This window comes from Rattus norvegicus, chromosome 13 (genome assembly GCF_036323735.1).
Source record: "Rattus norvegicus strain BN/NHsdMcwi chromosome 13, GRCr8, whole genome shotgun sequence".
Lineage (NCBI taxonomy): Eukaryota > Metazoa > Chordata > Mammalia > Rodentia > Muridae > Rattus > Rattus norvegicus.
In genome coordinates, this window is record NC_086031.1 from 84,923,624 (window position 1) to 84,985,119 (window position 61,496).

At 41.9% G+C, this 61,496-nt stretch overlaps 3 protein-coding genes and 1 long non-coding RNA gene across 7 annotated transcripts in view; 3 read left to right on the forward strand and 1 right to left on the reverse strand.

Moving 5' to 3' along the window:
- Positions 1 to 5,794: 5,794 nt before the first annotated feature.
- Positions 5,795 to 25,571, reverse strand: Uhmk1 (U2AF homology motif kinase 1). 4 transcript variants are annotated; one of them, XM_039090336.2, is made up of 8 exons: positions 24,533 to 25,571; positions 22,538 to 22,830; positions 21,726 to 21,917; positions 19,413 to 19,507; positions 17,909 to 17,985; positions 17,660 to 17,758; positions 15,687 to 15,775; positions 5,795 to 12,305 (listed from the first exon to the last, which is right to left on the reverse strand). In XM_039090336.2, coding segments are annotated over exons 1-8 (993 nt in total). In that variant the 5' UTR covers positions 24,534 to 25,571; the 3' UTR covers positions 5,795 to 12,158. The 4 variants fall into 4 exon arrangements, with proteins under 4 accessions (XP_038946264.1, XP_063128094.1, NP_058989.1 ...); XM_063272024.1 differs by lacking the exon at positions 24,533 to 25,571 and adding an exon at positions 24,502 to 24,520; NM_017293.2 differs by having other exon boundaries at positions 10,334 to 12,305; positions 25,010 to 25,438.
- LOC130014439 (uncharacterized) lies at positions 25,521 to 36,406 on the forward strand. Its single transcript, NR_185294.1, has 4 exons — positions 25,521 to 25,647; positions 28,789 to 28,979; positions 34,639 to 35,003; positions 35,752 to 36,406. It is a non-coding gene; the product is annotated as an uncharacterized LOC130014439 (long non-coding RNA).
- An 8,245-nt stretch (positions 36,407 to 44,651) lies between these two features.
- Smsl1 (spermine synthase like 1) lies at positions 44,652 to 46,338 on the forward strand. Its single transcript, XM_039091408.2, has one exon. It carries the CDS (start codon positions 44,859 to 44,861, stop codon positions 45,855 to 45,857), a length of 999 nt encoding a protein of 332 aa, XP_038947336.1. The 5' UTR covers positions 44,652 to 44,858; the 3' UTR covers positions 45,858 to 46,338.
- A 221-nt stretch (positions 46,339 to 46,559) lies between these two features.
- Positions 46,560 to 61,496, forward strand: part of Sh2d1b2 (SH2 domain containing 1B2) — a 24,094-nt gene continuing 9,157 nt past the window's right edge. Inside the window, exon 1 of the mRNA NM_001421320.1 lies at positions 46,560 to 46,824. Coding sequence (NP_001408249.1) covers positions 46,691 to 46,824 — 134 coding nt within the window. The 5' untranslated portion in view covers positions 46,560 to 46,690. The remainder of the gene's footprint in view (positions 46,825 to 61,496) is intronic.

Below are 61,496 nucleotides of genomic sequence, written 5' to 3' on the forward strand. Positions count from 1 at the left end.
CTACCACTGACCTACAGCCTCCACGAGTAGTTCTGTCCTTGTCATATCTATCCACTCTCTGTGTCTGTGTGTGTCTGTGTGTGTCTCTGTCTCTGTGTCTGTGTGTCTCTGTCTGTGTGTGTCTGTGTGTGTCTCTGTCTCTGTGTCTGTGTGTCTCTGTCTGTGTGTGTCTGTGTGTGTCTCTGTGTCTGTGTGTGTCTGTGTGTGTCTCTGTGTCTGTGTGTGTCTGTGATTGTGTCTGTGTGTCTGTGTGTGTCTCTGTGTCTGTGTGTCTCTGTCTCTGTGTCTGTGTGTCTCTGTCTCTGTGTCTGTGTGTCTCTGTGTGTCTGTGTCTGTGTTCTCATTCTCCAAAGGCCCATTGAATTGTTTCCCCCAAGTAAAAGCTAATTAGATCTCTCTAGAACTATAAAATATAGTTTGCAAAATTACAATGGTTTTGCAATCTGCAGCTGCTATTTAAAACTTGTTTTAAAATGACTGAAATTTTCCTAGCTTCTTGTTCAAAGCTTCTCTTTGGTCTCTAGGGTCTTAATTATCCCATCAAGAATATTTTTTCTTTCTTTTTATTTTTGAGATAGGTTCTCATCTTAGCTTAGGTTACCACTGAACTCACTATGTAGCCCAGGCTGGCCTTGGATTTGAATGCATGGCCCTCTCCCTTCCTGCCTTAGCCTCTTTGGTACTAGGATTATAAACATAAGTGCTGTGCCCATCTGAGATTATCTTCTTTAAAAAAATGGTATTTTTCATATTATGAACATGTCTTTGGATAGGAAAAACATCCATTCATTTATCATACAAATCCCTAGGTAAGAGTCACATGACCTGGCTCATCTCGGGTGGGCTTTCAGTTCTTCTGCCTACCCAGTGTGGTCAGACAAGTGCACCGTTTCCCACTCATGGGCTTTCAGTTTGGAATGTTCCTAACAGAAGTCACAACTGCTATACTTAGTATTTGATTAGAACTGTATTTTTATATAGAAGGTGTTGTTTCAAGCTATTTTTAAAGGCTTGTGAACTATGCTAAAAAACTGAGATGTGCTTGGGTCAGATGTGCTGGGAGGTCAGTCATTATTAGCTTTAATGTATGTCTTTTTTTTTCCTCTTGCAAACCGAAAATTAACTTCTGGTTCTTGTGTTCATCAGTCTATAATTGCTATGGCCAAAATACCTGACAGAAATGGAGGAAGGGTTTCTTTAGGGCACAGTGGACAGGTCCTGGTGGACAGGGCAAGGTGGGGTGGATGGAAAGGGCCTAGTGGACAGGGTGTAATTGAACAACACGTCATGACAGGCCAAGAGGCAGAGAGGGAAGGAGATTGCTGATATACTCAGCTGGCTGTCTCCTCTCACCCTTCTGGTATATCTGGGCTCAGCTCATGGGATGGCTTTGCCCACCTTGTGATGGGTTTTTCCCATCAATTAATCGTCTCTGGAAATCCCCTTACAGACACACCTACCAATCTCCTGGATAAATCTAAGTCCAATCAAGTTGTCCGTAAAGATTAACCAGTTCACGGTCATGTTCCTGGAGTCATGAAACATGAGAAATGAATCTGAATGTGAAATGTGTCCAACAAATAGGGACTCTCTGCATAAAGCACATGTATACCAGGGCACACATACAAAGTCATGAAGCCAAGTGTGAAAGGCATAATTAAAGAGAGATTTAAGGTCTGAAATTCTGCCTACACAGAAGACAACCCTTCTGAATTAATCTTTAAAACTTTATTCCTGGCATTAAACAAACACACCGATAAGCAACTGACTCACATAGACCCATACACACATTGATTGTAAAATATCCTTTTTGAATTAATAATCACCCATTACCAAGATTTTCATCCAAGTAAAGGGTTCCCCTTGGCATATTCACATAGCTATTAGCTATGAGATATTGCTAAAATCCTCAACAAAACTCTTCACCCCTGTATTTAAACCTGACTTTGAAACTAGATTATTGAAGTTTACAGTGCTACTTTAAATAGAAATGGCCCCCATATAAGCTTATTTATTTGAATACTTAGTCACTAGGGAATGGCGCTACTTGACAGGAATTAGGTGTGGCCTTGTTGAAAGAGGTGTGTCACTGGGTGTGGGTTGGGGGTTTCAGAAGCTCAAGCCAGGCCCAGTGGCTCTTTCTCTTCTTGCTGCCTATGAATCCAGATGTAGAGCTATCAGTTACCCTCCAGCAGCATGTTTGCCTGCAAGCCACGATGCTCCCTGCCATGATGACAACAGAGCCCAATTAAATATTTTCTTTGATAACAGTTGCCACGGTAATGTGTCTCTTCACAGCAACAGAACAACGACTAAGACAAAAGTATGTAATAAGTATATGTGAAATTAAAATATCAATTATAGAAGCATCAAAAATTTCCCATAATATCAAAAGGCCTGGTGTAGAGTTTCTAGTTAATCATTTCTTGACAAAATCAAGAGAAAGAGAGAGAATAATTATAATAATAAACAAGAGAAAAAATCATGAACTATGTTTCTGAATCTATTGCAGATGAGGTAGTACCTATACTTCTAATTAATAATGAGTTGTCTAGGGAGCTAGAAAGATGGCTTAGCAATTGCAAGTATGTACTCCTCTGACAGAAGACTGATTTCAGTTCCCAGAGCCCACATTGAGCAAGCTCACAGTCGATCACTGTAACTCCAGAGCCATGGCAACATGACCCCGTGGCATCCATGGGGACCTGGACTCGTGTGCATATACCCACAAGCAAACACACAGAATGAAAAATAAAGTAAATCTTTGAAAGTGGAGTTTTCCAGATACAAGCTTTACGGAAACCACAGGAATGTTAACAAGTAATAAATCTGGTATTAGAGATGTCCCACATATCAGTCAGGATGAGCTGACTGCTAAAGCAATGCTGTCACAAAGCACGGAGATGCCACTGAGGGAATTAAAAGCAGGTTTCAAAAGATGTGGTTTGAAAACTGAACCTAGGGAGTGGAGAGATGGCTCAATGGTTAAGAGCACTGGTTTCTCTTCCAGAGGGCAGAGGTTAAATTCCCAGCACCCACCTGGTAGCTCACAGGGGATCTGATATCCTCTTTTGGCCTCTGAGGGCATCAGGCACACATGTGATGTGGACAAAAGTCCCATACGCATTAATTAACGAGTTAATTAATTTTTAAAAAGAAAGAAAGCTTAACCCGAAGCTTGACTAAGAGGGACAGTTGGTGCAGTGACAGGACACACAGGACACAAAACAACACCTCTGGGGTACTGCCTGTAAATCAGCTTGGGTTGTCTTCCCAATTTCATCAAGTAAATTTTATTATGAATGTATTATCCCTGTGTTACATAAGAGACCAAGAGGCTTGCTGAGGTCAGTTAATGTGTGACCAAAACTGTGAGGCAGAATTATACTATCACTCTACCTTTCTCTATCCAACCTACTTCTCCAACTTGACTTCAAACACTCTCTCTCTCTCTCTCTCTCTCTCTCTCTCTCTCTGTGTGTGTGTGTGTGTGTGTGTGTGTGTGTGTGTGTGTGTGTCAAACCAAACCAACCTGCCCCCCTGACAGTGGGCAAAGAGACACCTTGGTGGTGGTGGCGTTTTTAATATCAGTCAAGAGCAGAGCAGATGGCAAACCTGTTCATCCTAGCTAGATGCCTGGCTTAGTGGGCAATGCTGTCTTACGCCTAGGACTCACAAAAATCAAATCCAGGAAGCCCAGGGGAGAAGCAAAAGAGACAGAGACCTGTGGATAGCCATGCCACTCACAGACCTGCCCTCCAGAACATGGGGATGGCTCTGTAGGGCCAGCTGCCAGGGACCCCGTGGATGTCCAGGGGCTATTCATATAACTGGTCTCATTCCTCACTGGATGCAGCACTCTGGTGAGCAGGCCCTGTGCCTCACCAATCTAGCAGTGGTACAAAGAACACACCATGAAAGCTGGGAAGACGACTCAGAGGTCAAAGCATTTATGCTGTAGGGCGAAAGGTTGTGGGCTTCCCAGAACCCACATAAACAGTGGGTGGGTGTGGCAGCTCACCTGTCATTCCAACCATAAAAGGCAGAGACAAGGGATCCCCAGAGCAAAGCTGGCCAACCAGACCAGCTATGTTAGCGAGCTGTGGGACTGATTGGTCGAAAGACCCTTCTCAAAGACTAAGGGGCGAGAGTGGTTAACAAAGGATGCACACATGCCTAACACCTCTGCACAGCGCCCCCTACACCCATAGCCACTACCCATGAGCACACTTCCTCAGAGAGTAAAGTGGGGGCAGATACTGCACTTTGAAGATGGTTTGGATAGTTGCTATTGTAGTTACCACTGTCAGAGGGGCCAGGTAGCTTGTGAATTAAGTGTTCCTGCTTTTCTATCCCATAACCAGTGTTGCCCTTAGAACAAAAGCTCAATAGTTCTAAGTGTGGCTCCAGGCAAGCAGTTGTAACCAGGAACACAAGAGAAATGCGGCCTCATATCTCCCACAGACCTAGTCAGAACCCAAGAGCAGGACAAAGTAAATGTATTCTAGAAAGCTCTCTGAGCTGATTCTGATGTGTGGTCTGAGAACTGCCAATTTCAACACACAAAATCTCTAGTTGGAGCTCTTGATGTCTCTTAAGATATATCTGCTTTTCCCTGAAATTTATCAACTCAGATCATTGTTTTTATTAATTTTTTAAAGGTGCCGACGTCTCTCCTAAACTATAGAAAATTATAGCTCAGTTTCCTGAGCTGTTGAATCTCAGAACATTAAGTATCTGAACTCTGCAGCGTGTCTGCAGAGCTCTCACAAAGGGCTGTCATTATACTACCATGGCATTTCATTTGCTCCTCATAAACATACAACTATTGTCAAAATAACACCACTTGACTAAAGCTATCCAATCTGATCAAACACAGGGTTAGTAAATCAATCTCCCAACTATGGTTTCTGTTGAACCAGGATGTTGCTGCATTATCATGAACATCTTTCTACAATTAAAATTAAAAACTTACATACCAGTACTGTCAATCTGGTTCACTATTTACCAAAATTAAATATATACGTTCTTTTATTCCTTTGGTGCCATTTATTTATGGCACATGTATGCATGCCTGTGCATACATAGGCATCAAAGGATAGCCTGTGGGATCAGATTTCCCTCCGTCGTCATATGATTTCCAGGGAAAGTATTTACTTCGTGTGTGTGTGTGTGTGTGTGTGTATGTGTGTGCACATATATGTACATGTATCCCTGCTGCCCACAGAGGCTGGGAGAGGGTAGTACCAACCCTGGAACTGGAGTTACACAGTTATGAGAGTCTTGTGGGTGCTGGGAGCCAAGTCTGTGTCCTGTAAAAGAGCAGCAGACACAAGTCACTGACCCACATGTCCATACCTGGGAAATTCTCATGTGAATTAAACCTAGGGCCTTGGGCTGGGAAAAATTATTATTTTTTAATTTCTCAGCTCTTATTTGATGTGCACTGCTGTTTTCCCTATATCTATCTGTGTGAACTACCATGTGGTTGCTGGGAATTGAACCCAGGTCTTCTGGAAGAGCAGCCAGTGCTCTAAATCCCCGAGCCATCTCTCCAGCCTGGGAAAAATTATTAGTTGCTTGTAATAAAGATTAAAGCATAAAATACATTTGCTTGTTAGATGAGCTTGATATGTGTACTGTTAGAAACATGAAATAGAGTTAGGGCAGTGGCGCACACCTGCAATCCCAGCACATGGGAGGTAGAGGCCGGACGATAGCCAGTTCAAGGCCAGCCTCAGCTACACGGAATGCCTGCTCATTAAAAGAAGGAAAAGAAATAAAAGAACACGTCTTTTCTTTGTAAGCTTTATTTTATCACTCTTGTCCACCACACATCAGGAAGCTATCAACAGTGCATCGCATGGCGAGTCAGTTTACAACGAAACTCAACAAGGCAACTGTGTTTACAGAGAAGTTCTCAGCAAAAGCACACAATGCAGCTCGCTGAACACAGTGCTCACACTTTATAGGGAGGTGGAAATAAAGTCCTCTGCTCCTCAGCAATAAAATAGACATCTGAAGACTGATAATGAAATCAGAAATTTAGGGCTTTGAAAAAAGAACATCTTGGTACTAAAACACATCTATCTACATTTATAGTCCCACTTGGTTCAAACAAACAAACAACATTAAAAAAACAATAACCAATCACACACGAGCAGTAAAACACCACAAAACAGAATCTTAGCATCGGGGATTCGGGAAATGTGAAGAGTGACACGCTAGAGACCCCGGGTAGAGAGAGACGCTACAGACAGCACTTACTGTGCACTGACACGGCCCTGTCCCAGCGATGGAGGTGATGGTGACCACTGGGAGTCGGCGCCCCTTACGGCAGGCTTTGGTTTAGGTGATCTGTCACATGTTGCTTAAACAGGACCTTCTGTGCCCAAAATGGCAATTCCACGTCTCCAAAGGAAAACAGTAGTAGGTTTTGATATTCACAACTGACCACTCCAGTGCTGACAAAGTCTAGAGACCAGACTATTCAAATGTACTGATCATAAATTTCTAAGAATGACAAAAAGATCAAAAAGATGGAGCCCTTTTGGGGATGGGGAAAAAAACCTTCTACCCTAGATTTGGCACTACTTAAGGAATGTTAAAGTATTTTAAGATTTTTTCAAAAATAATTAAGGATGAAAAGTAAATCGTGTGGGAAAATGTGACAGCTTTATACTCTGCGGCTCACAGAAGTGCAGACGAAGTTTTACTGATAGACCCTGCCCCGCCCCTTTCCACAAGGTGCTCTAAGAGCATTAGTGTACACGAAGGCAACACCCCATGTGCATCAGGAGGACGGGGTGGCTGACCCCAGTTTCTCTCTGAGACTGACTCCCAAGAAGAGTAGTGAACACCAAATACACACGGGCTGGAATTCAATAACTAGGAGAAACTGATCTGGGTATTTAACCTGGCCTCACAACCCTGACAACAATCTTTTTGGGAAACAAGGATGAGGAATGCATAAGGAAGGCATGTCTTTAGACTACAGGTTAAAAAGTTTAGATTCTTAGACCATGGCCTCCACGTGGAAGATTGCTCACACCGGGAAGGGAGTCGTTTTCCCTCCTCTCTGCGCACACCAATCTTTGATAGCCTTCGGATGGCTACCTAATAGAGTAACACAGCTGAAAGTCATTCAAGTCACTAAGAGTCAACATCCGCATGTTGCTTCTGGATGCTGTCTTAAGATCATGAATATTAAGAGGCGCGATGAGAGACGGGAAGAACCTGCTCACTGATAATCAGAAGCTGCTGCTTACACAGGCGCTCAGTAAGAAACAAACAACTCCAGTCTTCTGCCAAGAATGTAACCTGCTTTGCTTTAACAGAGAAGCAGAGCAGAATCAGCTGTGTTTTGTACAACAGAGATGAATGACCTGTAAGGCAAGTAAAAGCATGGCTGCCTTTCCACTAAACCACGAGGAACTCAGTTCACCAAACACACACGCCTTCAAAAGAGCCACCAATTTTTCTTTGCATTACCACAGCTGCTACCCAGTTTAATACTCAGGCAATCATTTAGTGAGGTTCCCAGGAACTCCCGCATTTAGAATGGTGCCAGCAAACACCTGCCATGATAGTGACTCTCTGAAAGGCACACATACAGCAGATTCAAAACAACCATTCCCATAAGCAGCACGAGAATCGGAAAGTGCTGAGTATGGAAAATGAAGTTTTTATCAGGACGACAAAATGTGTGTAAACGTCTGTGTTAGTCTTACATCCTGAAAACTCACCTAAATGACCATCTATAAAACAGTTTCCTGACAGAACCAGGCAAGATGGTGCACATCTGTGACAAGCAGCACTTGGGAGGCCAAGACAGAAGATCCTGAGTTGGAGGCCTGTCTAGGCTACACGGCAAAACCCTGTCTCCAAAAACTTTCTATCCTAAATGCTCCCTGACTTGTACATATTTCTTTGACAGCTCATTTCTCCTATAAAGTCATAGCAAAAATACTCTAAATTGTTTACCTTCTTAAATACCTAGTACCTGTGAACTGCTTGTCATAGAATGAAGCACTAGTCACTGGTGAACACCATCTGGGGGAGGTGGCAAGGATAAAAATCATGAAATCCATTCTGTGGTATAAGATAGAGAAAGGATCAAAATTCATTTTTAAAAAAATGGGGACACTCTAAAAACTAAAATATCCGAGTTTCTCCATGATTAAGAATCTAAAATCTAGTTCCAGGACAGACAAGGCTACACAGAGAACCCCTGTCTCGAATACCCAACCCCGCCAAAATCTAAAATGTAAACATACCAGATGAGCTCCACGTGACAGAGCCTTAACAAGAGCAGCGTGTACTTGAGGAGATGGGCGATGCCAAGTAGAGAGTGCCAAACCCTGTGGCAACGAAAGGTGACTTGCTGAGCACCTCAAGAAATCGGGATTCTGTTGAGCTAGCAGTGACCAAGGACTGGTGTGTAAGTGACCACGATTTATAAGAAATAGAGATCTGGAGCAATAAGAGTTGAAGAAGGGACCTGATAAATGAAACTAGATCCCAGAATTAGAGGTGACAGATAACTGGCCTTTCCATCAATATACCAATTCTGAAATAAGTCAAACTGGAATCGTTTTATACTTTTTTTTTAAAGTAAGCCAAGGGAATTCTGGACTCACATGAAATCAATCCAAGTTACTCCAAGAAGAAGGCGACCATGCAGTCAGTCATCCCTGGAGCTTTCAGCCAGATGAGTTTAGTATCTGCCAGCAAACACATGGCGCTTGCCCAGAACCTTAGCTACACATCCAACAGATGGGAAGTCACGACCCACACCCTAATGTCAACAGGCCAGCCTGCACCCCTTGGTGAGAGTCTAGGTAAAGTGCATGGTTACCCGTGTCCCTCCCCCACTGCGCTGTTACACTTCCCACCCGGTGGGCACGGTGACGCTCATTTTGGTCGACTGTTGAAAATAAAATCGCCTAACAAACTGAGAGTGAGAACTACCAAGAACGACGCCAGGTTGTCAGCCGCCTGCCTCTGTTCAATTCACAAAAGCCACGAAACTCATGGCTCTAACCCTGCTCCTAAAGTACTCTAACTGAGGCCTCACCTGAGGAAAGCCTAGAGTATGTATGAGAGAGAGAAACCTGTGTCTCTGACACCCCGCACCTTTCTCTCGGGGGCAGCAGCTGTTGGCGGGCTCACACACCTCGGCACTCTTCAGCAGCCACATGGCAACAAGGCCACACTGCTCTCATAAAACAGAGACAGAGGAGTAAAACGATGTTAGGCATTTGGTTCTAAAAGCAGCCATAAATTTAGCTCAAGGGATAGCAGAAAGGAAGAGGTCCCAAAGAGAAACGCTGTGCCAATGGTCACACAGGAAGAAGAGTATCAGTCATAATAAACGCAGACTTATGGTGAAATGCAGGCAACAACCCCCTGGGGTGTCCATTCTCTTCTGACTACAGTATGGTAGTTTTGATAATGGCTCCAAGTCGCCTCCTCCAAATACTTCTAAGAACCCAAAATTTCCCCGAGGGCAATCCACTCCTATGCCTTACGAGAGACAAAACGTGCCTCCATATAGCAGCGCCTTGGAAGAGTAAAGAACCTAAGAAGGTAAGAGGGAAGGAAGCACAAACCTTAAGACAGGGAGAGAAAAACTACCTGAGATAAAATCTGCCCCCAAAGAAAGGGACGAAGTAACATGAAATCTCACCTCTTTACATTACCCCTTAATAAGAGAATTCTAGGTTTTTTAATAACTTCAAAGAACTAAAATTCCTGTGCATATATTTATTGTGAAAATTGCATCTTTTGTAGTATTTATTTGGTCCCAGTTTAAGAAAGATATTAAAATGAAAGTCCTGATAGCATCAGAGGAGGAGGAATCTGCAGCTGTCCTCTTTGGTAAAATGGGCTAAGAGCTATCAAACAATGTTTAAATCATATTAGGTTATCTTTTGTTTTCAAGTCTGTGGCTTCAATATAAACGATTTAGTTCAATGAATTCAATGTAATTACTTGGGCTTACCCACTTACTTCCTCAGCTCCCTTAAAATCTAGCTAGCATCGCCTGTAACAAGTCTACAGTGTCAAACACTACACACGCGTAAGCACGTCAGCAAGGATGAGGCTCACAGAATGCTGTGAGCACAGCAGTTAGCAGCACACTGCATGATAAGCCTGGACGCCCACCTGCAGTTTATTTGCAAGGATCTCTTTTTATGAGCTACGGGAACATGTTTGCCCTTCAAAAGAATTCACCTGTAGCCTGTGTTCATCAGTAGAGATGTAGAGACCTGTTACTGATGAACACAGAAGCGGCTCCTCATTTAAACAGTTATGTTTTAGGAAAGCTTCATTAGGACTTTACAGTCCTGATTCTATGTTCCTCAAGTCTGACTTGAAAACCAACCGCCCAATGAACCCCTGGAAAAGCCTTCTTCCTAAGACACACATCAGGGACCATGACATAAGAGCAGATGTAATTCATCATTAAATCCCCTTATACCAAATTTAACTTCATAAGAGGGAGCTCTGAAAAATTTGATTATGCTAACAAATGTTGGACAGTAAATGTCTAATCAGCGTAAAATAATTCATCCTGTAAAATGCAAGTTTTTAATGGCGTTCTCAGGAACTTGAACAGTATGAACAAGAGACTACACAAGCAGGCTGCCAGCAGGAAAAGAAACACACTCTTTCCTAAGGGAAATAAATAAATAACCTTTCATCCAGGTCAGGAATAGGAAAATTCTGTAACAGATATACAACTTGTGGGTTATCTGCATAACCAGTGCTTTACAAACGTTTCATAAGTGTACGCCACTACGGAAGAGGAAGACTGCACGCTCACACTCCTCAACCCACAGTGTGCCCACAAACTCATGCCAGCAGGCGGCCTCTATCAAGGACACACTGGACTGCTGTTGTTCTCTTAGACACTGCGTTTTCTTCTTTTCTACTTCCACCTTAAAACCCGTCAGCCTTTCTTTCCTCCCTTCCAGTCAAAAACCCTCCAACTGCAGTGGCAAGAGCCAAGGGCAAGGAGAACAAGATGGCAGGCAGGGCAGACAGGGAGAAGCGTCCGTGGTTAGCTGCCTTCTCTACACCTTTCTCTTGTCCTGTCTCTGTGCATCTACCTTTTTTTCTGACCCACTTCAATTTCATTATAGCAGAAAAGAATCACATCTGGAAAAATGTTACAATTATCACAAGAGGTTCAGTACAAAAGAGATGAGCCAGTCTTGGGTCTGAAGTAGAGAATGGGGTAGCTTACACGTACCCACACTTTCTTTGTTCCAGTCACTTCGAAGAATTGCGTGGAACCCTGGTCTAGACCACTTTGTTCTACATTTTACAGTAATGAACTCTTTTGTCATTTACATTCTATCTGTCACACCAACTTTCAAGAAACCCATAGCCCAAGTCTCTCAAGTGTGAACTGGTAGGAGGAAATGGTTACAGACTGTATTAGCTCACAAGACTCACTGTAAAGTACACTGACTCAGGCATCTCCAGTCTTTCACACTTGCACACCCACTCAAGCATACATACTAGACATAAAAATTGTGCAAGATCAAGCATCAGCTTTCTATTTTAAAAGCCTTAATAGTAATTTTAAAAACATTGATAGGCTCACTGCAGTTTCTTCAGAGGAATATTAAGTCCTACAGCACTCCTTTAGAAAAATTCACAACTCATTGTTAAGAACACGGTAGGTAACTGTTGCTTGACAATGACTTAACATTATTAGAGCATCCAGTGCCAGCTAGAATAACAAGGAGATACACCTGACAATACAAACAAATATTCTGTGATGTCACCAGCCCTAACAGATTTGTTAATAATATTCACTATGACAAATGACTCATCTTTGCTTCATCAGCACATGAAATGACATCTTTTTAGGTTACATAGTAAAGAGCAGCACCCACCCTACTGCACAAATAAAGGGTGCCCACATGGGTGCTCTAACCCCCTCAATGTATAGCTGAGAGGTCTTGTCCTACTCAGTGCCGTGTTTGCAATGTGGTCACTGTTTGGGCAAAGGCTGCACATTGGTAGGATAATAAATGTACAAGTACCCTTTAAAATGGGGAGAGGGTGCTCCTGCATTCAGCTGTGGAATATAATAATCCAAGAAATGGAAGAGGAGAAACAGGAAATAGTCCTTAGGTTACTGATTAAAGCAAGGTTTGATAAAGATATCCCCTCTTGTAGGCACTCAGCGGGTAGAATGTAGCCACAACAAACTTCCCGTCAAACATCCTCCCAGTCAGCAATTTCTGAGCAGCTTTGGAATCTCCAGCGTTTGCGTACTCAACAAAGACCTGAAGGAGGTTAGAGAAGACAATGTCATTTCACCACAGTGACTTTGGATTTAGATCAGTGCTTTTACCTATCCCTTTACTATATACCCAGCCACAGGCCACTAACATCTATGAAAGCCCATGTAAGACACTGGTCCCCTAGGGTTATAATAGAGTTCAAACTTCATCTTGCCTGGGGTTTTTACTGTGCTCCAGGGTATTACAGCTGCCTACAGTACTCAGGGCAGTGGTACCCCAGGTTTGTAGCCCAGCAACATCAGAGTGCATGGGACAGCCTCGGCTTTATCATGGGAGCGTGAGTATGCTGTGTATCAGTTTGCAGAGCAACAGTACCACAGAGATACAGTTCTCACTTATTTCCTGCTATTAAATGCATGACTGTGTATCATCTGGGGATTTTGTTAAAACGTGTGTGTGTGTGTGTGTGTGTGTGTGTGTGTGTGTGTGTAGGTCAGAGGACAACTCTCAGGCATCAGCTCTCTCCTGCCACCTTGTGGGATCCTGCAATTACACTGAGGCCGTCACTCAAATGCTGCAGTGACAGGCATGTAACCACTATGCCTAACTCATATATACATTTTCTTTTGTATGTTTTCCTCAAATTAATCTACCTACAAATCCAGGTACATTCCAAGTTCTTTTTTTTTTTTTTTTTTAAATGATGTGGACCTCAGACTCGCAATGTTGTGGTCATCATACATTCCAAGTTTTTACCTCTACTTTCACAAGAACCCATCTCTCATTTGAAAAAAAAGCTCAATTTTCTCCTTGAGATATAAAAGAAAAATTTCGAATAGTTTTCCGTGTGCCTGTGCCTGTCTGTGTGTACATACATAGATGCACGTGCCTGTGTACAAGTACAGTTCAGGCTAGAGGTTGAGGACTGGTGTCTTCCTCAATCACTTCTCCACCTTATTTTTAAGACAGCATTTTTCAATGAACCAGAGCTCACCAACCAGCTAGACTGGATGGTCAACAAGGCCCAGGTCTGCTGACTCCAGTTCCTCAGTGCTGGACTGTAGGTGCATGACAGTGCTTTTTACATTGATACTGCTGATTTGAAAGGGTCTTCATGCTTGTACAGCAAGGGCTTTCCCATCTGTGCCAATCCAGCCCCTTCATTAATATACCAAGCCTCTTGTGACCTATGCCCGGTCACTTCATCCTAAACAAGTATTCTGTTAAGCATGATGGGGAACATAAAACCTAAGGAATTTAGACCTCTGATGGGAAGAAAAAAATATAATATATACGAAAACGGAGAGATGGTACCAATTTTTCTCCTTCCATAAAACTATTTCTAAGCTATACACTATTCTTAAAGACAATGTAATTACCCAATGATAAAACATGCCTTAATTTTAATGTATAAAAGAGGCTAGAGAGACATCTTACTGGTTAAAGTGCTTGCCCTACCAAAGTGAGGCCTGGAGACTAGATCCCAAGAACCCATGGGGAATGACAAGCTGGTATAGCAACTTGTGTGAATTCCAGTCTCTGAAAGCAGAGAGACGGGATTCCCAGAACAAGCCAGCCAATAAAATTAGCCACACTGGACTAACTGAGCTTAACTGAGACCCTGTCTCAGTAAGTATAAAGAGGAAGAGTGATTGGGAATGATTCCTAACATTGAAGGAATTCCTCAGGCCTCCACAGCACACAAACATATGCGCACAAACATATGCGCACACACACGCACACACACACACACACACACACACACACACACACACACACACACACACACACACGCCATGGTATACAGACACGCACATAAACAATAAGAATGTAATGAAAACTTTTAATAAAAACTGGCTTTACCAACTAATTAATAGATTAGAAAAATTTCTTAGAGTTGGCAAATTCCCTCATACTAATAAAGATTTTTTTCATATCAACTCCAAACTGAATACTTCTCTCCTGAAAATGTTGCCGTTTCTCTGGTCTGAGTTTGTTTCACTCACACTGGGTTTGGTACTGAATCAGATGGCATGGATGCTGACTTCGAATGTTCTTTCCGTGCCCTAACCAGCTACACCTTGATCTGTGACTAGTCTCCAGTGAGGGTCACATCTTACTGGTTCTCTTTCCTCACTCTCTGCTGGCCAAACTACCTTCCTGAAGTGTACCTGGAATACCAAGGGACTTCGGGACTGGCGGGATTTGCAGTTTGTTTTATCTGACTTCTCCTTATGCCCTTCATATCCTGGCTGGGATGTAGCCTTCCTAGAATGCCCTTTCCTACCACCCACTCCTAAGGGCCATCTACCTTGACCTAGCACTTCCAAAGCAACACACTTCCTCAACCTAGCTTTCTCTCTTGCACTTATCTCCATTTTGTTAAATTTGCTTTGATTTGATTACTTTTCTATGCCAAGTGCTTAGAACGTAATAAGATACTGGCTAACAGACAAAATATCACGGCTATATTTAGCATGCTCCTGACAATGAATACGGCAAATGTTAATGCTAGTAGATTAGCAGTATTAGACTATCCTAAGAGCTCTCGCTGGTTTTTTTAGTTGCCAGTAATCTTTGTGACATGAACACAATCAGCAGGTATGGTGGCACATGCTAGAATCCTAGTGCTCAGGAAGCTGGACTATGAGGATTCGGTAAGGTACATAACTAGAGTGACTGCAGCCCTCCAGTGGGAGCCCTGTGTCTCCAGGACAGCACCTCCGGTGGGAGACAGCCTGGGGTAAGGAGCACCATGGCGCAGGGATTCAGGCGCCTCTGCAGTGTACAGCCGCAGGGCAGCTCCCTCAATGAAATGACACAGCTCAAATGGTAAAAGTGAGGACAAGAGAAACCTTAAATGTAGTAAAATGATACTGTTTCTCCAAAAGTAAAAATAATCTAGATAAAGCATTTCCTTGTCCTCTTTGCCATGCAATCGATTAGAGAGAAAGTTTCCACCAAGAATGCTGTGAGTGGTCTTCACCCAGACAACTGACGAGGAGTCAGCACTGTCACGGGCTGGTCACAGAGACCCAACTCAGGCACGAGTCTCCATCCAGCATGCTTAAGTCTTTAAAGGATCACTAGTCATTCCTACTGCACTAGGACAGGACCCAGCTGGTTTTCTAAGTTTACTTAATCAGAACAAAGTGAACCAAAGAGTTTTTCTAACTGAAATTAACACACAATTCAGTTAGTATCACTGTTTACAATGGCTCGAAAGTAGATTAGTCTTTTTTTTATAATAAAATTTAAAAACTCATATAAATTGTGGAACTTTAAGGAAGGTATAAAGGTAAGAAAGTAATGATCACTTATACTGCACAAGTCTTATGAACACCTTCCCACAGAGCCAGTTAATACAAGACTTTAATTTAATAATCTTCAAATAATTCTTCAATTGTAAACAAATTTGCTTACTTGTCCTCTGCCAGGATTTTCCTTTGGAACAAGCAGAGAAACCACTGGTCCATATTTCTGACACTCTTCTTTTACATCTTCTACAACATCTGGTCATAAAATAACACAGCAGGTAATTATGACTTGAAAATTCAGTGACATATAGCTAAGCAATGAAGTTATTTCCCTTACCTTAGGAAATAAAACATAAGATTATAAATTCAATGCATTAACAATTTTATTTAATAGTCTATGTTTAACATATTAAATACACAACAGTTAAATAAGTCAAAATTTAAAACAACTTCCCAACTTTATTCTGTTTCTCCTCTTGAAGGCAACCAGTACTGTGTAGTTCTGTCACTTGCCAGGGTTATCAGTATCTACAAGCAAATGCGCGTTATGTATTTCAAGTAAAACTTTCAACTTTAATATTTCTTAAGTGTATCTTTCTGGTTTTTTTATTTTATGTTTATGAGTGTTTTGCCAGAAGGCATAGGATACTTAGGAACTGGAGTTACAAGAAGATTATGAGCTGCCCTGTGGGTGACTGCCGACCCATCTCTCTGGACAATTTCCCATATTATTAAATTAAATCTTCTCATTTGTTTTATGGCTGTTTACTCTTGGACAGTTTACAATGTTCAAGAAGTTACCCAGCATCTCCTATCAGACAACTTCTAACTATTTCAAAACTTTTAGGTATTATACAATACTGTTTACATCTCATTTACCTTGAGTATTTCTCACAGCTGATGGGGACTTTTTCAAGCAATGTCATCCAAAATTTGTTTTCCTATTCCCCCACAGTATTCACTGTTTAAGTGCTAGGCAACAAAGACGCAGCATTCTGGTTTGAACTAATGTAGTTAGATTTCTTCTACCATAAATGTTTACTGGGTGACACTAAGCATTCTTTCAAGGATGCTAGCAGTGTTAGCAGCTCATGAACAAGATCCAATTCTTCAGCAGAGAAAGCGAGCACATCAGATATGTGCACACTGGTCGCTGTTAATAACTTTAACCAACTGTTTCCAACAAGAAAGATACGATCATTCCAAACTACGGTTCTCTGAAAGGTAAAACTTCCCTCTTGATATTCTTGCACCCATTTAACTTTTAGATAACTGATTGCTGAGCTCAGACGTGACCCCTGTTGTGAAAACTTGCACTCATCCTAGCCTAGGTGCAGGGATTCAGGGGCCTCTGCAGTTTACAGCCCCAGGGCAGCTCCCTCAATGAAATGACACGGCTCAAATGGTAAAAGTGAGGAATCTTGTATGTATGTCTCTCTTGCATTAAAAACAAGAAATAGTCCCACACGAACTGTGAATGTGTCCTGAATGAAAAAGTTGTTAAAAGCAAAAGGCAGAGGTAAAGAGGGGAAATGGCAGCACAGAGAAGGGACAGAGAAGACAGATCAGAGACAGAATCTTAGGGGTAAATCTCTGTGGATCTGTCACATCAGAGAGTCCAAATGGCTCACGAATCAAAAAGGGTGAATATTTTACACATCCCAGAGTTCAAAGTGTGGTGCTTTGATATGTTTTGCCCAGGAAGTGGTACTATTTGTTGGTGTGGCCTTGTTGGAGGTGTGTCACTGTGGGAGTAGGCTTTAAAACCCTCATGTTAGCTGCCCGGAAGCCAGTGGTCTCTTGTTTGCCTTCAGAACAAAATGTAACAAAATGTAGACAGACTCTCAGTTCCTCCTGCACCATGCCTGCCTGGGCACTGCCATGCTCCTGCCTTGATAATAATGGATTGAACCTCTGAACCTGTAAGCCAGTCTCAATTAAATGTTGTCCATATAAGAGTTGCCTTGGTCATGCTATCTCTTCATAGCAGTAAAACCCTAACTAAAACAAATGGTCTTTTTAAATTTTTTGTTTAGAAAAAAAAAAAAAAAATGAGTCCTAGGAATAAAGTGTACATTGCACAAACATCAGTCTGTGTGTACCAGAGAAACACTACAGTATACTTTGGGAAGCACTAACCTTCATATTCATCTTCATTTTCAAGATAGTCATCATCCAGCACATTGAGGAGTCTGAGCACTGGAGTTGGAAGCATCACCAGATCTTCAATATGAGGGGCTGTGGAAGTTGATGACAGTATGCTTCAGTAACCATTGCAAACTGATAAGCTGACTAAATAAGGAGCCTGAGAATATACACAGATGACTGCCAAAGACCAGGCTGGGTGGGGTGGGTGGGGTGGGTGTGGGGATGACAGATACAACTTACCAAAAGGAATGCTAAAGAATGGGCTGCACAAGGCCATCTCAGCAGGGATCCTTCTGCTTGGGTCGTCATGAAGCATGCTAAAACACAACAGATCATTATGAACACTGCCAGGTCTTCTGAGAGGAAACTTTCAGGAAAGAGGGCTCACTGTCACGTCGGTACTACCTCTATTAGCATGCACTGCCCAACCATCCCTGTGGAAGGTCAGCTGAGCCACAGTGCAATACACCACGAGGCCTTTCTGACACAGAGCAGCTCTGATGTGATGTCTCTACGAGGTGAGACAGGAACTGGTGCACACACTGCAGCATAAGCACACACGCAGTGCTTATGGGAGCACAACTCTATTGTTGTTTCAGACAGGGTTCCCCTGTGTCACCCTGGATGCCAGAGGACTCACTGTAGACCAGGTTGGTCTCAAACTCACAGAGATCCACCAGCCTCTGCCTCCTGACTGCTGGAATTAAAGGTAAGTGCCACTACTACCCAGATTATAGCAGCACAATTTAAAGACAGAAACAAACAAAAAACAAACATAAAAACCAAAAAAAGTGATGGGATAAATGAATCTTGCCAAATTCCCCTAATCTTAAAGCCATTTTATGCAAAATTCTCTAACATCAGAAACAGACTCTCAATAATAATGCTCACACAATATGGGCATTCATTTATAAGAAGGTAGAGAATAAAAAACAAGTGTGTAGCTAACAAATGAGAGAAAATAAGGTAGGAAGCAAACAAACACCACAAAAGCCACACAGATAACTCACTGGGAAATAAAGAAGCCAATTTTAAATAGCAGATGAAACTACAGGGGCCTACTGCACACACCAGGTAACTACAAGCGGGCCTCTGGGAAATCTTAAGCGCTAGAGTAACCCAGAAACTAAGACTAAAATAACCAATCACTTATCCATGGAAAATCCAGTGTAAAACAAATCAAATTTAAATGATCCAAATGGGAGAAGACCAGACAGACAGAAGGAGAGAGACGGAGACTGATGGGGCGAGGGGACAACAAAACAAAACAAGGAGAAATCAAGGAAGAAGAGCCAGACGACAGGAAGGAAAAACGAAATACCTTCACCCTCATTTACTGCTCTGAGACAATGCCTCACATGTAGCTCAATGTATCCCTCCACTATACAGTGGTTCTGCCTCAGCTCCAACGCAGTGGGCATACAGACATGTGTCATCGTGCCTGGCTCTCTTTAACATCACATAAAAACAGCGAAAGATGACCCTAAATCTCACTACGATGTTCAGTTTGAAACAAGGTCTCTTTTTGTAGACCAGGTTGGCCTTGAACTCACAGAGATCCTCCTGCCCCTGCACTAGAGGGCTAGGATTAAAGGTGTGTGCCACCTCACCTGGCTAAAATTCCTATCTCTGAGGGAATTGCAGCTACATAATTAGGCAATCAGTAATAGTAGTAGAAATAAACTAAAGAAAAAACCTTTAGCTGGCAAAGGTCTGCAAAGCAAGTTATACTTATCTAACATACCTTTTGATAAGGTCTCTGAGGTGATAGGCTGGAATTGCGGCATTCACCACTGCTTTACTGGCAAATATATGATCAATAATAGCAGAACTGTTTGCCTAAAAGGAGAAAAGTTTCCCTGAGGTTACTCGACTTAGCTTGCATTTACTAAGCAGCAGCCACAGGCAACACGAGCACCCATGAGTAACATGCAACACCTCTTTCAAGAGCTTAGATCTTAATTGGAGGAGACTGCATATCATGAATTTCTAGAGGCCCCAATACAGTGCCTGGCACTAAGAACACCTAAGTGAATGGGTAAAACTCTAAAGTCACACGAGACGCGGTTTTATGAACCAATGTGGGTTGCAGTGCCTGATGACAAGTTTGGTCTTCAGGTAAAATAAACTGTCACTGAGAAAAAGGAGGACGTATGAGAATGCTGCCTTTGTTACGTTATTCACAGCTCATTTATAAGCACTAGCACTCTGTCCTTAAGTACTGTGGGGTTAATCTTCACTGTCAAATCAGAATCACTGAGGACACTGGTAAGGTGCGCCTCTTTGGTTTGCCTGCTGGGACATTTCCAGAGAATAGTTACAGAAAAGGGAAGGCCTACATACCATATCATGAGCTTGGGGACAGAATAAAGAGAAAAGGGTGACAGCCAAACAAGCACTAGAATGACCTCTCTGCTTCCTGGCCACGCCCTCCCTGCCATCATGGACCAATAGCTTTAACACTGTGATCCACAATAAGAATCAAAAATGCAACTAATACTACGTGAGAAGGAACTGTGCTGACTCAGAATGCAGAACTTGTAAATAACTACAAAGATCAGAGACCCACAATCATCACAATCTACTGGTTACTTATCATGAACCACAAACTATGTTTAAAAACTGTGTGACATTTCTTCTTAGCCTTAGTTAGTAATCTTATATTATATTACTAGTCTTCTAAGTAAATGCTTTGACAAACCCAAATAACTTTGAAGGAGGTGAAAGTAAAGCACTGTTGGACTTTAGAATCTACACTCATGCCCACTGGGCAATCTGCATAAGGTGGTAAAACAGATTATGACAATTTATCTAGAGAGACATGGATTTGAGATGCCATTAGTATATGTCATACCTCCAAATTTCACACAAATTTGAGTGTGACCTACTTCTGATGTGCTCTGGGCCAAGCAGATACAATACAAAGGGCCTAAATAAATACACTCAAAGCTAATGTAATGATTGATCCATATTCAGATTAACACTAAAGAAATAACACTAATAGAAAAAAGTGACACTGGTTTTACGCCCATAGCAACACTTTTTGGGCCAAAATAAACATAAGGCAATCCCACCAAAAGGACAGATATTCCTTCCAAGGGTTGCTGAAGTGTCAATCAGCGACTGGAATTTAAATAAACCAGACTATAGTGCTCACCTATGTTTTAGATGTTTATTATTAAAATATTTAATTTCAAATACTGCTTTTAAAGCCAGATGCAGTGATAATGTCAAAGTCTTACATATATGTCAAGTCTGAAGAATACTGAGACCATCACAATAATAAACCCTCAGAATACATTTTAAAAACTAATTATGGTTAATCCCTAACATAGAGGCATATAAAGAGTTCATGCCAATGTCAGGGGTTTGGAACTTAGGAGCCATGCTTCCCCAGAAACAACAAAAGCAGTAGCCACTATAGCACAGCCAACTGAGCTACCTAGCCAGTGCGGAATGTTTAACAGCCTATGAAATATTAATAAATGCAAAGTACAATGGAGCTCGGGAAAGCTTCTAAGCTTGAAGCAGAAGTGATCACCCAGCATGTGACCTGGAACAAACTATATTATACAACTGTGCCTCTAGCTTTCACCTGTAAAACAAAAGCAGCCAATATCCACTCTACCCTCATAGGAATTGTTCAGAAACTTTAGCAAGATTATGCATTAAAGTACTTTTTTTAACTATAAGGCATTATTAAAGTATTATTTAACTTACCACCTATAATTCCACTAGTAACACTTCTAAAGTTAATACAACTAATTTAGTCAACAAAGGGAATTTCTTTTGCCTGTTTGGGAAAATGTGTGAGAACATTTCAGCAAATACTCACTAAACCCCAAGACCTAGATTAACAGCTGGGAGGATACAATGTCATCAGTGTATCTGAAGGTATAGAATGGTAAGGTACTGAAGGCACTATGAAAACATACAGAAACATGAAGGAGACGACGCACTCAGACTCCCTGAACCCCGACCCCCAGAAATTATCATTATAAAGCAAATATTTCAAAAGTGAGTCAAAGCCTCAAAGCAAAGCTGTCGTGTAGGTCACCTTCCACTCCTGAGATCTGACTGTATGTTTCAGTTTCATTCCTGAGAACATTTCCAGTAAAATGATTCCAAGGCTCCAGAGATCAACAGCTGAGGTACACTCTGTATCACTCTGCAGGCCGGCCTGGGCCAAGCAATTCTGCAGTTCTGCTTCAGGAGCTCGATACCCGTCTGTCTGAATATACTTCACGTCCTACAGAAGACGAAGAAACATTATAGCCAATAAGTGCCTCGCTTTCCATACGTCTCTACCATGAATTCTTCAATGGTATAGAAGGTCACTGACAAAATGCCATGAATTTGAGTCCTTATCTACCATAATTCTTCAGTTCCTTAACTGGACAGTTAGCACAGGAAAACTGGACATGTACCATACAGTTGCTCAAAAAGAAGTCTTTTTCAAAGATAATGTCTTCCTACTATACAGTGTGAGAAAGACACCCTGCAAAAACCTAATAAAGCGTAGAGAGAGAAGGACATGGCTGGACAGTCACATCCATCATCAGCCATGAACAAGAGACACAGGAACAGCACCCAGCGGCTCACCAGACGCTGACAGTCTCCATACCGTTATGTGGGCTAAGTATGCTTATTAATTTCTGAGCTTCCTTGAGCCTCACTAACTCTTACCTGACCTAAATTTATGTCCTTCTTTCACAGAGCATCACTGAAATGCTTTTAATTTGCTACATTAGCAACACTTGGATAGTTTGGATGTACACCTTCAGTCCCTAAATTACCATTGTCACTAAAAATACTTGGCTTGGACCATTAGATTTTTAAACCACAATGGCAAATAAAGGTATTTCTTACCTGATTGCCTTCTTTGAAGCTGAGTCCAAAGTCAATAAGCTTAAAGCACTCGTTCTCCGCACTCCACAGGATGTTTCGTGGCTTGAGGTCTGCATGGACATAGCCCTCATGGTGAAGAAAAGCAAGGGCCTCCAGGACATCTCTGGCACAGTGCTGGATCATCCACATGGAGCAACCCTGGTGACTGGAATATACAAGCAATTCCGAAACGCTGACATCCAGGAGTTCAAGCAACAGACAGCGTGATGGCACATTTGGAGAGAAGTGTATGGTAAAGACTCCGTATAAAGTCACTAGAAGAAGAAAAAAAGTACAATACTTAAAAAGATCAAATTCATAGTAACTTACTACCCAAGTAGTTAACTCTTCTATAGAAACTTGAGATCGTCTAAAGAGAATTTATCTTCGAGTGTGCACACATACATGCACATGCAAGACTGCTGTGAGAGGTAGTGCTGCACTAAAAACCTAAAATTCCATCGACTTCCATGGTTCTCAACCTTCTGAACGCTGCAACCCTTTAACATAGTTCTTCACGTGCTCCCAACCATAAAATTATTCTTGTTGTTACTTTTTGTCTATACTGCTAGTTATGAATCATAATGTAAATATCTGATATGCAGGATATCTGATATGGTGTCAACCACTATGAAAGGGTCACTCAACCCCTTAAGGGGTCTTGACCCACAGGTTGAGAACCATTGCTCTTGACAGACTTCACATTGTCTCCTCCCTTAAGAGTTAATCCAGTTGGGTGGGTCAATGACCTGTCTAAGGGCCTAACATGCTAAAGAGGTAAGCATTGTCTATGCGTTTCCCAAACACTTTCTGTAAGGCTCCTCTTCAGGCCTTCTGGTTGCCTGACCACTCCCCACGGCTCCTTCAAGTTGCTTACCACTAGCAGCACAGCGTTTTCTTTATTTTCTTTTTCCTCCCCAGAGCAGCTGCTGAGGTTTTTCTTTTAAAGTCTAATGAAAACTTCCTCAAGCATTTCCCCAGTGTCATTTGGCCCAAATCACCAGAAATACTGGGGACTCAACTCAGGTCTTCTGCAAGACCAGCAAAGGCTCTTGAATCACTGAGACACATTCACACAACCCCACCCCACAGAGCAGAATCACAATGATAAGCAAGAAACCTCACTATTTTTCCAGTGAGCACTATCTTTGGACAGGTGGGTTATTTAAATAAAATAAGGCATGGCCAATATATGGCGCAAGGTGTTTCACCAAGAACTCAACACTCAGTGGTGGGTGAATATGCCCTTAAGGCATCAAAATAAAATTATTTTTAAAATGTATAATATTAAGTAACCCTTAAAAAGCGAATTGAAGGGGCTGGAGAGATAGCTCTGCTCTTCCAGAGGGCCTGAGTTCAATCTCCAGTAAGCACATGGTGGCTCACAACCATCTCTAATGGGGTCTGATGCCCTCTTCTGGTGTGTCTGAAGACAGCTACAGTGTACTCACATACATTAAATAAATAAATCTTTAAATATTAAATAAATAAATATGCACACACATAGATTACAGATAAAATTCTAATATAAGGGGTTGGGGATTTAGCTCAGTGGTAGAGCACTTGCCTAGCAAGCGCAAGACCCTGGGTTCGGTCCCCAGCTCCAAAAAAAAAAAAAAAAAAAAAAAAAATCTAATATAATCAAGTACTGAGGCTTGCAAAAAATGCCCGTCAAACACCAAAGTTACAGTGATATACCACTTAGTAAGATTAAGGAAAAAAAGAAAAAAGAAAAACAACACTAGCGTTAGGACATTCTTCTGCCTATCAGTATTATTGAAAGAAAAAAAAAAAAAGACTTTCTTCAAGCTACACATGGGTTCTATTTGCCAAGATCTATGGCGTTTCTTTACTAACCAAAGTTATAACCGCTTACAAGTTCTCCGTTTGTAAGGGGAATAACAACGAAGACTAGTTTCATCTATCAGTGGCCCAAACATGCTCACATTCTAAATCTCTGAGTCATGAAAGTCTTACTGAAGCAAATGTACTGCTCCTAAATATCACACTTCCAGAACTTCCACGTAATACCGGGTTCCCTCTCCCAAATTCACACGAAATATGTATCTTGTGAGTTGTTAGTAGTATGTCATTAGATGACAATGATGCCATCGCCCTAGGAATATTTTCCATTTGGAAAAGATGCAGAATTTTCCACTCAAGACATAACAACCTAGCAGACTCATGCCTTTCACTGCAGAGACATTTCTAACTCCCGGACGAAACATAAGCAAACCGTACTTGACTAAGCATTTGCTACGTAACAATCACCTCCACCGTATACCTCAGACAACTGCGGAGTAAAAGCAGGTTGAAAAGCGATCTGCATAGCCTGATAACTAGCGAGGCCCGATCCTCTCCTCCCACCTAAAGGACCAAAGACCCGGGGCCAGGAAGAGAACGCTTATGCTTGGACAGGGTCTTGGGGAGGAGATGAGGGGCAGCCACTATTACCGATGTTCCTGTGACCCTGCAACTGCTCCAGCGCTGCCCTCTCTTTTCGGAAACCATACTCCGCAGCCGAGGCGGCAGCCCCGGTGGTTCCCGGAGGCAGGAACTGCTTGAGGGCGCCGGGGGGCGAGCCTGGAGTGCCGCAGCAGCGCACCCGGTACACCGAGGCCGAGGAGCCGCTGCCTAGGCGGCTCTGTACCTGCCACAGCCGCCCGAAGGCCTCCAGGAAGCGCGGCGGCTCGGCGCCCCACGCGCAGCCGGACCCGGCCATGGTGCGGGCTGGGGCGAGGACACGCGAGCCGACACGATGCGCCAGGCAGGCCCGCGGCGCCCGCCGTCACATCCCCGCCCGGACCCGCGGCTCCGCAGGGAGGGGCCTGCAGCGCCCGCACCGACTCCCGGGACCTCAGGCTGCCATGACACCGGAAGCGGGAGTGCTCAGACCAGCGGCCGGAAGTGGGAGAAAGCCAATCCCACAGGCTGAAGGGGGAGGAGCAAATTGGGGCGGGACCTCCAGGGGGAAATTTTTGTTTAGCTAAGGACTAAGAAATATTAAACTTAATTATTAGATATGGGAGTGTAGCACAGTAAGTGCTTGTCTTACATGCGCAAGGAAGGCCCTGGATCCAGCAACACATACGGTGATTATTGTTTGTTGTTGTTTTATTTATCTTATTTTTAAAAGATTTATTATATTTGTATTCATATGTTTAAGTCAGAAGAAGGATAATAGCCTCTGGTGCTGAAGTTAGAGGAGATTGTGAGCTGCCGGGTTTAGATGATGGGAACCAAAGTCCTCTCAAGGGGAAGACACTTAGCCACTGAACTGTCTCTTCAGCAGCTATCTTATTTTTTATTACCTATTGTTACAAGCCCAAAGCTTTCACGTCTTCCTGATATCCATCATTACTCCTCCCTTTCTAATATAACCCTGACCTTCTTTGGGACAGTGATAAACACAGAAGAAATACCTGATCTCTCTTTGAGGTGGTTGCAACCACTCCTACAGGTCTAGTCGATGAGACCTTCCTGCATAACTGACAAGGATGTGTTGGAAAATCTTGCTTGACTCACATAGATGCCGTGTTTTCTTTTCTGTTACTTTCTATCTCTTGCTTAAAAAAAAAATAAGTATAAAGCTAAAGACAGATTAGTCGGGGGCTGGAGAGATGGCTCAGCAGTTAAGAGCACTGGCTGCTCTTCAGGTCGGGGTTCAATTCCCAGCATCCACATGGTAGCTCACAAGTGTCTATAACTCAAGTTCCAGAGGATCTGACATTCTTACACAAACATGCAGGCAAAATATCAGTGTACATAGAAATAAGTAAATCTTACAAAACAAAAACAAAAAAATTAAATAAAGACAGATTAGTCACCTTATGTCCACGAAGCAACTGACAGAATAAAACCCAGATACAAATATTGGAATATAGACCTGTTGGATCAAAAAATCCAAAGTACATTGTCTTGGATATAGAAACATTCCTTTCTCCAATCAATAACACAGGGTTCTGCCAATTTCGATGGGGCTTTTATCGTTGTGATCTATGTGTTTGTTTTGCCTTTCAGCATTTCATAGTTTTCAGAATGGGGAAAGAAACCAAAGAAGCACAACTCTGATTCTGCTGAAGATTAGACCCATAATCATACTCAGTTTCCTAGTCTTACCACATTAGCTAGTGCTTAGCTAGCCATTTGACCCTAGTTAGCCCCAGACAAGCTGGAAAATCCATGTAAAATTTGATTACTTATGGAAGATGAGGGAACAGTTGTTTAGGGACAAAAACAAGTCTACCTCACTCATGACCCAGCAGAAATGCAGACGGCTTCTGGGTCCTTGACCGCTTGGTAGAAATCCACTGTGCTTCCTGGAACTGTCCTCCAGATGTCTTGCTGTGGGTGCAGGGAGGCAAGGAACCTATTTGATTTAAACATCTTAATGTTTTAAAAACAGAACAGAGTTTTTATGCAGATAAATATGCACAGTGTAGCATTCACCACATTATTCATGTTTAAGTCTGTAGGTGAGTACTGTAAAGTGCATTGACCTTGTGCAAACATTATCAACAAACCTCTGTAGAACATGTCCCATCCACCTTGCAGAAATGAATCCCTCTGCCCATTAAACAAGCCACCAACCCCTTTTTCCTTCAGCCCCTGACAATCTACCATTTCATTTTGGTTCTTATAGTCATAGGCCTTTTTAAGTCTACTTGTTATCCTGTGTCAACACAAGTGGTCATACAAATCACCATCCACATACCAACCACTCAGATTCACACAGATAACCTCTTGATGACTGAATACAAATGGCAACCCATAACCCAAGAATCACTACGTGACCAAATGATGTGAGATGAAGAGGGAGTGGGCCTTGACCTTGGCCTCCACCGTGTTCCAATTTCAGAAGGAAGTAGCCAGAATGGAAGTTGGCAACTGTGAATCACTAGGGCCCCATCTCCTTCTACTAGCTTTGCTATGGAGTCTTTTATTTAAGCAAGCAGTGTGTAATTTTATTTAGGCAAACAGTATGGAATGTTAGATCACAGAAGCTAATTTGGTAAAGGGATTAGCCATGGCTTAGATCCTATCTTGTACACAAACACAGACACACACACACACAGCTGCTAAATTCTTAGCATGTAGAAAGCTAAAGATGAGGTGATACTATTGAACTAACTTTCCGAACTATGAATTTATATCTTTCACTAATGTGTTAAACTCAGAGATTCCCTCCCCTATAAATGTAAGTTCAAATCTAGAGTGCCTATGTAAAGAACCAGGCGTGGGAGGCATGCCTGTAACCTCAGTGCTTGCAGTAGGACCTGCAGGGACAGGAAGACAGCAAGGTGGCTGGATGCCCACCTGTCACCCTCCTTTGGCTTCTGCACATACGTCACAGAATGAACAATTTTGCTGAAACTTAGCAGTCAGAGCTTCTAAAAACAATTTTTTAATCACACACACACACACACACACACACACACACACACACACACACGCAAAACAACAGCCCTGGAACAAGAGATGGCAGTGTTTGTTAGAGATAACTTGGGACTACATGACTGTTTCATGAGACCAATCTCACAGGTTAAAAGCATAGTGGTGGCATTCAAATCAAGGTGGACTTGAGAGTAACACTTTAGCTTCATTATCACTTGAAGGGGAAAAAAAAATCAAGTCTATCCTAATAAACCCTGCAGAGGAGCTTCCAAAAATAGTCCAAGAAAAGGCTCAGAAACAGAAGAGGGAAAGGTTTTCCCCTGTTCTCCACCTTAGTTTCTTGCTACTGCATAACCCACAGCCCTCTGGCTCTGGTCCACACTGACTGAGCCCAGCTCTGGGGTGCCCGGCACACGCTCAGCGTCTCCTGACAAGATCAAATAGAAGAGATGGCGCACCATCACAGGTCCCAACAAGAAAGACAGGTTTGAGCCTCCTCAATCTGAACTCCCCCAGCATCTGAGGGTGGACTGTCACCATTACAAATAATCTGAACTCCTGATATACTTATTCTGTGACGGGAACATGGTATTTCTCTTGGTCTCCATGACAACCCATTAGTGTTTTACAGTTGGAGAAATGGATACTGAGTTGGAAGTCATTTGTCTAATGCCATGTGCCTGATGAAAAAGTCAAACACTTAAGATTAAAAGCTGAGAAGTCCAACTCTGGAGCCTATATTCTTGCCTAAGCTTTTGAATATAAATAATATTTTACCTAACGCTTTTTGGTTTCTCGGGGGCAAGTCCTAACAACTGAAACTTTTTGCTACTTACTAGTGCTTCTACTGGGAGTTGGAGAAGAACGCATCAAGATTGAGAAGTCATTTCTCTTGCCACCGCATAGACAGATGGTCGAAAGTTTTAAAAAAGAATAAGATTCCTCATAAGGTTCCTCATTCTGCTTTGCCGCATTTTAAAGGACTGAAAAAATACAGCTCTGCTCTTCTTTATGAGTGTTGCTACGTGGGGTGAGTAGAATACAAGATTTTTATTAGTGCATATCAAATTATTGTCCTTAAGAAGATCAATCATTACTCTCTACATTACAGTCTGCTCTGGCACAGTCAAAAGAAAACATTGCCAAACGTCTCTCCGTACTTAGCCCTCCCCCATGAAACAAACACATCAGAAAAGATTGATACTAAAGCATACTCAGTACCAAACAGGCCGGGGTGCTACATGACTAATTGACCCAACACTAGGGGTTTTCCTTGTTTAATGGACCATCCTTCTCCTGTTTATTAACACATCAGCCAGAAGGTGGAGACAAGAACAGGGAGGTTAAGAAGTCTACATTGCTCAAAAAGTACCTTGTGGGAAGTGGCTGTCCTAAGTCTGAGGGAAAGACTGGAAGGAAAGAGAACTACTGAAATGAATGTCCTGCTGTGTTTTCCTTGTCCTGGTTCCTCTGCCTCTTCCTCTCCTTAACTTGCCTTCTCCAAATCCTTCCCATGGTGCATCTGGTAGTATCCTAGTTAGGGTTACTGTTGTAGTGATGAAACACCATGAATGCAGAAACTTGGGGAACGTGCTGAATAGTTTGTCAGCTTGAAGCAAACCAATCTGAGAGGAGGGAACTTTGATTAAGAAAATGTCTCCATATGACTGGGCTCTAGGCGGGCCTTTAGGGCATTTTCTTAATTAGTGATTGATAGAGGGCTCATTCCATTGTGGGTGGTGCCGTCCCTGGACTAGTAGTCCTGAGTTGTTTTAGAAGGCAGAGTGAGCAAGCCACGAGGACCAAACCAGTAAGCAGCATTCCTTCATGGCTCTATCAGCTCTTGCCTCCAGGTTTCTACTCAGCTTAACATCCAGTCCTGACTTTCTCTGCTGATGAACTGTGGTGTGCTAGTGTAAACCGAATAAGCCCTTTCCTCCCCAACTTGCCTTTAGTCACGGTGTTTCATCACAGCAATAGTAACTTCTAAGAAGACAAGGAGGAAAGCATTTATTTGGCTTACACTTCTGTACCACTGTTCATCATCAAGAGCAATAAGGACAGGAAATCAAGCAGGGAAGGAACCTGCAGGCAGGAACTGATGTAGTAGCCACAGAGGAGTGCTACTGACTGGCTTGTACCTCTCAATTGTGGCTCCCTCCTCTGATTACTCCCTCTCTGTCAAGTTGACATAGAACTAGCCAACACAACTAATGTTGGCTTTACAAGAGAAATTTCCATTTTTTTGGATTAGGGTGGTAGCTTGAAAGAAAATGCCACCAAAGGCTGACAGGGGGCAGCACTATTAGGAGTTGTAGCCTTGTTGGAGGAAGTGTAGCCTTGTTCAGGAAATGTGTCTTAATCACTTACTGCTGCCTGCCAATCTGGTTGTAGAACTAACTATCAGCTGCTTCTTTGGCATCATGTCTGCCTATACACTACCATGCTTCTTACCATGACAATAATGGACTAAAACTCTAAGTGTAAGCCAGCCCCAAGGAAATGTTTTCCTTTCTGAGGTGCTGGGGTCATGGTGTCTCTTCACAGCAATGGAAACCCTAACTAAGACAGAAGTTGGTGCCAGGGGCTAGGGGACTGCTGGGATTGGCATGATCGTGCTTTTGTTTGGAGGGATGTGAACTTGGAGACTTTGGATTAGAAAAGCCATTAAGTGGGGCTTGATGGATCATCCTATTAGGAACGTGGACGACACTGGCACTGAGGGTGATTCGAACTGCGGGGGAGTGGAATGGAGCTAAATTCTGCATTCAAGGAGATAAATAGACTAAAGAAAATGGAGCTAAATTCTGCATTCAAGGAGATAAACAGACTAAAGAAAAGTCTGACCTTAAATGGAATAAAGGGAGTGGCGACCTCAAGGCAAGATCCCACCCAGCTAAATTTACAACTTGTGAAGAAAGATTAAATGAAAGCTCAGAGTCAGGTGTTCAGACACACACCTTTCACCCCAGGATTCCATAGACAGAGGCAGGTGGAGCTCTGTGTTCAAGGAAAGCTCAGAGTCAGGTGTTCAGACATACACCTTTAATCCCAGGATTCCATAGACAGAGGCAGGTGGAGCTCTGTGTTCAAGGCCAGCCTGGTCTACAGAGTGAGTTCCAGGACAGACAAGCATAGGCAGCGGTGAAAACTAACAGAAAACGAAGGAAGATATAATTGGGTGCAATGTTCCAGCCCCAGCAAGCAGAGGAACTTGTCAGGGTAAGGTATGCCATTCTGGCATTAGAGTCAGTGATAGGAAAAGGGGGGAATATTTCTCTGAGACTAAGGAAAGTCACAGAGGCCAAGCCTGTATGTAGAGAGGCTATTGTGTGAAGCAATTAAAGTAAAGCTGGATTGCCTTGGAGAGCCCAAAATGTTAAAGATGCCAGAGCCACGGGATACCAACCTTGGAGAGCTGCTAAAAGGGAATGGAACCAGCCCAAGAGAAAAAAGTGTGTTGCAGTCAAACAAGCTGAAAGGAGTTAGAAAGGTCTGAAGAGTGCTTTGACTTTAGAAGCAAAAATGCAGAGTTTAGAGTTTACCTATCTGGTTTTTGATCTTTCTTTGGTCAAGTGTTTTCTCACTATGGTTGATTTTCATTCTTTTGGAATAGTAATGTACATCCTGTGCCATTATATAAGGAAGCAAATGGTCTGCTTTTTGATTTTGTTTGTATAGGGGATTTCAGTTAGATTGCATGAATCTCAAGAGACTTGGAATTTTTTATACAGTTGAGATTAACATAGACTAAGGGGACTTTAAAATTGGACTAAATATATTTTGCATTTATGGCTACAAGCCTATTGGGGTCAGAGATGTGGTGATTTGAAAGAAATGACTCCTATAGGCTCATAGGGAGGTGTACTATTAGGAGGTGTGGCCTTGTTGGAGTGTTTCTCTAGTAACTTCCTGCTGCCTGCCTATCCAGTGGTAGAACTCTCAGCTCTTTTTCCAGCACCATGCCTGCCTGCATGCCACCATGTTTCCCACCATGAGAATAATGGATTAAACCTCCAAGCAGTATCCCAGCCCCAGTTAAATGTTTTCTTTTATGAGAATTGCTGTGTTCATGGTATCTCTTTCTATCAGTAAAGTCCTATGACAATTAGTATCTTTAAATACAATAAATATGTAAGAATTTCCCTTTTCCTGTAAGAGATTATGTTTCTACAACTAAGGAAATGAATTAAAGGTGTCTTTTGATTGGTTGTTTTTTATTTTAAAAAGTCTTTTAAATCATACAAGAAACAATCAGGGTCCAAGATTCAGGATCAAAAAAAAAAAAAAAAAAAAGGGGGCTGGGGATTTAGCTCAGTGGTAGAGCGCTTACCTAGGAAGCGCAAGGTCCTGGGTTCGGTCCCCAGCTCCGAAAAAAAAAAAAAAAAAAAAAAACAGACAAAGAAAGAACTATAGACTTCCCTGCTTTAGTGAGAGCTTTGATCTCAGGCCTCTGTGGTGAGCCTGGGTCATCCCTGTAGATGTTACAGATGACTCTGCTTGGTCTGGGAGAAAGAAATGGCCTAATCGGAACTGACACATTATGAATTATGGTTACTACCACATTAGTAATCTTTATTTTAATCCTGGTAGTCAAGATGGCTTCTTATGCCTTCCTAAGGAAAAGGGCTTTAGAGAGACAAGAAAAAGAGAAACTCAAAAAATAGAAGCAAACCATAGAAGAGCAACTTGAAAAGTTTATAAATAAGAATGAAGACGATACTAAGATGATAGAGATAAAAAGAAAAAAGGAAAATGATGAAAGTTGGAGATAATTTTTTTAAGAAGAAAAATTATAAAAAAATTTATAAATAAAATTGAGGAAGATACTCAGAGACAGAGGAAGGAAGCCCAGAGTCTATAGCATCACCTTCTAATAAGACTTCGAAAGGCAGTCTATTATCTGTCTGCTAAAAAAAAAATTATTTTTCCAGCCTTGATAAAGGGATTAGAAGGAGATAAAAAATAAGATCCATGGGGTTATAAAGGAGTCAAATGGCTACCTATAGAGACACAAGATTTCAAAGAATTTAAGGAAGTAGAAATGACCTATTGAAAAGCTCTCAGGGAGAACTTTCCCTCGGGATGGAGACCCTCCAACTCTAAAGACCAGACCGAGACACCACAGGATGCAATCAGCAAGAGGATTTGGTTTATTGTCGGGATACACAGGCACAGGCACCTGCGGGCGCTTCAGTCACTCGGGGGACTGGCGCGCCCCACGGAACCAAGGATGGGCTTTTTATAGGATTTTGGGGAGCAGAAGCAAGCATACAGAAGCAGATGCATGGTTACAGGGATATAATTGGTGGATTCTAATATGGCAAGGGTTTAGCCCGGGGGCAAGTTTCCTAGCTACCTTCCTGAAACATAACGGCTGACTCGGCCCCCCAAGGGTTCAGCCCGGGGGCAAGTTTCTTAGCTACCTTCTTGGAACATAACGACTGACTCGGCCCCCCCACCAGGGTGTGGGACCTCTCCCGGGGCTTTTTTTCATTGTCAGGTGCTCAACCGAAGTCGTCCTGTTGCCAGGCCTTCAACCAAACACATCCTGCTTGGCAGCCGCTGTGTACTCAGTGTTCTAACCTTTCCCTGAACCAGTCATCTTAAGTACAGCCTTGCAAAATGGCGTTACTGCTGTTAAGCTGGGGTCTTTCACTATGGTTATATTCACCTTATGTCAAACAGATACTTAATAACTGGACAAAACAAATAGTTTGACTCCCAAGAGATTGGAGATAACAGAGCCATCATGGAAGTCCTTAATTACAGTGGCTAACATGGTGGAAAGATGAGGCTTCAATCATGGAGCAGCAAAATAGGATTATCAAGGATCACTTACTGGGTGGAAGGTCCCTCTTCTGAACTGAAAGTACAGATTGCCCTTGATCATGCTGCCCTAGAACAATGTCATACATACCCTTAAAAACTTTGGACGGGGATAAATGACAGGGGCAATCTGATTCATTTACAAAGATAGCCCAAGGGTCAAATGAACCTTTCACTGACTTTTTTTTTTTTTTCACAAAAATTAACTACAATTCTAAATAGAGCAATATCAGATCCAACTGGTAGAAAAATTTTAATAGAATCTTTAGCTTTCGAAAATGCTAATGATAAAGGCAAAATGTCCATTAGCTCTTTAAGGACCAGATCTTCACCTTGTTATGAGTGGATTAAAACTACCGTGGGTTTAGAATCTAATGCTCACAATCTAGTTGTGGTTGGACAATTACAAGAGCTATAAAAACTCAAAATGCCCATTTCCATGGCTATGAAACATCCAGTCATTCCCCAAAGAGCTGAAGGTGAACAGTTTCTAAGGATAAACTCTATAATAATAATTCAGGGAAAAGGTTTGCTATGAAATTTAGAAAATGTGGAAGGTATGAACATGAGGCTCACGAATTGCTGATCCTCCCACATGGCAACAGCTCTGAGACTGGCTGAGACATTAAAATAGCTCCAGTCAAAACTTCAGCCATGCATAGCTAGTAAACCTTGTTGAATATACAATCCTCATGCTATCCTTTCAAATGGCATAGATAGAAATTTATATTGCAGTTTGTTTATACAATCTAACTTAAAACGAAAGACAGTTTGCCTTACCTGCTTGAACAGAGAGTAGACAATCATCTTTAACTGAACTGTGCACACTTCACATTCCTGTGAGAGTTATATGTTAACAGATGACCACTGAAGTCAATACAGTCCTGGTGAGAGTCACCCTTGGGGATGCTGAGACGCGAAGATATATTTATGCCAGTACCCTGCTTGATCCTGCCTACGACCACCTCAGTTATGTTTCATCAAAAACCTGCATCCAAGACAATTTCTAAATGGCTAGCTAGATTGTCCAGCACTACAGACTATTCCGGTCAGGACTTCACTTAAGCCCAGAACTTTCTCAGCATGCAGAGACTGGACAGGAAGTGCTATGGCTAACTTTCTTGAGACTGACCAACATCCCGATTTGAGGGTGGGGCAAAATAAAAATGATGCTCCAAGTCAGCAGGAAGCAGTTTTAAGAGAGTGATACCCCCATTTCCAAAAGGTAGGATGGATTTTTTTGTTGTTCTTGTTCATAGAATGATGGCTGTTTCTTGTTGTTAAGGGGGGGGGGGTTGTGTTTGCAAATTGTTAATGGTCTTGATCAGGGAGAAACAAAATACGGTAGGTTAGATTCAGGGATTTCTCTTTCTTTTTATTTCCTCTATCCTTCTTTCTCTCCTATCTAATGTTAGGGGGAAAGGGGGAAACAAGAGATTAAAAGTAAAGGGGGAACATAATGTGGGAATTATAGGATAAAAGGGTAGATTTTTGAATCTAGTTTTAGACCGGAAACATCAATAAGACAAACACAAATAGTTTTACATTGGTTAGGACTTTGTATATATATGTTGTAACATATATATATATATATATATATATATATATATATATATATATGTTGTAAAAAAATATAGTCCTAATTTGTATCAATGAATTGAATATATATATATTTCAATTCTTGTTTAAGGTATCATACCTAGATAATTCTTAAAAGTGAAATGTAAAGTTCTAGTCCTTTTAAAAAGCTGCTATTACAAACTGTATAGAAGAATTAAGAAACACAAGTTAATAGTCAGACAATCTCATAGTCATACTAGATACTAGTATAGTTAAGTATGTTTCCAAGGTTGAGCAGATAGTAAATAGCTAAAATTAAGCAGCATTTGTTCAGATATCCTATAGATAGATAGTCTTCAAAAACCTCAGAGATCTATAGAATATGGCATTTAAAGATGTTTTATTATTAAAAGGCTTTTTTGGCAGTGCGACAAGTCAGCTCCTGGCAGCACCCCCATTCTACTTCAAGAAGATGATGACCATAGAAGAACCTAGCCAGCGGACAAAAAAACTGCCCTTGCTTCAACTGCGCACAGAACGCTGTCCAAAATGACAAAGAGCGTGCAGCGAAGGTGACCGCTGAGCTTTGCCAAGACAAAGTAAGCAATTCTTCATCATTCCTGCTCCACAGAAAAGTCTGTCAGACATTCTTGGCCAGAAGACTAAAGATAGATGCTCCAATGTTATAGAGAATATTTGGGGGGACTGTCTAGGCAGCCTGTGGGAAAACTCTGCTAATTAAGGTCGAACTCCACCATGACTGGATAGCCTCTGAGCTCAGCACAAAATGGAAGATTCTCTTCTTTAGCAGGTTTTCTCCTCCTTTAACCTTGTCCAGGGGACTCTAAGCCCGACACTGGCCTCTACCAGAGGAATGTCACATAGCCTTAATTAAGGATCAATTCTCTTCCACCTGACAAAGCTTGTTCAGCTAGCAACTGAGATTCCTGAAAATGCCTCTCCATGCTAATGAGGTATGCCAGGTACCCTAAGTCCCCAGCCAATGACCTACACCCATCCCAAAATTCAAACCTTTATTCACCCGAAATAAAGTTGATCTCCTGCTGACAAACAGTCCTGGTGTGGTCATTCACTGTACTCACGGGGCTTCCAAACCCCCATCCTCATTTGCCATTTACGTTCCCACTGCCCCTGTGGACTGTATTGGTCAACGGTCCACGAGAGTGGGGAGACCCACAAAGCCAACTATCCCTGTCATTTCTACAGTTTTGGAAGCTGCTTGCCTGAACTTCCTGCCCATTTGGGTAATATTTATCCCTTCTCAAGTTTCAGATGGAGTTGGAGACTGGAGAGTCATAGTCTCACAATAAGCTGAAGTTGTTTAGATTTTAAGAAAAAGTTCTTAAGTCTAAGAAGATGTTTTAGGTTGGTGATGCATGTGATGATAGAACTTGATTTAGCTACAGAAGTCTGAACTCACCAAGACAGGAAAGCTAGAGGAATATCTTCTCCACGTTGGTCGAATACATAGGGACTGGACATTGTGAACATAAATCTTACCTGATCGTTTTCAGAATTATTATCATTGTATATCATTTACTATGGTAAGAGAGAGAACCTTTTATCAGAATAAAAGAAGGAATAGAGAGAGAATCTTTACATACTCTGTGGAACATCGCCTGCCAAGAAAAAGCCTACAGCCAATGAGCAGATGCAGGATTAGCAGGTGACAACAGGCAGAGAGAGAAGGAGCCTGGAAAACAGTCAGGTGAGGGAGATTTGCCCCAAGTGCGTGAAATGGTTGTATAGACCTGAGGAGAGGTGACCAACCAGGTGGCAGGGCTTAAAATAGGTAATGAAGTTTGACCTCGTTGGGGAACAAGCCAAAGGTTTTGGCGTACGCATTTATTCATGAAATATTAAGGCTCAGATTTATTATTTCAGGAACATATTCCTGAATGGAAAAGTTCACAGGTACAGCATTCCTTTGGACCAGGGATATGGGTGAATGGTAAAATTTGTGATCAGCATGTGCGTATTCTTGGGTTCAATGACACCAAAAGACATAAACAAATAACTTATTTTTAAAAAAAAAACATATATGGCTTTGTTAAAGCCCATCTTCGGGTTTTTCAACTTCCTCCTCATGATTGTCATACCCTTTCCATATGCATGTTACTTGAGTTTTCTGTTGTTTCTGTTGTTGAAGTCCAGCCCTAATCTGTGGTGATCTGACAGGATGCTAGGGATTATTTCAATCTTCTTGTATCTATTGAGGCTTACTTTGTGCCTCAATATGTGGTCAGTTTTGGAGAAGATTCTATGAGGTGCTGAGAAGAATGTATATTCTTTTGTTTGGGAGTGAAATGTTCAATAGATATCTGTTAAGTCCATCTGTTAATCTCATTGTTTGTCTATTTAGTTTATATTTCAATGACTTGTCCATTAGTGATAGTGAGGTAGTGAAGTCCCCCTGCTATTATTGTGTGGTGCTCAATGTATGACTTGGACTTTAGTAAAGTTTCTTTTACAAATGTAGGTGCATACATGTTCAGAATTGAGGTGTCATCTTGGTGGACTTTTCCTTTGATAAGTATGAAGTGTACTTCCCCATCTCTTTTTGATAACTTTTGGTTGAAAGTCTATTTTATTCTATATTTGAATGGTTACTCCAGCTTGTTGTTTGGGTCCATTTGCCTGGAAAACCTTTTCCCAGCTTTTTACTCTGAGGTACTATTGTTTGTTGCTGAGGTATGTTTCTTTTAAGAATTATGGATCAACTTTACATATCCAGTCCATTAGTCTGCATTGTTTTACTGGTAAAATGAATCCCTTAATGTTTAGGGATATTAATGACCAGTGTTAGTTCCCGTTATCTTCATGTTGGAGGTAGTAGTATAGTTTGTGTGTGATACTCTTCTTTTGGTTTTATTTTTTTTTTGTTTTTTTTTTTGGGAGGGGGGGAGCTGGGGACCGAACCCAGGGCCTTGCGCTTCCTAGGCAAGCACTCTACCACTGAGCTAAATCCCCAACCCCTGGTTTTATTGAGAGATAAGTAATTTCTTATGTTTTCTTGGGTGTAGCTAACATTCTTGTGTTGTTTTCCTTCTAGTATCCTCTATAGGGCTGTATTAATTAGTAGAAAGAAATTGTTTAAACTTGGTTTCATATGAATCTATGATGGTTGAGAATTTTGTTGGGTATAGTAGTTTGGGCTGCATCCGTGGTCTCTTAGGATCTGCAAGATATCTGTCCAGAATCTTCTGGCTTTTAGAGTCTCTGTTGAAAAGCCAGGTGTAATTCTGATAGGTCTGCCTTTACATGTTACTTGCCCCCCCTTTTTTTTTCAGCGTTTAATATTCTTTCTTTGTTCCATGTATTTAGTGATCATTATGTGTGCAAAGATTTTTTTTATTGGTCCAATCTATTTGGTATTCTGTAAACTTCTTATATGTTTATAGCTGTCTTTCTTTAGGATAGAGATGTTTTCTTCTATGATTTTGTTGAATATGTTTTCTGGCCCTTCGTACTGGGAATCTTCATCCTCTTCTATTCTTGTTGTCTTTAGGTTTGGTCATTTCATAGTGTCCCATATTTCCTGGATGTTTTGAGTTAAGAAACTTTACATGTAAAAATTTTTTTTAACTGATGTATCAATTTCTTCTATGCCTGAGATTCTCTCTTCCTTCTCTTGTATTCTGTCAGTGATGATTGCCTCTGTAGGTTCTGTTCTCTTCCCTAGATTTTCTATCTCCCAAGTTGTCTCTACTTGTGTTTTCCTTGTTGCTTCTATGTCCATTTTTAGATTTTGCATTAGTTTATTCATTTCCTTCACCTGTTTGTCATATATTCTTGTATTTCTTTAAGGGACTCATGTGTTTCCTCTTTAAGGGCTTCTGCTTGTTTGATAGTGTTCTCCTGTATTTCTTTTTTTTTTTTTTAAAGATTTATTTTATTTATTATATATAAGTACACTGTAGCTGTCTTCAGATACACCAGAAGAGGGCATCGGATCTCTTTACAGATGGTTGTGAGCCACCATGTGGTTGCTGGGAATTGAACTCATGACCTCTGGAAGAACAGTCGGGTGTTCTTAACCACTGAGCCATCTCTCCAGCCCTCTCCTGTATTTCTTTAAGGGCATTATTCATAACTTCTTTAAGCCTATATATCACTGAAGGTGGAGGTGTGGCATAGAAGGAAGCTCCTTTTATATCTTAATTACTGCTCTTTTGGATATTTCCTTGGGGATGAGGAAAGATAGAAAGAGAGTTTATAGGGACCTGGGAAGGAAAGGGGCTGTTTACCTCTGCTGCCCTCCTTGAACTGTAGAACTCTGCTGAGGCTCAAGGGTTTCTGCTTCTCTCTGGGACAAAACACCAGTGAATTCCCCAAGGCCTTTGCTCTTGAGAAAACTTCCTGCAGTGCCTTTTGTGGTGGATTGCCCTATAGAGATGTTACCTTACAGTTTGTCTTTCCCATCTCTTCTGACTGGCTCAGCTAAGACAGATTGTTCACACAGTCATGTGAGCATTTCCATATGTGACATCAGATTGGTTATTTTTGCCCTTTTCAGTACTCTTGGTTGTTGATCCTGAGAGAACCAACTCTTCAGTCAGGCTCTTGTTTTGCTCTGTCCAAGAATGAACTGAATAGACGGCAAAAGGTAAACAAACGAAGAGTGAATCCAGATAGGACAAAAATTCAAGTGAGTAGGTAGAATGTCACCAGCAAGAACTGACAACTCTAATGGCATCCTGGAAAATTGAAATTGAACTCTGGGTCACATTGGGATGCAAAGCAGATATTCCTGCTCTGAGCTCTCAGTGGACCTCCTGAGAGCAACTGAGAACAGCCCTCTATAGGTCTGCAGAGGCAGGTCTCAGACAAGAATGGCAGAAGTGTGAAGTGTCAAGGGGCAGGGATGACTTCCTCTGCCTGCAGTGGAAACTGTTTCTTGGAAGAATCTGTGTCCACTGATTCTTCAAGGCAAGAACTATCTTCCCTCTTAAAAAATGATTGTTGACTCTGAAGATGTTTGTCTTCCTCTGAAATGTGTCTGTAGGCTGGTAACCTGGACATAGCTAGGAGATGTAAGAGAACTGGACACCTAAAAATGCTGTCCCAAATTCCTTCTGTAGGCTTAGGCAGGCTCTGATTGGTTGGGTATATTATACAAATGAGGCATAGAATGAGGAACCAGTCAGGATAGTTTATCAGTCTGGGTAAAGGAAAACTTGCCTGAACTGAGGATGGTTCTCAATCATTGCAACTGTTCTGTCAATTTACTCTCTTCCCTAGATGTTGCAATGGAAGTAGGGAAAATGTATGGAAAGAGAAGGTGGGAGGGTTGGGAAATCTTCTTTCTTGAGGCTGATGCCGATACTGATACCCATGGGTTTGAATTTTCCAGCCCCTGCTGACACGCTGAAGCATTAATCCATTCTGAAGCTCCAACCATCAGTGGAAGCTGCCCAGTTGCTGCCTCTTGCTCCACTTATCATAAGGGGTTGGGGGAGGTTGTTCCTACCTCTCATCAGTTCCAGAACCAGGAAATCTATCTGGAGACACATCTGGAGCTCTGTGGATGCCACTGCCTCTTCCATTGCCAGGAAGTCATTTTATGAGGAGGAATGCCCCCTTTAAAATCTGTGCTTCGAATCCCTTGTAGATGTGCTATAAAGGGACTAGAGTGGTCAGGAAATGACCCTTTTAAACGTGGTACCTCCATGTCCTTTCAGCAACCACATGCCTGGGATGCTGATTCAAGCCTATAATCCCAGCACTCAGGGACAACAGGAATATTGCAGAGAGATGTCAGGGCAGTACTGGCCCATGCCTTTAGGCAGAGGCAGGAAGATCTCTTAAGTTTGAGACCAACTTGATCTACAGAGTGAGTTCCAGGACATCAAGGGCTATATAGAGAAAGCCTATCTCAAAAAAAAAAAAAAGCCAAAAAACACAGAAACAACCAATCAAACAAAGAAAAACTCTGCAAAAAATCATACTGATAAGAGTAAATTTTAATTTTCATATATGACCTTGAAACAAAACCATTTTAAAAAGAAATTAAAAACGAAACTCAAAAATTCTCAGCAAGGAAACATCTATGGCAAGCTACCTGATTCATAATATAAAACAACGTAAAGCCCAATACCAAAGAAAACTCCCGGACACTTGTAATTCTGAATTTCTCTGCTAAAAAGATCTTCAGTTAAATAGAAGGTTGAATTAACAATCCTGCAAGACACTAGACAGCAACAAAAACACAAAGTTTCCATAACGAAATGTGGTAAAACCGTACTGAAAATATATTCTATTTCCTAAAAAGTTAAAAGTCACAAGTTGGTTAGGCACTCAGGTAATGCCTTCAGCATATGCAAGTATTTTCTGTGAGCTGAACAACACAATTCAGGTTACATCAGTGCTTCCTTTATTCATTGCAAAGTCCTTCATAATTGGTGACAGGAAAGGAACTGTAGCTCCTAATCCACTGGTCTGTCCAAGGCCACACTGTTTGCATATTACCATAGGCCCTACCTTTACCTGTCTCCCCAACGCTACTGAGACATGTTGAGTGGTCACGTAGGAGGCACGGTGAAAAGCACCCAAGGAGGGAACTTGAGGCTTGCTCGCAGCCCCATATGAGGAATCTTGCCATCATGCTTGTCGGAGACACACCTCATCTTTGTTGCAGCAGAAGAGTAAAACATCACCTTCTGAGCTTTTGCAGAGCAACTGAGAATAGTGTGAAGAGTTTGACAGAAGAATGAGAAGCTACAGAGGCAGTCAGCCTAGCAGAAGACAGCCTGACCAGAATGCTGTGGCAACTGTGGACAGGAAACCATATCTGCTCCATTAACACATGCGTTCTAGAACAGATCGCTGTGTGAAATGCCATCTGTGTAGTGTCATTTCGTGAGGATGAGGAAACAGATGAGTCTGCTTTGTCCCTTGTGAGTCAAATGAGATATCAAGTGGTGGGGAGGCGTCGGTTGTCCATGTGAAAGGAAAAAGAATGATATACGAAATAATGCCCCTTTATGCTCTGGGCCCTGTGCATAGGTTCAGTTATTTAACCAAAGGAAAAAATACTTTGCACTACAAAGTGGACCACAAGACAGAGCCAAGAGGTGTGGAGGAAGAAGGTGGGGTTAGAATACGTGTGCAATGGAAGCAGAAAGAAAGGGGAACAGAAGGATGATAAAGAATTTTAAAAATGTCATTTGACATTTCCATAAGTAAACCCAATACTTTGTATAATTATTTTTTAAAGCTAGTTTTTTTTAAAAGATTTATTCATTTATTATATATAAGTACACTGTAGCTGTCTTCAGACACACCAGAAGAGGGCATCGAATCTCTTTACAGATGGTTGTGAGCCACCATGTGGTTGCTGGGAACTGAACTCAGGACCTCTGGAAGAGTAGTCGGGTGCTCTTAACCGCTGAGCCATCTCTCCAGCCCTTAAAGCTAGTTTTGAAATCTAAAAATAAGATAAAATAAGAAAACATGGTTTTCAGCTAGAATTGGGGTTTCCATTCTGACTTGTCACAGATATAGCCAGTGAAAAATAGGGATGTTCTTAAAAGTAGAGGAAGACAGCATGATTGTCATGGATACGCAGTCCAGAGAAAGGAAGAGCAAGCATTTGAGTGACAGTAAAAGAAGTCAATCACTATGCCTTACTCTGAGGATAGACAACACAGCTGATGAGCTAGGGAATCTTGAAAGAGCCAGGAAATTGATAATGGTCTCAACTGACAGCTAACGGTTCAGCTATTATATCCTCTTAAGGTAACTACAAAGAAACTAGTTCAACTTACGACTATAGTGCACAGGAGGTGTGTGTGTGTGTGTGTGTGTGTGTGTGTGTGTGTGTGTGTGTGTATGTGTGTGTGTGTGTGTATTAGAAACAGGGTTTTCCTGTGCAGTGTTAGCTGTCCTAGAACTTGCTCTGTAGACCAGGCTGGCCTTGAAATTACAGACACCCATCTGCCTCTCTCTCTCTCTCTCTCTCTCTCTCTCTCTCTCTCTCTCTCTCTTTCTCTTTTTTTCTTTTTTTCGGAGCTGGGGACTGAACCCAGGGCCTTACGCTTGCTAGGCAAGCGCTCTACCACTGAGCTAAATCCCCAACCCCTCTGCCTCTTAAGTCCTTGGATTAAAGGCATGAGCCTAGTGTTTTTTGTTTTTTGTTTTTTTTTTTAACATAGAATCTCAAAAAGGAACATTACTCCATGAACAGAAAAATATGTTAAACAATTATATTATTTTTAATTATGTGTATGTGTGGGGTCCTATATATTCTACTAGATAAGAAAAGGAATCATGACTCTTACCTAGCTGTGAACCTATGAGATAAAATGATGACCAACCCAGGACAATATACCCACTGGTGCAACAGTGGTACAAATGTCATAAAAGTAACCAACCCAACTTCTGATTGGAAGTCAGGCTCACTCCACTAGGTGAAATTGTAACATGCCCCTAGACCTTAGTAGGCCACCAGGCCTTAGAACTGATGCCATGATGAAAATACCATCCAGGAAATAAAACTCATAATATAGACACTACTGTGTGCTAAGACAGTGGTGCTCAACTTTTCTAATGCTATGACCCGCTAATACAGTTACTCACATTGTGGTAATCCCCGGCCATAACATTTTTCTATTGCTACTACATGACCATGATTTTGCTACTCTTACGAATCATAATGTGAATATCTGTTGTGTGACCCACAACACACATGTTGAGAACCACTGCTCCAAAAGAAATAAAGACCTAATCCATCAAAGTCTGCAGAGCTGGTAAAGTCTCTAAAGGTATTAATCTTGCCTACTGTCCTCTGTGGTTCTTCAAACTAACTGTTCTTGTTAAGGTGTGTTAACCCAGGATGTGGTTTTGTGCATAAAAGGTCATCAGAGATGACAAAACACTCAGAGATACACCGGGATCTCAAATACCCAGTGTTGATGCTGGCCAACTAATAAATATGTCTTTAAGTTTAAAACCATATCCAAGTAATTTTCTATTATGGATGCTCCAAAACAGAAATTCATTCTTATCAGTGTTACTACGGCTAAGAACTCATGGCTAGAGAGGTCCTTGTACTTAGAGAAGAAGCTATGACTATTACTTTGTTAAATAGACATGGTATTAAACCTAATGACATTATTACTGTATCCACAGAGCAGTGAATTTCTCAACCTTCATTAGGGAAGATTAATTTTGAACAGATGACTACTAATGCAGAGCATGATCTGAGAAAATCCAAGAAGAAAATGGATACCTAGTACTGCAGGGTTAGTGGTATGGTCCCTAGGAAGCACACCAGTAGCCAGAAGGGGTAAAAACGTGTGTGAGGGCACTCCCCGCCGGCCCGCAGCCTGACACGCCGCGCGGTCCCTCAGTCTCCCTCGATCGCCTCCCCAGGCATGGCACAGGGCCTCGCCACACTATGGCAGCAGCAAGGCACAGCACGCTCGACTTCACGCTCGGCGCCAAAGCTGATGGTGAGGCCATTCTGAAAGGCCTTCAGTCCATCTTTTAGGAGCAGGGGATGGCAGAGTCGGTGCACACCTGGCAGGACCATGGGTATTTAGCAACCTACACGAACAAGAATGGCAGCTTTGCCAATTTGAGAATTTATCCACATGGATTGGTGTTGCTGGACCTTCAGAGTTACGACAGTGATGTGCAAGGCAAACAAGAAACTGACTGCCTTTTGAATAAAATAGAAGAAAAAATGAAAGAATTGAGTCAAGACAGTACTGGCCGGGTGAAGCGATTACCACCCATAGTTCGAGGAGGGGCCATTGACAGATACTGGCCTACTGCTGACGGGCGCCTGGCTGAGTATGACATAGATGAAGTGGTGTATGACGAAGACTCACCTTATCAGAACATTAAAATTCTTCACTCAAAGCAGTTTGGGAATATTCTCATCCTCAGCGGGGATGTTAATTTGGCAGAGAGTGACTTGGCATATACCAGGGCCATCATGGGCAATGGTAAAGAAGACTACACTGGCAAAGATGTACTGATTCTGGGAGGCAGCGATGGAGGCATATTATGTGAAATTGTCAAACTGAAACCAAAGATGGTCACTATGGTAGAGATTGACCAGATGGTAATTGATGGATGTAAGAAATACATGCGCAGAACATGTGGAGATGTCTTAGACAATCTTAAAGGAGATTGCTATCAGGTTCTTATAGAAGACTGTATCCCAGTACTGAAGAGGTACGCCAAAGAAGGGAGAGAGTTTGATTATGTGATTAATGATTTGACAGCTGTCCCTATCTCTACATCTCCAGAAGAAGATTCCACATGGGAGTTTCTCAGACTGATTCTTGACCTGTCAATGAAGGTTCTGAAACAGGATGGAAAATATTTCACACAGGGGAACTGTGTCGACTTGACTGAAGCCCTGTCGCTCTATGAAGAACAGCTGAGGCGCCTGTATTGTCCTGTGGAATTCTCAAAAGAGATTGTCTGTGTCCCTTCATACTTGGAATTGTGGGTATTTTACACTGTTTGGAAGAAAGCTAAGCCTTAAAGATGAGAGTCCCCTGAATGATGTGTTCTGCAAGCCACCTTCCTGACCTCCATATGCCGTATATGCCATCACATGAGTCAGGCAACTGTTCATGAATTCCTTCAAGTGGTTTTCTTTTTAATTATTATTTTTAATTTAAAAAAGCCAATGGGAAAAATGTATATTTTGATGAGTTAGGGTGTTAATTTTTGAAAGTCAGCCGGAGGACAATTAGCCCTGCAAAGACTACGGAATGCACTGACCCCCTAGAATGTGATTTTAGTATCTTTTTTTTTTTCTCTGTGTGGGGTTTGGGCTTTTGTTTTGGTTTTAGTAGACCTTTAATTTGGACACGTGGAGGAATGAACATCATTGTTTTGTTCTGGAGAGAAGTTCCTGATAGTGTTTCTCCCCTCTCACCCCCAAATTGACTTAGATATTAAAATTTGGTGCTTTTAAAGGTTAAAACAAAAAAACAAACAAACAAACAAAAAAACAAAAACGTGTGTGAGACACGCTGTAACCTGGACCTAGGGAGCTTGACGTTACTCTTGCTGCAGCAGCCACAAACGGCACTGACTGAGCTGGAAGGTACAACTCACCCACTTGTATGAGTCATACTTGAGCCACCCGCCCTAGGCTACAGTGTCATGGTCACTTTATCTCCCTCCCTTCTCATTTCCTGTGTCTTGTAAAGCTCACTGAACCCCACAGAGCAACTTTATTTGTTCAGACCACACTGGAGGAAGGGACATTTCCCCTCCACTCGTCTCTCCACTTCCCCCTGCACGGCTCCTCCTTGGCCTGGAGCGGGATCTCGGGGTGACAGGACAGTTTAAGCATAACCACCCTCCATGGATCTTCCTTACTATCATGGCTGCCTGACCAAGCCAGAGTGTGAAGCCCTGCTCCTCAAGGGAGGAGCAGACGGCAACTTTCTGATAAGAGACAGCGAGTCTGTGCCTGGAGCCCTGTGCCTCTGTGTCTCGTGAGTACCCTCCTCTTCATGCAGGTGAACCCTGATGGCAGCCATACACTCTGGGAGTTGTATCTCATTCTACTTTGGAATTACAAGTAATGACCAGGCACTGCCAGGAGAGGACAGAAGGATGTTCCTACCCAGATCTTCTGTCTGCCTTCCTCTCTCAATTGTGCATGCTACATGAGCAGGGTCCGAGACAACAGAAGAGGGTGGACAAGTAAGGAAAGAGAGAGGCTGATGGGGAGAAAGAACTGACAGAGCAGCATCTTCTCTACATGTCTCTGTATGTGATGTGGAGAAGGCCAGGGGTACTTTATTATAGCATGAAAGGTTGGTTGACTTCATTCACTTGTAATATTTAAAGTGCTAATATTTCATAGATTTCCAGGTTGGTAAAGGGCTTTACCAAGCAGAATTTCTTCATTTCCTTTTATCCTTTTTATGGTCTCTCGGGGTCAAGCAGGATCCATTGTCATTTTATAGAAATAGAGAAACACTGAATCCTTTATCATGGCTGTAACTGGGGAGACTTTATTCAGGGCCCTCTTGACAGGTGTAGAGATTGATGAATTGGTGACTTCAGTGGGGGAAGAAGATTGACTTTAACTCTGAATGCAGTATGAACAAGTATAAATTCATAGCAAGGAGAAGGATGGGGGTCTGTGCATGGAAGAGAACGAAGGGGAGACTTTAGAGTCAAGGAAAGCTGCAGCAGCATGACTCTGGGATTCCAGCTGAGGAAAGGCCATGGTGATCAGATCTCATCTGGGGGGAGATGAAGAGGCTGAGGATAAGCTATGCTTTGGAGCTTTGAGAAAGCTGAACTTTGTAAGGAATACATAGGCAGGCCTAGGAGATTTGGGAGCTTAACTGAAGTCTGGGTGAACAAAGAATCAGTGTCACTGGAGGAGAGAGCTCTTGTGCTTCCTTGAGCCTGGAGAAGGTCAGAGGGCAAAAGTGATTGGCATTACTGGCTGTTACGTAGGGAGGCATCTTTGTTTCCTTACATGGTGGCAAGAGACTCCCGAGAGAGAGAGAGACAACAATAGGTATATCTTAGCTTTCAAGCTGCAAGTGATATTCAGGTGATGGTCTGTCTGTCTGTCTGTTTATTTGTTTGTTTGTGGTTTGGGAGTGTATTGATAGTATATGCCACAGTCATGGTCTCCATGTAGTGATGTTAAGAGGTGGTAGGATCTTCCAGAGATGGAGCCTACGGAGAGACCGTAGGTCACTGGAACTATTACCTTTGGGAGGATCTTGGGGGACATTAACTTAGTTCTGTCTAAGAGTGTCAAATGAACAAGAACGGCCCTACTATCTCCCCATGTGGTCTCTCCCTCTGCACGATGACATCTGCCACCATATGATACAGCCAAGTGGAGCCTCGCTTCACCTGGGGTCATACTGAGCTGATGAGTGGCAAGTGCTGGGATTTGGAACCTGAAGCTGATGAGGAGAAAGTACTGAAGCTGGGAGGTTAGAGTGTTAAACCCTTGCAGCTCCGGATGGGAGATGGGAAAGAACTACTTATGGTGAGTCCAGGGCAACTGAAAAAAAATGCAAGGGGACCCCAGACACAGGGGACATCTTGGCCAAGATCCCAGGGACAAGGTCTACTTTGAGATGCTCTTCGATCTTGATACTTATTTCCAGCTTCCCTGAGTTGTGTCAGCCCAGCACATACATTCATCTAAAGCAACATCACTTAGATTGTTTAAAAAATAAAATAAAAACAAGTCAAAGGAGAAAGGTATGAATATTTGCTGAGCACCTCACAGGACAAAGTTTCACCCTCCTCTCTGCCCACGTCATGGGAGGGCAGATGAAATGGCATGCATGCTCAGACAGAAGGTGTAGGTCAGATGACCCCGGTGACCTCATTCCTGATTTGGCGATCACTTATTACTACCATTAAGTATAATCTTCCATAGGCCACGTGCTAGATCCTCAGAGATGGATCTAATGTAGAGAAAAAGAGAAGCCAGAGCATAGTAGGGAAAATTGAGTCAGTGGACCCTGTAGTGTGAGAGATTGCTATGATTAGAACATCATGGCGTATGACAGGAGCAAACAGCAATGAGTGACAGATCCACTGAGGAACAGAAAGCATCAAACCAATGCTGAGACTTGGAGGATGAGTGGAACCCTCCTTTATTTCATTCAATAAGCATATTCTCAGTTTCTTTAGGTTCCAGGTATGATCCTAGGCCTTGGACCACAGGTACTGGACGAAATATCACTTTGCACACATCCTTCTAGTAACTAATGCTTCCCTTAATTTATGAGGTTAAAATGTTGCTCATTTCTGTGATTGACTGACTGACTGGCTGATCGATCAATTGATCGATCGATAGATTGATTGATTTTGAGTCAAAAACTCACAAAATTCTGGTAGGCCTTGAATTCACTATGTAGCTCAGACTGGTCTCAAAATCACAAAAATCTTTCTGTCTCTACCTCTTAAATGTTGTGATTACAAGTGTGTACCATTCCCAGGCCTGGCAGGCTTGATTTCATGGCATATACATGACCAAACTCTTCATATATTATCATATACTTTCACTTTAATTATGTCCCCAGGGCTATTGAAATATGTTCTGGGTAGTCACCTCATACGTATGTCATAAAGTACCCAAGCAGGGAACCTGAGCTGTGACTTTTCCCTTATACCCAGAGTCTTCCCATCCTCCTTGGCAGAGACAAGCTTTCTTTGCTGCAGTATTTAGATTTCTGAGCTGTCTCAGAGCCAATGAATAAAGAATGAGAATTTAGAGATAAATGAGGGAAACCAGGAGTGGTGGTTCATGTTCATAAATCCTTAAGTTTGGATTGCTAACCTAGGCTATAGAGTAAGGTCCTGTCTCAAAATTACAAAAGTGGAGGCAAGGAAGGGAGGAATGGAGGGAGGGAGGGAAGAAGAACCATTCAGTCGGGCATGATAATATATTCCTGTAATTAATTCCAGCCCTTGAGAGGCAAAGTCAAGAAGACCAGGAGTTCAAGGTCAGATTTGACTCCATAGTAAGTTTGAGTCTAACCTAAGCTACATTATGTCGTGAATGACTGACTGAATGAATGAATGAATGAATAAATAAATAAATAAATAAATAAATAAATAAATAAATAAATGAATGGAGGAATATGAGGACAGGAGAAGGAACTGATGAAAAGGGAGGGAAGCTTTAGAGAATGTCTACCCTGCAGCCTGACAAGACAGCTCCGCTTACACGGACAGGAAAGCACATCTGACCTCCGGCAGGTGGAGCTAGAAAACCTCAATGCATGGAGGTTGTGTGTGGTGTGACTTTGTGAAAATGAGGAACCCAAAACTGGGTCTGCCTTTGCAACCAGATAGGATAGCGGGTGGAAAGGGTTCATCCCTGGAAAGAGTCCATTAAGGGAAGGGTAGACTTTCTGTAGCCAAAGAGAGGCTGCAGGTTCTGTGTGCAATGGGAGGAATTGAGGCAATGCCTTTCTGTCACCAGAGACTCATTTGCAACTCCCAAATTCTGAGGAAGACTGGCAAAGAGTTCAGAGAGAAAAGCAATAACGCAAACAATATACATTCATTAGGACATATGCAAACTCCTTTTAGAAAAAACATAGGGTTGAGTGTAGCTCAGTGGTTAGGAATGGGACTAGCATGTACAAAGCCCTGAGGTCAACCACAGCATCAAAGTTTAACTACTACTGCTAATATAACTCCAAAATAAAAATTTAAAGGTGGGCAAGGTGATTCTTGCCTATGTTCTCAGCATGTACCAGGCTTGGATAGGAGAATGGTCATGAACATGAGGCCAGTGTGGGCTACACAGTGAGTTTCAGATCCTCCTGGGATATGGCGTGAGAGCCTGTCCTAATGGCAAGAAAAAAAAGACAGTGTTAAGGACGGTGGGTTGAGGGAGGAGGAAGAAAAAGAAAAAATGATCAACGACAAAAGCAGAACTCACTTCCTCTACCTTCAAAAGCCACGCATATTTAATTACACACATTGGCAAGCTTTCTACCATGCAATTGTATGTATAACAAATAACTCTCTGCACGTGATAGGTTTTAAACTGTCTTTCTCTGTACATGGTGTGTGTGTGTGTGTCTGTCTGTCTAGACATGTTAGTATGGAGATACTATACGCATACACATACACATGACTATGTGTGCGTGGAAGTCAGAAGTTAATGCCAAGCATCTTCCTCAATTGCTGTCCACCTTATTTTTTGAGACAAGGTATCTCATTGATCCTGGAGCTTCCTGAGTTGGCCAGACTAGCTTGTTATCCATCCTCTACAGTCCTCCCCTTCCCTCTTCTTTGGTGCTAAGAGTACAGGCACACAACACCAGGCTCAGCACTCAGACGGGTGCTGGGGATCTGAACTCAGTCCTTCATGCTCACACAGAAGCACTTCACTGACTGAGCCATTTCCCCAGGCCAACACAGCTGCCGCTATCATCTCTTCATGACCGAGTGGCGGATTGTAATTCTTATAATTTGTATATAGTCAAGCACCCAGGTGCTTTCCAATTTCTACTTTGCATTTTATGTGATGGGTCAAATATAAGTTGGAACAGTTAACATTTTTGTACTTACATCCTTTAAATTTTGCCTCTTTAAAAATCTAGACATCTGGGTTGGGGATTTAGCTCAGTGGTAGAGTGCTTGCCTAGCAAACGCAAGGTCCTGGGTTCGGTCCCCAGCTCTGAAAAATAGAAAAAAGAAAAAAAATCTAGACATCTGAATTTTGTCATGCGCATTAACAAATACAACACCAGCTTTCATTGTCCTACCTTCTAAGCAAGGGCAGGAAAAGGATGGGATGTCAACAGACTCAAATATTGCGAGTTTTCCAGGGTCCTCTTGTGGTTTAATAAGAAGGACATGGAGACATCTGTATAGTATAAGGCTGTTGGCCTGTTTGCTGGGGCATCTCTCAGCTAGCCCAAAATGACTTACTCTGCTCTATCTCCCTGCCCTGCTCCCTCTGCTTCCAACCAGTTCACTGGTTTTTGTCTGCCTCATTGCTCTGCCCCATCTCCAACAACCAGCTGTTTATTATGCAAAAAAGGCGCACTCCTTACTCAGCCAGCCTGAACCAACCAGCAGCAGGACAACCACTGGCCAAATTGTGTGTTCCCTCTCCTTTCTACCCTGCTGAGTGATCTCACCCAAGGCAGCTTGCCTTTTTTGTGGGCGGGTGAGGAAGTTATAATCATTTATATCTCCTGCTAGCCTGGCACTGCAGGCCCAGCCATAACAATTGACAACACAGGGACACATTGTCATAGCCAGTTGATAGAATACATGAAATGTCTGTCAAGAGAAACCAGCGTCGTAAGGTTCATATCATTCCTTCCCCTCTTCCCCATCTCACCTGAAACGTCTGATGTTCAATGGCTGCAATTTCATGTATCTTTTCCATTTTTCTCAGGCCTTTTGGAGAAGGGATAATAAATGTGGTCCTATTATTCTATCTTGGCTGGAAGCAGAAGTTGTACTTGATGCCCTTTTAGAATTTATCATAAATACCTATATCAAATATTAGGCTGACTTGCTTCTCCAATCCGGCTGAGTGTCAGATTCCAGATGCTCAGAGATACTCTCCAACCGGCTCTCAGTTCTCTATATTCTCTCCCTTTTCTGCTTTTATTTCAAATACACCTTTAACAATCTTCCTTCCTTCCTTCCTTCCTTTCATTGATACAGAATCTTATTATGTGACTCTGGATGACCTGTAACTTCCTAAATAAACTAGGCTGTCCTCAAACTCAAAAGATCCACCTGCTTCTGCCTCCCAAGTTCTGGGGTTAAAGGCATGCACCCAGAAACTTCAACATTTATTTCTCTGTCCACTCCTGTCCTAGGAAGTTGGGATAAAGCATATTTATTTAAGGTCCTTCTGGCATGCAATCTCCATTCTGATGCTGTCTAGGAGTCATTTTGTTAACATATAAAAGCTATTCATTACCCCGAGACCCATATGTATATGTATATACACATATATGTATTCATTTTCATATATGTCTGTGTATAAATGATCATTAAAAAAATCAAAATAGAGCCCCTGTCTCTAATTCTCCATTTTGTCTGCTAAACACATTACTAAGCTTGTTATTAAAATAGTAGTACAGAGTGATGAGCCTGCTGCCTGGTTCATTTGAATGCTCAATACATGAGTGCTATTATTTTTACTATGATGGTTTGCTATCTGTCTGTCTGTCAGTCTGTCCATCTGCCCATCCATCCGTCCATCCATCCATCCATCCATCCATCCATCCATCCATCCATCCATCTATCTGTTGCGGTAAAAATAAAAATTCGGTGGAACCAGTTCCCATGCATACTCTGGCAGTCGCTTGTTCCAGCTCCAAAAGGTCATTTGAACTAGTGCTAATTCATCTCAGATTAGAATCTGTCCCTGTGGCTCTCTGGTAGCCATGAACTCTCTGGTTCCAGTCTTCGGGTAAAATCAAGACTCAACACATGGTAACCCAACAATCAGATTTACATGTTAAATCCTCAATCCACAATACATCCACACAATAAACTTACAACCAATGGTTAAGGATATAAACCACCTATGTAGATGAGATACAATTTGCCCATCTAAACAACACAAAGTCTGTTTACATCCATCCCTTAAGAATAGTCATAACAGGGGCTGGAGAGATGGCTCAGCGGTTAAGAGCATTGACTGCTCTTCCAAAGGACCTGAGTTCAATTCCCAGCAACCACATGGTGGCTCCCAACCGAATAAATAATAAATAAATCTTTAAAAAAAAAAGAATAGTCATAACAACCGTAAATGTGCAAAGAGGAATCTTTTTTTTTCATTGAACAAGTATTTATTGAGTGCCTACTATGTGCCAGGCACTGTCATGAGGCGATGGGAATAGATACAGCAGTGAAGACAGACAAGGTGCCTGCTCTCGAGGAGCTTCCATTGTAACGTACACGCTAGCTTACATTGCAACAGTGAGTAACATCATACTATCAAAATTAGTAAGAGCACCAGAATGAAAACAGACCTTTTAACCTAAACTGTTAAAAAGAAACTACATAACATTCAAAATTGTATAATGACTTGTAACAGGTAAAATAACTTTTTACATGCTGTTAAAACATATTTCAGCTATCATTTAACTCAACTTTCATAGAATATGTTACAAGGTGGGATAGAACATAACCCACATTCACGTGCAAATACCTCTGATACTTCAAATTAGTATTTCCCAGATGACCCATTAACCTTTTGTTTTAAAGTACTTTCTTTATGGTAAATTGCCACTAGCATTCAAATTAAAGTACTTTATAATTCCTCCTTAATATACATTTTATACATGTCATGGCCACAAAGAGGAATCTTCACATCCGCCGCCATGTTCTCTCAGCTGCCCCCTCCTCACTCCCATTTCCTCTGCTCTCTAAATCTTTTCTCTTGCCCATCCTTCCTTCTTATCCGATGATAGGCCTTCTTCTATACTGTACCTGCCTCCACCTGCATAATGACATCAAACTACATCCATCTATCTATCTATCTATCTATCTATCTATCTATCTATCTATCTATCATCTCTCCATTTCTCTATGCCTACTTATATACCTAGTTAGCTACCTATACTCTGGGTATATGCTGTGTCTCAGAATATCGAGTGTGTGTGTGTGTGTGTGTGTGTGTGTGTGTGTGTGTGTGTGTGTGTACGAACATGTGTACATGTGCATATGAGTATGTACTCATGGTCTTTATTTATTTGCCATTTATTCAGAGAGCCTCACACTGTAGTTCAGGTTAACCTCAAACTCACAGTAATCTTCCTTGGCCTTCCAAGAACCAGGATTATATATAGGTATACCATCACACCAGGTTTATGTTGTATTGGCACATAACATAGGGCCTCATGAAAGCACTCTACTCATTGAGCTGGGTTTCTCCTGTCTTTCTTACTAATACTTTAACTCTCTTGTCCTGGATTTTACCTCTCCATACTTAGCATTTGTCACAATACTCATTCTGGCCCTTCCTGTCGCTCCTCTTCTTTGAACTTGTTCCTTCTCCCAGCTCAGAGTTTTCAAATCTATATCTGATTTATTCATTTAAAATATTATTCAGAATGTTCTTTGCGGAATAGTGTTAACATAGCAAAGCCAGGGGAGACCACTGAAAGGGTCTAAGACATCAGAACTTAAGGAAAAGATAACGGAAGTGATGTGATGTGGTCCAATCAACAGATGACATTATGGTACTCATCCAACATCATATACTATCAGACATGGAGATGACTACGGTTCACCACTTTATTATGAGTGAGGAAACTGGCATAATACTTGAGGCAAAATCAAGGCTACTTCCCAATATTCATACCAGATAAAAGCAAACAAGTTTAGACTATGTTAATGTAAAGAATTAAAAGGATACAAATATGCATACATATATTTAAGGTAACATTTTGCTTGGTTGTCTGTGATAGTTTAATCTAGAAAAGAATATTCAGGCATAAAACTATAAATATAAAAACGATTGTTAATAAACAATAATTCACCCACACTCTAAGATATATTTAGGCTCTGTACTGATCAAAGACCCAAGTAAATGAGGATGTGGGAATTAACACTACACACAGATCATTCCTTTCTGGGATTTAGTACAGACAGGCATTTCTTTCAGAGATGGAATATTGGGTTTGGGTTATGGTCTTGGAAGAGGAAATAGGTGCTTCTGGTGGGACTAAGCCCAAGAAAGACATGTATTCAAGCAGCATCCACAGAAATAGAAAAAGGGTGTTCAACAAAGAAGGATGAACTAAATGCATAGTTGGAGTTCATAGATGTCAGAACACAGTACAGCCTGGAGAAGGTTTGAAAGAGGATGTGGGACACAGAGTACCCCACACAGGGGTGATGCTGGGGTATTTATCACATCAGGTCCAAGATAACTCACAAGTATATAAAAGGAGATGTGAAGAGACAGGTGGATAAATGAATCTGGGATTCAGGGGCAAGCTGGAGCTAGGAACACAAATAAAAATATAGTTCAATAAACATATCTTACCAGTAGTCTTTCTGTTCAAAAACCCTGCAGCGTCATTTGATGAACTGTTCTTTCAAAGTCTCCTGGTAAGATTTTTTTTCACATAGGCTCAGCACATTCGATGTAAAGTCAAGAACTGTAGAGTGGGTCTGTATTAAGAGTCAGGCATTGTGCTAGATGAGTAAATCAGATAGTGTGATTCTGGCCTTGAGGAACTTATAGTGTAAACTACAAATGGTGAGTGGATAATTGAAGTTCAATGTTAAGTGCTAGATTTAGATAGTGGTAGTGGGCAATATTTTTCCAGAAGTCTGCCTCTTTTGAGCTATTCCAGGGCCCAGAATTATCAACTCACCTATTTCGTATCACCAGCTGTTTGTGCTTAGTCCTGGGAGACAAAGATGGTGATGTAGACCAGTTGTTTTGGCATGTTGGTTGTCACCATACTGTGACTTCATTTATTGTCTTAATCATTGTCATACTGTGATAGTTGGTTTTAATTGCCAATTTGACACAACCTAGAATCACTTCGGAAGAGTCAAAGAATTAACTAGATTAGGTTCATCTGTGGCCAGTTATCTTGATTATGTGAATTGGAGTGGGAAAGCTCGTCCACCGTGGTGGCAGCTTTCTCTAGACAGAGTCTTGAACTTTGTAAGAGGGGAGAAACTACACGAAGTACTACACACATATATAATTTTTAACTCTTTCCTTCTCGGCTATGGATGCAGTATCGTCTTATGCTCTTGTCATTGTGACTTCCCTACAATGATGGACTATAAACTGGAACCATGTGCTATGTATAACAAATCCTTTCTCCCTCAGTTGCTTTTCTAATACTTACTCCAAGCAGTAGAAATGAAGGTAGGTCACACAGCTTTATAAGACCCAGAATTGTTAAGACAGCAAAGAACTAAGCACTCACTGGCATGTTTCCCCACAAGAAATGACCACTGATGATAACGTCCCTGTCTCTCCCTTTCAAACACATGGGGAAATCAGAAGACAAAATCCCTTTGATTGATATTGAAGGTCAGCTTCATAAAAGGTATAAAGTTTTTTTAATGTTGAATAAGAACCTTTCCACCCTTGAAAGAATTACCTTTGCTGTCTGAATACTGAATGTCAAGAAGCAGATGTCAAACTAATAGTAGTTAGGGTGTAGCTTCTTTTCACATATTTGTCTTGTTTTAGATCTAGAAGGCTCCTATCAAGATCACTACAGGCTTATGTAACAAAACCTGTAACTCGTTCATTTGTTCTTTCTTCCCTTCCTTTCCTCCTCCTCTTTCTGTTGTTCTCTTTCTTCTTCTACATGGTCACAGTTATGTGAAAAATCACTCTGTAAAACCTTGTTAGCCTCAAACTCAAGAGAGATCTGCCTGCCTCCTGAGTGCTGGGGTTAAACGCAAGCACTATCATTCCTCGCTTCTGTAACTTGCTTTTGATACAAAAATAGCGATCCTTTTAAAATTCAAAATGTTTGTGAATTGTCTTCTCAAAGTTGCATAAATATGACCAGATTATTAAAGATGAAGAGTCCCTGTGGGACAAAGGATTAAACACATATCACACCCAGACACAAATTTCCAACACAAAGAAATCCTTTATTAAGCAAGGGAAAAAAGAAACAGGGTGGCTGAATCTGAATGGGGCAGAAATAGCAGCGAGTGTCTCTGCAGAAGTTTTTAAGGAGAAAACGGGGAAGTCTGTGTTAGGGTGAATTGAGAAGTTCTGGTTGGATGTGTTGGTCAGTGTAGTCAAATAAGGAATGTTGATAGCTAGACCTTGGTAGTCCGCCTCAGGAATGAGGAAGTGACCAAATATGGGAGTCTAGCGGCTTCTTACAGGAAAGCAGGAAAAGGCACTCTGCCAGCACCTTGTTTGGTCTTGTCAGAGCTCTTCACTTACCAGAAAGCTTGGTCTGGGGATGTCCTTTCTCCACCTATTCCTTTTGAGGCTGGAGTTACAGGACGGAAGCCACACCCACCTGGAATTCTGTGGATTTCTGGGGAATCCAAACTCCAGTCCTCATACTTGGCATTACACATGCTTTAACCAATGACCCATCTTCCTAGACCCCATTTTGTAATTATTTTAATGATTTTATTTAATCATATTAAAATAATCATGTATTTTATTTGGTTTATATATTTATGTTTTATATATTCATGTATTGTTAATATTTTATCTTAAAGATATATTTATTTTTAATGTTTGAGTTTTTGCCTGCATGTGTGTATGTGCACCACGAGTGTGCCTGGTGCCCCCAGAGGACAGAAGAGAGAGTTAAACCCCTGGAACTGAAGTAAAGACAGTTATGAACTGCCATGTGGGTGCGGGGAACTGAACCCGGCTCCTCTGTAACTGGCAGACCCCTTTGAAGTATCTTAAACGAATTAAATGTTTAGGTTCACCAATCTTTACTTTTTAATAAACGATCAAATGTTGGCATTATCTGCTTTGTTTCAATATTGCTGTCTCATAAGATACATTTTCTTTCTTTTTTTTTTTCTTTTCTTTTTTTCGGAGCTGGGGATCGAACCCAGGGCCTTGTGCTTGCTAGGCAAGCGCTCTACCACTGAGCTAAATCCCCAACCCAAGATACATTTTCTAATTTTACTAAAGTTTATCAAACTGTTCTCATGGACATTACACTTCATGGTATATTAAACTTTTTCTAAGGCTTCCTCAACACCCATTGTTTTACTTTTGTCTCTGCTAGTCTGGTATGAGATGAGACCTCAGTGTTATTTAATATGCATTTCGCTGGATGGTAGCAAAATGAAACATCTTCCTGTGTTTACTGACACTCAGTTTGTCTTCGTATTCTCCTACACATTAGGGCTGTGATTGACTTCTCCCAATCTCTGAACAGTTTTAGGTCATTAATAGCATATTTTGATGAATTGAAGCTTTAATTAATTAAACAAACACACAAGCACAGCACTCTGCTTCCACTTTTTACAATTGAAAGTAAGTCTTACCTCAAGGTCACGTTTGTGTACACTTAATCTCTCAAAATTTAACGTGGTTTTCCCCCATCATCTTTAGAGTATGGAGCAGAGACCCAAGTTTACGTGTTTCCACACGAAAATGATGCTGCTTGGGGGCTCTTCCCCTCAACCAATCTGTGTTGGCAGAGCTGTCAACTATCAAACCACCACACACAGGCATATACCTGAGCTAGCCTATGCTGGTAACACCTTTCTCCTCCGGACGGGCTCCTCACTGGCTTTGTAAGAAGCTTCATGATCTATCAGGTAGGGACCATCCCCTGTATAAGCGCTCACATGCGCGTGCACACACACACACACACACACACACACACACACTCCAGTTTTTTGCTTCTCTAAAGTTGTCCTAACACTTCTAAGCCTGGATCCTGTGTGTGCAGAGGAGTTCTGATTCAGTTTATGGAAGGACCATGCAGGCTGCTGTGTAGAGACTGGTGAAGTCAGGGAGAGTGAGGAGGAATGGCTGGAGCTGCGTCCTTGAATGGATGAAAGGGGAAATAGGAGGAACCCGCTTTGGAGAGCCACATACACAGCCTGTCTACAGTGACAATGGCAGGGAATGTGAGTGCAGGCTTTGATGGTGCAAGCATGGCAGTGACAGGTGTGGCAGTGTATCTGAAGGGATCCCGACGACCGCTGGGCAGGAGACGGCTGGGATTCTCTCTTGATTGCTCTCATCCTCTCAGCCCCTGCTTCTCCTGATGACTTCTCTGAGAGGATGCAAGCAACCAGAGGAGACTGAGACTCTCTCTCTCCCTCCACTCAACAACTGAGAGCACCGGCCAACGCTGGCGCCAGACAAGCACGTGGTACACGAGCACACGTGCAAATGCCCACATACGTTTGTTTTTAAAAAGCAGATGATGGGTTTAAGGAGAAAAAACAAGGTAGAACATTGTCTCTGAGGAGCACAGGAAAACAACTGATTCCCTGGAACCACTAAGAGTTTGAGTGATACCAGGTGGTGGAGCACACCAGGAATCCCAGCATTTGGGAGGGATAGGCAGGCAGATCATGAGTTTGAGACCATCCTGGTCTACAAAGCTAGTTCCAGGACAGCCAGGGATGCACAGAGATATCCTGTTTGGTAAAACAGAGACAGCAGCAGCAACAAGACAACACAAAACCCAAAAGTAAAAAAGTATGAGTGAATATGGTCATGGTGGTTCGGAATTTGAGAAGCAGACCTAGGCCATCTATGTGTTCTAGGCCAGCCTGGTCTATCCAGTGATTCCAGTTTAATAGGGTTGCATGTTGAGAGACCCTGTCTTAGAGAGGAGGGGGAGAGTAAGGGGAGAGTGAGAGTGGAGAAAGAGAGTCTTGACTTAAAGCTAGTCCACAGCACTGTTTTTTGTGTAGCTGTACAGATGAGGAGTTGGGTTTAACCAAGGTTCTGGTTTATTAATTTGATTAAAGTAACAGATGACAAAAAATTCCAAATGTCAATGATCCTTGATTCACAATAAAGTTATGTCTCAATAACCACATGCAAGTTGAGTATATTATTCAAAACACAACCACTATGCTGTCCATACCAAACAATGCATCTTCACAGCACAGAAAACTGGTTATGTCCTTTCATGGTTGCAGGTCTCATGGGTCACTGTGGCTCAGTCTCTTGAGAGATGGCTATAGCATATAGATCAAAATCTCAAGACCTGAAGTATAATTTTTACTGAACAGATGTTATATTCATAAACATAAATCATAAAACTGAAGTTTATAAGTCAATCCATTGTTAGCCTATACTTCCTTAACATTTATATAAACTGTGTGTATGTATATATATATACACATATATATGTATATATATATGTATGATAATATATGATGATGGGTAAGTAATTTAAGCAAGATAAATGTATTAGCTTGTTTTCTACTGCTTTGATAAACACTATGACTGTTAGGATTAAGTGGTAGAGGTACCTTGGTGGGTGTGGGCCAAGGTGTGCCAGTTAGAAATCACACCATGCCATGGATGAGATTACTCAGAGGCAGGAGGCAAAAAGCATTCTCAGTGTGGGCATGAGAGGTGGGCAGAGCACGAGAGCATAGGAAACAGGAAGATCAAGAAAGTGTCATGATGTAGAGAGACCTTTCAAAGAGTGGACACACATAACAAACAAAATTACCCAAAACTTACAGCTTCAGTGGAAATGCACTGAACCTGGCAGAGGAGTAGAGTGGCGTGGAAATGTAATCTGCTGGTGCTGAGACACTGAAGGCAGGAGGTGAGAATGCCAGATTTATAGCAATGACCGAAATCAATTTCAGAAGAAAATGGTTTATGTGGTTTACATGTCCAGACCTTGGTCTATCAGTTAGCAAAGTCAGGGAAGGAACCTAGGAGGGAGCACAGGCAGGAATCATGGACTGTTTGTTGACCTGCTCCTCAGGCTCATGTTCAGCTCCCCTTCCTGCACTGCTGCTTTTTACATCATCACATCTGGTATAATTATTCCTGTGTAGAACAATGAATTCACATGGGATATCAAAAACAAGTTACTATTAGAAATGAGCAGGAAAAGGTCATTGGTGACTAGGAGGATGTTGTACCTGACTATCAACATTCAGAGTATTTCATACTGTCTTGATAATGGTGCATGCACGACTCTGAAAGAGCTCACCTTTTTCCTCA

Excerpts from the sequence above, each read along its gene's own strand:
- Uhmk1 (NM_017293.2), bottom strand. The coding sequence starts at position 25,277 with ATGGCCGGGTCCGGCTGCGCGTGGGGCGCCGAGCCGCCGCGCTTCCTG. Across the intron at positions 22,831-25,009 it reads GCAGGGTCACAGGAACATCG|TGACTTTATACGGAGTCTTT; the intron begins GTAATAGTGGCT and ends TTCTTCTTCTAG. Across the intron at positions 17,986-19,412 it reads CTCAGAGACCTTATCAAAAG|CATGCTTCATGACGACCCAA; the intron begins GTATGTTAGATA and ends GTTGTGTTTTAG.
- Smsl1 (XM_039091408.2), top strand. The coding sequence starts at position 44,859 with ATGGCAGAGTCGGTGCACACCTGGCAGGACCATGGGTATTTAGCAACC.